The sequence below is a fragment of the Phocoena sinus genome, chromosome 14, assembly GCF_008692025.1.
Source record: "Phocoena sinus isolate mPhoSin1 chromosome 14, mPhoSin1.pri, whole genome shotgun sequence".
Lineage (NCBI taxonomy): Eukaryota > Metazoa > Chordata > Mammalia > Artiodactyla > Phocoenidae > Phocoena > Phocoena sinus.
The window spans coordinates 36,075,803-36,147,891 of record NC_045776.1 but is presented as its reverse complement, the minus strand read 5'-3'; positions in this window follow the sequence as shown (position 1 = coordinate 36,147,891).

Genomic DNA, 72,089 nt, shown 5'->3' with positions numbered 1-72,089 from the left:
CCACTTCAGCAGAGAGAATAATAACATGAAGAAATATGGAGGCATTATTAGATGGCTTGGAATAAGGCTCCTGAAAAAAGAGATTTGCATATTTATTATAGCTTGCTACTGATTCAATATGTCTCTACTTGAGGTTGTCTCTTAACCCCACATTGGGCTGTGATAACAGGTATCAGAGGTGAAACAAATGTAAGGCTGCCTCTCGGATCATAGAAGGAGAGTATGCCATGGTATGAGCTTGACTTGGTAGGAGAGTTGATGGACAGCAGTGATATTACTGACAATATCACTGAAACAATGCTTCAGGGAGTCAACATGTATTTAGAGTCCTGGAGATTAGAGAGGATTATTTCAGAGGATAAAGATAATGTTCAATAAAGAAATGTACTAAATGAGAGATTGACCTGTATCATGACTTTCATTGTCAGTATCAACACTGACATCACAATCAAGGCCAATGCCATTCATATTCAGGATAGGTCTAGCCAAGGACTCCAAAAAACTGAACAAATTCTCAGGTATTCGGAATTACTCGGTCCCATGCTTAGATGTCTCCACATTGAGGCTAAGGGCAGGGACTCCATGTATTTTGTTCATAGCACATTCCCAGATCCTATAACACGTCTGACACGTGGTAGGTAAAAAAAGTATAAAAACAAAACTCTGTTGGATAATGTATGAAAGAATCAAAGAATGAATCAACTTTATATCTGGTGACCAGCACAAAGGAAACCTAAATTTTGGTCATTCTGGTTTTGCATTAACAAGCTGTATGACCTTCAGCATCACTTCATTTCTGTGAGGTTCTCTTGTACCTCTCTATAAAATGGCATTATAACACAAACATTGACCACCTTGAGCCACTGGGAATATAACATCACAGAATCCATGTGAAAATAGCTTGACAATCTGGGAACACTGAACAAAGTAAATCGCTGTTTTTGTTTTATCATCACTTTCCACAGACATTTGTTCTTAAATAAGAACATTTCTAATGGGAGAAAGCAGCACAAATCCCTTAGTTGCCTACACCACAGTCCAATTTGATATTTCTTATGCAAAAGATAAAATGTTTCATGCTAAGATATACAATTCCAATACCTTTGTGTTTACTGGTTTATAAAACTCAGGAGCATAGAATCCCAAGTTTCCCTGGGTTTTTGCCAAGCACAGACTACAGATGGAAAGCTGAACATCACGCCTGTTATGCCAAACTTAAATCTGACCATAAATTGCCAGATAGTTTCAGTTCAAAGAAACACACAGTATTATATGTAAAGCAAATTACAGCTGAAAACCGGAAACCAGGGCAGGAAAAAACTGACAGGGAGGAAAATGTTTTCACAGGAAAAAGTACAAGGCAGTGTCCATTTTCAGCTCAATCTGAACGCTCATTTATGTTTTCTCATCTTTCCTCTTATACTAAAATAACTTTTATTCACTCACTTATTAAATAAACATTTACACAATGCCCCATAAGCCCAAGACCTGTGAAAGTCATAATTAAAAAGGCAGACTTATTGCTCTGTATCAGTTAGGGTTCTTTGGTCGCAAGCAAACAGAGAGAATAAGAAAGAAAGCCATTCAGCTAACTTACACAGAAAGAGAAGTTGCTGTTAGACTATAGGAAAGCTGTGGAATTTTCTAAAAGGCTATGAGGAAGCTCAAGACTTTAGAGAAGATACAGAATGCACTCAGAACAGATGGAATTCTGGAAGCATGGCAGTAGAAATTCTCTCCATTTGCACCCAGATCCAACTGTCGGATTGAACACATCACAACCATGGCCTCCATTTTTGTGACACTATATTTAAAAGGTAAGATCATGAGAAAGAGAGACTGATTGAAAGCTTCAACGTCTTCACCCCTTATCTGAAACTGGGCAATGAACAGAGGAGTCTGGTGGAAGGGGCCAGTAAGAATCCAGACTTTAAAGCAGAAAAGCAGCTATTGGATGGAAAGATGTGCTGAGCCCTCGTGAAAAAGCAGGAGGGTAATTCCTAAGGAGATGAATGTGCTGTCAGGACCAGGGAGGTGTCCAAGCAGTGAACGCACTACTCACTTTCACAGTTCCTGTGCCTAACTCAAACAAACGAGTCTCACCACACAGAGAGAGGCATGATCAAAGCACTACCAGAAACTTAAAATTTAGAGAGAGAATGGAGTGCCAGAGTTCAGAGAGAAGAGCAATTAAGGAAAGCTTTACTGTGAAGGGTGATAGTTAACATCAGAAAAATTTAGTCTCAGCATTGAAAATCATCCTTGTTTATTGTTCTCATTTTGCTGGTTTTGTGAGTTGTGACAATCTGTGAATATCATTTTACCACAGTAAAGAGCAACTCATTCCTAACCAGTCAGATGGAAAACAGGACCATGTCCTAGACAGTTCTTCCCATACTCATTCCCTTTGGTAGAGTCTAACATGCAACCAGGTGGTCTTAGACTGGAGGCACATGGGATGGTGGGGAACATTCATTTCAGTTTAATTTTGCTTTATGTTTCCCTAAACTTTAGGACGAATGTTACATACTTTCAGAGAATTTTAAAATTCAGAATGTTCATGTTGTACCAATAAAATTTGACATGTGAAGTAGAACTAGACTGGAAATGATGCCCTTTAAAGCCAGTTAAGTCAAATAATGCAGCTAAGGAGTCCACAAGAGTCCCTAAAAAAAATTCTGATACCATCCAAGATAAATCCAAAGTTTCTGAATGTGAAGACCCATTTACTCAACACATGTGTGGAGACAAGCTGCTAAATGCAAAGCCCCATGGGAGAAAAATGAAGAGGTACCATTGATACCATCTAGGGTCTCTCAACCTATGGGTAAAGAATCATGTGCTAAAGGTATTAATGAAAGTAGTAGTGTCTTCTGAAGGTTACTGGCCATCAACACAGACCACTGGGAATGGGAGAAAACCTAAAGTAAGTTCTTGAGTTTTGAATTTTTTTTCAGTCTCACTTCAGAGTACATGATAAGCTGACTGAACCATCTCTGTTTGAGGAAATGAGGCAAAGAGCAGTGTCAATTATATAATGGTTCAGAGAAGTGACATTATCAGGAGTCAGCCAGGTTTCACATGTAGCAAGGAGGTAGAAAGAGAATTTGCATGAAGAAATTGAAAACAAGTGGGTAAGGCATAGGTGTGGGAGATAGAAGAGGTGGGGAGAGGTAGACAAAACAGTGCATCTGAGAAGAGGCATCTGGGAGACGGTGAGTGCTAGATATTGTATATCCATCGTATCATTTAGTTCTCACAACAAGCATATAAGGTAAAACATGTTATTTTTACACTTTACAAATGAGAAAACTGAGACTCATATGTTTATTAATAAGTCCAAGCTCTCAGAGTGAATAAATAGTAGTACTTCCTCATTTGGGGCTACCTGGCATACTTTTTCATTCCACTATCACATTGCATTAAAGTTATTGATTCATTTTTCTCTCCTAAGACATGTGATCTGGAGGAAACTGTTTATGTTTTACTGTTATTCATTTATTTAGAATATAGTATAGCATTTTGTTTTTTCCAAAAACATGTTTTAATAATGCTCTAGGAGGCCTCTGAGTTTCCTTCCAAATTTGTCCTTATTCTAAAACTTCTGCCCTGCAATGTCTGTTTAACCATTTATAGTTGTCCTTACTCTCCTCAGTCTTACACACCACACCCAATCCATTATGGCCACTGGGACCTTCCAGTGTAAGTTACCACCATCTTTCTTCTGATTACTGGCCAACGCTTCCAAACTGTTCTCCCTTTTTCTCTGAGTCAAGTCTCAAGTCAACATCAAGAATTATCCAAATGAAATATAGCAGATCATGGCACCCCTCTGCTCAAAACCCTTCAGTGTCTCCTCAAGGCACTCAAGGTGAAAGTCTGTACAATGGCTTAGAAGGCCTGACACCATTTGCTCCCTTCCCAGCCTCTCTTTCTACTCTTTCCCTCACTTAGTCTACTCCAGGCACACCAGCCCACCTCTGTTCCTCAACACACCAGGCACAACCCTGCTCCATGGCATTGCACTGCCTCTTCCTTCTGCCTGGATTTCTCATCCCCAGGTATCCATGTATCTAACTCCTTACCTCCTTTGGACTTTGTTCACATCTCACCTTCTCAATGAAGCCTACCCTGAAGACTCTATTTAAAATTGTATCACATACCCTAGCCCTCCAAGAATCCTGTATCCTCCTTCCCTGGCTTTGAATCTTTGTTTTTTTGTTTGTTTGTTTGCACTTGCCACTTTCTCAAATACTACATAATTTATTTATTCAACATGTTTATTGTCATTAGATATTTCCCTTATGCTAAAAGGTGAGTGCCACCTAGGCAGGGATTTCCTTCTTTTTTTCTTTTTTTTTTTTTTTTCCTGATACAATCTAAGCGCTTAGATAATTTCTTGGTGCATATTAGGTGATCATAAATTTCAGATGAATGAATGAATAAGCGATTGTGTTCTTCCTTTGAAATAAATCTACAGCCTTGTAGATTCTGAAGAAGACTTCATAGACTCCTCATTCTCTACCTAAGTCCTCTGTCATAACCATTCTTCATATGATGTGGTTTTCAGGACCTCTTATCTGAAGAGTCATTCTAGATTTCCATAACCTTCTCAGAATGTGATTCTTCACCTTGAATACTCCATGTGTAACATAACCATTCCAGAACTCATCAGATCTTGGCTGATCTGCCTTAAATCAATCACAGGCTACACTAAGAACACTAAGATTAGAAATTTAAATTGTTAATAAATTTTTGAATCCACTGTGTATTAGTTCCACAAAATTACTACTGTGATTTTCAGAAGTAGTTTAATTGCCATTCAGATGCTGATTGAAGCCTATTTGCTATAAATATTTTACCTCCGACTTTATGATGAGGAAGACCTTGCTGTATAAATACCAATTCATGTATGGATACCAGTTCTCTCTGCTCCTCCTTGTAATGTGCTATGCTCATGCCTAGCATGCTTCAACAAAGCAGTATCTATATGAGGTTACAGGAGAGCCTGGTGGGGTCAGTGTATATATTTTAAGAATTATGAGGAGTGAAAGCCCTCAGGGAAATCCAGACACTGTCAAAGGAGCCACTCATCATCCAGACCTTTGGAGGTTGATGGCCAGTTTGCTTATGACAAGTGACTGACAGTCTGTGAAACTACAGGAAAGATATATACAGTACACATGGACACTGATTGATTAAATCAAATGGATGAGAAAGGGTATGATGTCTGAAAAAGCAAGGGTATGCAGTTCTACCCTCTCCACGAAGATGGCCTAGATTAAAATAAATGGTAGATGTGGAAATGATAAGTGATCTCACACTACTGGCATGAGGCTATGTGTCCCAGATGTAGATGAGATGAAAAGCTTTTTAATTTTTCCCCAGCTATGATGAACGAATCAAAGGAGAGACCTTTAATTAAAAAAGAAATGTAAATTGCCATTATAAGGACAGGGAACCAAATCTGGAGTCACTGAATCACAGTACACATGTGTTGTGAGAGAACAGTTTCCTTTACCTCTTGCTTTTAGTAAGCAAGGAAGACAGAAGTTATTCCAGACCTTGTTGAGGATAGAGCTAAATCTTACATATAAGAAAGAAACTAACAAACATCTAGAGTTGATTGATCATAATGTATTCAGATAAGAAATATCCCTCAGGGTATATGTGGGGAAATAGCATCTCAAGAAGTTAGCATGCTTCTTAAAAATCTGTGCAATAAATTAAGGCTCGTAAAATGTTTTCAACAATAGTCATAAAAACCTACTACTATGAAAAACCAGAAAGTATTGTATTTAATTTGAAGTTGTAAGGAATGATTGCTAACTATAGTCATCCTAATAGAATCCCGTGATTCAAAACCAGACAGCCAAAGACTGGAGGTGATGGAGTGCAAATACTAAGGTGCACTCTTGAGTATTTGAAAAGTTCAAAAGACATGTTAACTGTGTAGCTAGCAATAGAAGAAGGACAACTAACACTTGCAGAAATAAACTGAATAAAAATGAAATTCCATCAAAAAATTCTTCCATCCATCACGCTGCTTGATGTTTTAACACAATTGAAAATCATGTGATGTTGAAGAAGTTGACAATGAAGAGGATGGTTTCAATGGTAACACAGGTAGATTATGGTTACTAACTAAATATGTTTCTCTTTGATAGAAATTTGGTCACTTCTGGAGGAATCACAACATGAAATCATGGAATGACTAAATCTCTGTGGAAAAGAAAGAAAAGGACATGAAAGCTCATGTTTAACTGGGAATCCATTATCTTGCTCTATATATCTTTTTATCCAAATTATAATTCAAGATACACACTCAAAGCCCTACCTCTTCTGAAGCCTTTTCAATATTAACTATTGTGGTACATGTTCATAAGATAAGCTCACTTACACACATGCACACACACAACACATCCACACATATTAATGAGCATGCATATGCCTACTCCTTATATCTTTTCATCCCCATCATTCTATTTCCATTCATTTTTCATGCCCCATGCTGTATTCTTATGAGAGTTTCTGTTGAAGCTATTAAAACATAATTCTTTCTGAAAAAACCCTCCAGTGGTTTCTCATTTGACTCAGAGGAAGGCTCTTCCAGTGACTCATAAGACTCAATTCAATCTCTGCATTTACCAGTCTGCACCTCCCTTATCTTCCTGATCTCTTCCTGTCTCCTACTCTGTCCTTATTTGTATTTCTCAAACACCCCATACATGTCCTTGTCTCAGGGTCTCTGCCTGGAACACTCTTCTCCCAAATATTTACAGGTGTTCTTCTCTTCTTTAGGTATTTGCTCAAATGTCACCCTCTTGGTGAAAGCATCCCTGACAAACTAATTTAACATAATCTTACTCTCAACACTCCAGACCCTTCTTTCTTGCTTCATCTCTCTCTGCAGCACTTACTTAACATTCCATATGTTTTTTATATATAATCATATTTTATTTTCTGTTTATTCTCTTTGCTTATCTTTTCCTACCTGCTCCCTCTCCTTTGTGCTACTAGAATTCAGCTTCATATTGACAGACACTTGTCTACTATGTTGACTGCTATATCCCCAATGCCTAGATCAATGCATATTTATTGAGTTGGTTAGCCCCAGCCCCACTCACACACATACGCAAACACAGACACTCAACATTATGAGAAGGTGGTATAACCTGTTTTTTACGGACTAGGAAAGATGGCCTAGAAGATAAGTAACTGGCCTCAGCTCACAAAGGGAAAATTGAGATTGAATCCAGGGAAGTACAACTTAGAACTTGTACTTATACGTGTGCCAGCATACATGTTCTAGAATGTTTATAGTGACAGTATTTGTAAGAATGCCAAGCTGGTGACTCAAATATCTATCAACAGTAGAGTGGAAATATTCACACAATGGAATACTCTACAATAATGGCTTATTTTGAGGCAAAGGAGCCCGAGACCAAAAGTTCATATTGTGTGATTCAATTTATCATATATGTACATGTGTAAACTAAGAAACAAAGAAAAAGGTAAAGCTGATTCATTTTGTTAGGGACAGAATGGCACTCACTTTCCCTGGGGATGGTGGTAATGATAGAGAGCAAAAGGAACAGAGATGAGTTTCTGAGGTGCTGTTAATATTCTCTTTTTAGATCTGGGTAGAAGTTCATATATATGCTTATTCTGTAAAAATTTATTAATTTGTGCCCTTATGATATATGCAAAATACGATGTGTGTGTTTGTGACAAAAAGAATTCTAAGATGTCCCCCAAGATTCCAGGCTCCCTTTACATGTGCTTTGTATAATTATTTCCCTATAAATGCAGGTGGGACATGTGAATAAGATGAGACTCCTGTCAGCCCTCCCAATCATTCGATTGGGTTCAGTTACCTGACAAAGGTGATGGGGCAGTTATGCCTAAGATTATGTTTCTTTATATAAGACTATGTTATAGCAGATTTGAGAGGACAGATTCTCCTGCTGACTTTGAAGAAGTAGGTGCCATACTGTGAGAGAGCTGTATGCCTAGTTCTGAGGATGTTTTCTAGGAGCTGAGAGTGAGTCTTAGCCAAGAGTCAGTGTGAAAACAGAGACCTCAGTCCTACAGCTATTAGTAATTTAATCCTGCAACTACCTGAATGAATGATAATACTAGGAGCTCAAGCCTACAAGCATCAGGTACTAACACTGGGAAAGAAACATCACTGGTCTTGTCTCTCCTGCATTGGAATTCTTTGCATAAGATCCTTACAATTTGGATAGAATGAGTCACTTGAATATAAGAAGGTAAATGAAGCTGGCTTGGGGGAGAAAAAATAGGTATTCTTTTTAATAAGCAAAATTAGTATTTGATTTTATAATTTAAGACTTACTAAAAAATGTGACTTTTGTACTCAAAATTACTGAAAGTTAACACAGTAGTTATATATATGTGTGTATATATACATATATGTGTGTGTGTATGTATATACATATATATATTTGTTTTTTCATGAATATAATACTTCAATGACCCAATAAAATACTTTGGGAATTCTATGTAGTTAATGAGAGTCAGAATTAAATTTTGTATTAAGAAAGATGTTGTCCATTACAAACTTTATGGACCTAGTGAAAAATAAACTAGACCATTAATGTGAGCAAGCTGGACTTTATCCCATTGTTCAGAATCACAAAAACTTGGACTAGACCTGATAAGAGCCCCAAACAGAGCATGTGTCTGGTTTTAGAGAGAGATGATCCTGTATATTTCTGACCTATCAAGCTTAAGTTTTGGGTCTTCGACTGCATGTCGCCCTATATTAATTCTCTATCTATAAATTAACATTGCCAGAAGGTTATCTATGCACTTTCCCTTCTCTTCCATGTCTTTTCTCTTTGTTTCTTTTTCTCTCCCTTGCTTGTTCTTGCTCTCCTTTTCTCTTTCTTGTCATTCCTAGTAGAATAGGGGTGCTTCAGGGGAAGCTTCAAAATGTGGGGCCCTTTTCTGTGTCATCCTCTATGGAAAGAACAGTACTGATAAGACCTGACAAATTACTATCTGTGGAATGGACAAAGGAAGGGATGAATAAACAAACGTGTGAAAGACCTATATATCCCCTGCTAACAAGACTTGGGCCTGTTTTGAGGGGCAGCAGCTCCATCTAATTCTGCCCTTCTGTTCAGATTCTGGGTAGCTGATGGGTCTTCTCTCTTTGTTGCTTTACCTCAGCCCCCCCGGTGACAGTGATGGAGTTGACAAGATGTCAGCTGACCCTTATTGATTATGCATGATCTCATTAGTAAAACATCGGCCCAGTGTGTCCTAATCATTGCTGGAAAAGACTGTGATATATGAGGACCAGCACTTTGTCACTTGAGTTTAGGCAAATGGGAAGACCGCTTAGTACTTGTGGTGCCCAAACCACACAACCCCTCTTGCTATGGGAAGGTGGCTAGAAGTGCAGAGCGCACAGAAGCTATGTGGGTCAGACAAGTCACTGAGAGCCCATCCTGGCTACGAAGCTAGTTATTTATTTATGTTTTGTTTGCTAAAAATGCATCTGCTCTGGCAACCCTGGGACACTTGTCCCAGTAAATAACTAAATCAGAAATGGGGCAGAGAGAAGCATGATTGGACCAAAGCTGCTGAGATCCTTGAGGTATGAGACTTTTATTCCCTTCGGTAGAAGGGACATGGTCTAACGTGCCCCTCACCTGCCCCCCGCCCCGTCCCTAAGAAAGTCAGCCTTGCCACAAGGGGCTGGAGAGATAAAACACTTCACACATGAGAATGCTAGGTCCGAAGGAACAGGAGCAGAATAGAGCTCTGTGACTGACCAGCTCAGGGCCACTGCCAGCACCAATGGCACCACTGTGTGAATTACAAAAAGAAAACCCTCTTCCTCCATGTGGAGGATCTGTCAAAAGGTACCACCTTTTTGCATTGCACAAACTGTGCAACCCTGTTCCTGAGTTCTGAGCAGAGTGTGACTGACCCAGTCTTATCCTGGGGAATTTGAGTCATGGACAGGCCATCCAAATGAACAGGCTGGCTTGCTGAACCAATGGGGATGGTGACTATGGAAGCACAGTATCTTGAAACTGTGGGACATTTCATCCAGAAGGTAACACTTGGTGCCATGCCTGCAGAGTGAGGGACAGAGTCTTAGAGAAAGCAAGTGCTATAATCGGCCCATTTAAGTTACTGAAAGAGGAATAGGGTGACCTGAACAAATTCACCCCCAAAATGTTTGGCTAGACTAAAGAAAAAACATAGTTTGTGTCTAGAAATTGGTGGCTCTCCCACTCCAAGCACGATCACTTACTGGTAGTAACAAAAAAAACATTCCTCCCTGTTTCAGTCATCCTCTTTATTAGTCCTTTCCCTTGACTGAGCCAGTCAGGGAAGAATCATCAGTAAATATTGCTTATTAAATGCTTGGGTCAGGTTATCTGCCTGTCAAGCAGAGGGAGTGGGCGTGCACTGGGGCCACGGCTGCTGAGCGAATGTTCTTAGCCTCCCTGCACACACCTCAGCAGCACCCAGCCTTTAATAAGCATTGTGTGCACTGCCCCTTTTAAAATGATTGAAGTATGGCTTTTTATGACTCTGTAAAAGCCTTTATTAATTTTGGGAAGCTGCTGCATCTTCTGATCCTGTCCAGTTTCTGCTGGGAGGTAAAATTATTCATACAGCTTCCAATTGACTATGTTGATTGTGTTCTGAAAAGAACTAGAGGACTCGTTATTTTCCAAGCAGTCTTTGAGAGGAGGTTGTATGGGGAGGCAAGAAGGGTATGGGTATCCTGAAGGGCATCACACCGAGGGTTTCATGGGTAGGCAAGGGAGGATACCTCATGGTGGTCAGTGGAATTGTTGGAACAACGTAACTCAAGGGAAAGGGACAATGGACTTTAACAGTGTCCTCTGGAGACGTGTCCACATGTGTGTTCATGAGCACTTGTGTGTCTTAATTATTCCACTGTGGTTTTCTGCTAATGATTCTGAATATAAGAATAAAATATTGTTTTTATAGAGCTCTTTCTAGCTTTCTAGTGTGTTTTCAAACATACTATCTCATTTTTATTTTGAACCCCCTATAATTGTACCAGCTGCTGAAACAGCTATTTTAACGTTAATTTCATGGTTGTGAGGTTGTGTGTCTGGAGGGCAGTGTTACCAAGTAGTGTGTCTCTCGCACATGGCCTCTCTGAAAAGCAAGTGGATCTTTTGGTCCCAAGGCTGTCACTGTTCCCATGATAGGTCTGCTCTCCTATTTGTTGCCATGTGAAGAGTTTGTGGAAGGAATGCTGTTCTGAGACCCTTCTCACTGCCATCACTCACCAAATTCTCCCCCATCTTGCACACATGAGCACACACATACACACACAGGCACACACAAACTTATAGGTTAAATTTATCACCCTTCTCTCTTACCACTTACACAAGAATCCCAAACTCCCGAATGCTGCCCCTCCCTCACACCTGTTATTCTCAGACCAGGCAGCCTGCTGGTAATTCCCTTTCCTTAGTCTATGCAGTTCTTCACCCAGGCTGATCTACTGATTCCTTCAAGGCCTGGATTGAAAGTCACCTCTTCCAGGCTCCTTCCCTAGACAACACCACCCTATGCTGCAGCCCTTCCTGAATCAGAAAGACTAGAGTAGAGGAGAATGTAGGTGGCACCCAGCGTCAGAAAACCCACCTGCTAAAGCTGATCAAATCACTTCCCCACCAGGAAGCTCTAATCCATGAATGGGAACACCAGCCCTGCCCAGTCAGTTTCACAAGGCTGTTATTAGTGACAAATGAGACCATACATCAAGAAAAGACTATACGACAAGCACACAATTGTGTACACTATACAATTGTGACCCTTGCTATGAGAAATAGAAAATAAATAACAGAGAGATCAAGAACAGTTGATTTTGTCAGAGAAAGCTTTGATACTCCTGTTGGCTTTGGCCTGGTGAAGGGCCGTGGGAGGGATTCCAGGAGGGAGGAGGCCATGAGTGAGGCACCAGAGGCAGAAGGGAGCATGGCTTTTTATCTAAAGACTGGCTGTAACATGAAGCAGCTGATGAGAGTCAAGGATGTTGGGAAGCTGCAGCTGACACTTAGGAGAAACTTCTGAGGGCAATATTTGAATGATAAACTATGAAACAGGGGACTAGGACTAGGCAGGATAAGCCCAGAGAGCCCTTAGGCTGGGGACTAGGAGATATCCCATTACTAAGACTATCAGCATAAAAGAGGGAAGGCTGACTTGATGCTGAATATTTAGATGCTTTATATTAGAATTTTTAGGGCTCCCTGAATATTGTGCCAACCCAGGAGGTGGCTTGGTTATAGATGGGAGCAAAGCTGTAGAGATGGGGCAAATTTATAATGCATGGGCTGAAGAGCTGAAGAAAGACCATAGAGGCAGAGCCAGACCCTCCATCACTGCAGTTCTATAATGATCAGGCACAAGAGAGACACTTTACCTGAGTGTGTTTACCCGGACGTTCCTGAGACACACCCACACACACACACACACACACACCCCACACACACATACTCATCAGGGTCAGCTCCACAGAGTCAAAGAAAACTTGGGAGACATGAGGGTTTTGGAGAACAGAGTCAGTTTAAAAATACAAGATATTCTTTATCCATTCATCCGATGATAGACACTTAGGTTGTTTCCATCTCTGAGTTATTGTAAATAGAGCTGCAGTGAACATTTTGGTACATGACTCTTTTTGAATTATGGTTTTCTCAGGGTATATGCCCAGTAGTGGGATTGCTGGGTCATATGGTAGTTCTATTTGTAGTTTTTTAAGGAACCTCCATACTGTTCTCCATAGTGGCTGTACCAATTCACATTCCCACCAGTGGTGCAAGAGTGTCCTCTTTTCTCCACACCCTCTCCAGCATTTATTGTTTCCAGATTTTTTGATGATGGCCATTCTGACTGGTGTGAGATGATATCTCATTGTAGTTTTGATCTGCATTTCTATAATGATTAATGTTGTTGAGCACTCTTTCATGTGTTTGTTGGCAGTCTATATATCTTCTTTAGAGAAATGTCTATTTAGGTCTTCTGCCCATTTTTGGATTGGGTTGTTTGTTTTTTTGTTATTGAGCTGCATGAGCTGCTTATAAATTTTGGAGATTAATCCATTGTCAGTTGCTTCAGTTGCAAATATTTTCTCCCATTCTGAGGGTTGTCTTTTGATCTTGTTTATGGTTTCCTCATGGCATATATATACAATGGAATATTAGCCATAAAAAGAAACAAAATTGAGCTATTTTTAATGAGGTGGATGGACCTAGAGTCTGTCATACAGAGTGAAGTAAGTCAGAAAGAGAAAGACAAATACTGTATGCTAACACATATATATGGAATTCAAGAAAAAAAAATGTCATGAAGAACCTAGGGGTAAGACAGGAATAAAGGCACAGACCTACTAGAGAATGGACTTAAGGATATGGGGAGGGGGAAGGGTAAGCTGTGACAAAGCAAGAGAGTGGCACGGACATATATATACTACCAAACGTAAAATAGATAGCTAGTGGGAAGCAGCTGCATAGCACAGGGAGATCAGCTCTGTGCTTTGTGACCACCTAGAAGGGTGGGATAGGGAGGGTGGGAGGGAGGGAGACACAAGAGGGAAGAGATATGGGAACATATGTATATGTATAACTGATTCACTTTGTTATAAAGCAGAAACTAACACAGTATTGTAAAGCAATTATACTCCAATAAAGATGTAAAGAAAATAAAACTAGATATTTTCAATGCTCAGTAAAGTGATAATTTTCAGCCTTCTTAAATTCCCTTGAAACTGCACATGTTGTCATCTGGCTCTTCTATAGAGCAACCAGTCAGAGGGACTTGTTTCTACTAACACTGCCAAGTCTTGTATTCTCTCCATTTTTTTGCATTTGATTCCTCTCTTTCTTCCCTGTCTTAGTTTATGGTTATACTTTCTCTGTTATTTCCCCTGTGTAGCATTTCAATTTGGCAACCTGATTTTTAACACTTACCCTTTCAGTGACTTGACTGCTGCACTATGCCACTTGTGTGTGACTTATAACACTTTCCCAATGTCCCACTACATCTTGTGGCAGCAGCCCAGATCTCACCCGCAGACATGAAAGGGATGGAACTAACCTCTTCACATTAAAGTATTTGATACACAGAAGTGTTATTCAGGGATAATTATCATATTACAAAACTTCATTTTTACTGCCAATATTTATTGAAGCCTAAATTATGCCAGGTGCCAGAGACACAGAAATGGTACAAAGCTCACATTGTCATGGTGTTTAGATTCTAGTGAGGGAAGACAGACACTAAAATGGCACATCCATCAAATCTCAAGTGATGGTATTTCTGACGTCAGGGTGGAAATCCCGCATTTTTACCTTGGATAGAAGTTGTTTTTTGCTTTTGTGTTTGTTTTTTTGGTGATGGCGTTCTTCATATTTTCAAAGTTGAGTGAGGAAGTGAAAGGATTATTGATTATTGGGCCAGAAATTTTTCTAAGATTGAACACTTAAGCTACCCCATCATCTTCCTGTTCATCAGACAGTTCTGCTGGTTCCTCGTTTGTAGATGTATTTTATGTCAAATTGAACCCTGAGAGGAAGGCAAAAGCTTCAGTTTAAAATGTACATGTAGAACACAGTAATAACGTTTGAAGATAGTGAATTCCAGAATGACTGTACGTAGAACAGGTAAATGGTAAAGCTGATCTCTCCATGACCACTTAGAGATTTCTCTTTATGTCCTTCTCATGTTTCTGAAATTTGGAGGATAACAGGATGCTTGGCAAATCAAACATTTTGAGTCTGTTTACAAAAACCTTGTTCTAGGTACTTCTGTGAAGCAGTCATGCAGGGAAATGTGTAGCTATAAAGGTCAGGTTAGGACCTGAGGGACAAGGGGTATGGGCTGGCTTTACATGAACACCAAACAACTACTAACTGAAAGAAAAAAAAATTATTTCTAAAATGAATCATGTCCTTGGGGAGAATAGGATTCATTTAGGAGTCATTTCATTCAAAAACTCAATTTTAAAATTAATAGACACTATGAGATAAGACTCCTCAGATAGTTACTCTCTCTGTCCTCCAGAAAGTCTCCTTATAGACACAAAAAAAGCCCATGAGAGCTGGTCTGTGAAGGAAGAGTCCAGAGCCAGACAAGTTCTGTTGGTAACACAGTTCAGAGGAGACACCATAAGGAAAGGCACATCGAGAGAAAGCAAAGGACACAATGCTTTCCTCTTTAAGCATGGCAAATCAATTCAGTGTCTTTCATTACCACCTGAAAACGGAATGCAAGTGTGAACAATAAACTTTAAACTGGTGACAACAGTTTTTTAAAAAATGCACTGAAAGCAAGTTTCAGCAGCCTGACACACTTTATGACACTTATTAAAAAGACAAAAAAAAAAAAAAAAAAGACACACTTGTAAGTCAATTAACCTGGCCATTGGTACCTTTTAACTTGTTTTCTAAGAGGAAAGGCAGCAGTGAAGGGGCAAAGTTTCCATCTAGAATGTTCTAAGTTGATTTCTTTTCTCCTAGAATAAAGGCCGCTGACCTGAGTTCCAACTAATATATATAAGCCTGCAGTTCACCTGCTTCTAACACGTGAAAAGTTCAAAGAAAGAGCATGTGGGTGTCCTTTCTTGGTTTTCACATTTTATTCAAAGAATTGAGGCCATACCTATAAAGAAATCAATGTACAGCAAAACTGGTACAATATGGGAATTAAAACAGAAGCACAATGCACAATATTTAGTTAGCAAACATTTCATGAGTTTGTACTAAAAATGTTTGTATTGAGGGAAAAAATCTATGTACTTAAAAAAAATGTTTCTAAGGACATAACACCCCTATTCCAGTCAGAGAACTCCAAAACACCAATAAATAAGTACATTAGTAATTAAATAAATATTTTTTGATTTCTTGTGTTGTTTGTTTTACTTTTCATTTCCTAAAATTTTGTAATGCGTAAAATATTACAAATTTACTACCTAGTTTTACCCTTTGAAAATTAGATTATAAGTGTAACTATCTTGGAGATCAATTCATTATAATTATTTAAATTCCATAGATATACACAACAAAAATATTAGTTGACCAAAAAGGCTTGCTAAAAGTATTTTAGTCACGTACAATTTTTTAACGCAAAATCAGGTATATTTTGGTCTTCAGGGAGAACTATAACTTTTTTCTTTTTTTTGTACAAAAATGAGATCATGTGTTTCAGTACTTTCCTTGCTAGTGAGCTTCCTGTTCTTGACTTTTGATATACTCTTCTCCTTCTAACCAAGTTTAAGGACTTGGGATTGGAAAGGCTCTGTCAAGGAAAACAACTTATTCCAAGAGAGATTAAAAAATAAGTGGGAGAGAAGGTGCTTCAAGACGGAGGAGTAGTACATGGAGATCACCTTCCTCCCCACAAGTACATAAAAAATATATCTACATGTGGAACAACTCCTACAAAACACCTTCTGAACACTGGCCTAAGACCACAGACTTCCTAAAAGGCAAGAAACTCCCCAAATACCTGGGAGGGAAAAAGAAAAAAGGAAAAACAGACAAAAGAATAGGGATGAGACCTGCACCTTTGGGAGGGAGCTGTGAAGGAGGAAAAGTTTCCACATACTAGGAAGCCTCTTAACTGGTGGAGACGGGGTATGGGCCAGAGGAAACCTTGGAGCCATGGAGGAGTGCTCAGAAACAGGGGTGCAGAGGGCAAATCAGAGAGATTCCCGCACAGAGGATCGGTGCTGAACAGCACTCACGAGCCTGAGAGGCTTGTCTGCTCACACACTGGGTCAGGTGGGGGTTTGGAGCTGAGGCTCAGGCTTCAGAGGTCAGATCCCAGGAAGAGGACTGAGGTTGGCTGTGTGAACACAGCCTGAAGGGTGTTAGTGCACCACAGCTAGCCAGGAGGGAGTCCAGGAAAAAGTCTGGACCTGCCTAAGAGGCAAAGGTTTCAGGGTGTGTGAGGAGAGAGGATTCAGAGCACTGCCTAAACGAGATTCAGAGATGGGCGCAAGCCATGGATATCAGAGCAGACACCAGAGACTGTCATGAAATGCTAACTCTGCTGCTGCAGCCACCAAGAATCCTGTGTGCAAGCACAGGTCACTATCCACAACTCTTTCGCACAAAGAGTCTGTGCAGCCCACCACTGCCAGGGTCCTGTGATCCAGGAACAACTTCCCAGGGAGAACACAAGGCACACCTCAGGCTGTTGCAACATCATGATGGACTCTGCCACTACAGGTTCACCCCATATTCCATACCCCTCCCTTCCAGACCATTTATAGGCCACTACTTTAACCCCATCATGTCTGGGTAGGGAATAGACATCCTCAGGTGACCTACATGCAGAGGTGGGGCCAAAACCAAAGCTGAACCACAGGAGTCGGGGTCACAAAGAGAAAGGGAAAATTCTCTGTGCAGCCTCAGGAGCAGTGTATTAAATCCCCACAGTCAGCTTGATGCACCCTGCATCTGTGGAATACCTGAATAGAAAACAAATCATCCCAAAATTGGGGCCGTGGAATTTGGGACCAAGTGTAGACTTGGGGTTTGCTGTATGTGACTGCCTTATTTCTGATTTTTGTGTTTATATTTGTATAGTTTTTAGCATTTGATATCATTGGTGGATATGTTTATTGGTTTGGTTTCACTCTTACTTTTTATAACACCTTAAAATTTTTTATTTTAATTTTTTTTAATTATTTTATTTTATATTTTTATTTATTGATTTATTTAGATTTCTTTAGTTTTTACTTCTTCTTCTTCTGAGCTGTGTGGCTGACAGGGACTTGGTGCTCCAGCTTGGTGTCAGGCCTCAGCCTCTGAGATGGGAGAGCTGAGTTCAGGACACTGGACCACCAGAGATCTCCCAGCCACACATAATGTCAATTGGTGAGAGCTCTCCCTGATATCTCCATCTCAATGCTAAGACCCAGATCCGCTAAACAGTCAGCAAGTTCCAGTGCTGGATACCCCATGCCAAACAACTAGCAAGACAGGGACAAAACCCCACCTATTAGCAGAGAGACTGCCTAAAATCATACGAAGTTCACAAACAGTTCAAATCACACCATGAGATGCAGCCCTGCCCATCAGAAAGACAAGATCTAGCCCAACACACCAGAACACAGGCACCAGTACCCTCTACCAGGAAACATACACAAGCCCCTGAACCAATATTCCCCACTAGGGGAGACACCAAAAATAATGGGAACTATGATCCTGTAGCCTGTGAAAAGGAGACCACAAACACAGTAAGTTAAACAAAATGAGAAAACAGAGATATATACAGTAGATAAAGGAGCAAGGTAAAAACTCACTAGACCAAAGAAATGAAGAGGAAATAGGCAGTCCACCTGAAAAACAATTCAGAGTAATGATAGTAAAGGTGATCCACAGTCTTGGAAACAGAATGGAAAAAATAAAAGAAAAGTTTAACAAGGACCTAGAAGAATTAAAGAGCAAACAAAAAATGATGAACAAAACAATAAATGAAATTAAAAATTCTCTAGAAGGAATCAATAGCAGAATAACAGAAGCAGAAGAACGGATAAGTGACATGGAAGATAAAATAATGGAAATAACTATCGCAGAACAAAATAAAGGAAAAAAGAATGAAAATAACTGAGGAGAGTCTCAGAGAATTCTGGGACAATATTAACTGTATCAACATTTGAATTACAGGGGTCCCAGAAGAAGAGAAAAAGAAAGGGACTGAGAAAATATTTGAAGAGGCTATAGATGAAAACTTGCCTAACATGAGGAAGGAAATAATCAAAAAGGTTCAGGAAGGGCAGAGAGTCCCATACAGCATAAATCCAAGGAGAAAAATGCAAAGACACATATCAAACTATCAAAAATTAAATACAAAAATAGATAAATAAATAAATAAATAAATGCAGCAAGGGAAAAGCAACAAATAACATACAAGAGAATCCATATAAGGTTAACAACTGATCTCTTAGCAGACACTATACAAGCCAGAATGGAGTGGCAAGACATATTTAAAGTGATGAAAGGAAAAACACCTACAACCAAGATTACTGTATCCAGCAAGGACCTCATTCAGATTCCACAGAGAAATTAAAAATTTTACAGACCAGTAAAAGGTAAGAGAAATCAATATCACCAAACCAGCTTTACAACAAATGATAAAGGAACCTCTCTAGGCAAGAAACATAAGAGAAGGAAAAGACCTACAAAAACAAATACAAAACAATTAAGAAAATGGTAATAGGAACATACACATTGATATTTACCTAAAATGTAAATGGATTAAATGGTCCAAGCAAAAGACATAGACTAGCTGAATGGATACAGAAATAAGACCCATATATATGCTGTCTACAAGAGATCCACTTCAGACCTAGAGACACATACAGACTGAAAGTGAGGGGATGGAAAAAGATATTCCATGCCAATGGAAATCAAAAGAAAGCTGGAGTAACAATACTCATATGAGATAAAATAGACTTTAAAATAAAGATTATTATAAGAGACAAAGAAGGACACTACATACTGATCAAGGGATCAATCCAAGAAGAAGACACAACAATTATAAATATTTATGCACCCAACATAGGAGTACCTCAATACATAAGGCAAATGCTAACAGCCATAAAATGGGAAATAGACAGCAACACAGTAATAGTAGGGAACCTTAACATCCCACTTTCACCAAAGGACAGATCATCCAAAATGAAAATAAATAAGTTAAAACAAGCTTTAAATGACACATTGAACATGATGGACTTAATTGACATTTATATGACATTCCATTCCAAAACAACAGAATACACTTTCTTCTCAAGCACTCATGGAACATTCTCCAGGAAAAAATCATTTCTTGTGTCGCAAATCAAGCCTTGGTAAACTTAAGAAAATTGAAATCATATCAAGTGTCTGTTCTGACCACAATGCTATGAGAAGAGATATTAATTACAGGAAAAAAAAACTGTAAAAAATGCAAACACATGAAGTCTAAACAATATGCTATTAAATAACCAAGAGATCACTGAAGAAATCCAAGAAGAAATCAAAAAGTAGAAACAAATGACAATGAAAACATGATGACACAATACCTAGGGGAAGCAGCAAAAGCAGTTCTAAGAGGGAAGTTTATAGCAATTCAATCTCACCTCAAGGAACAAAGAAAAATCTCAAATACAAAAGCTAAGCTTATACCTAAAGCAATTAGAAAAAGAAGAACAAAATAACCCCAAAGTTAGTGGAAGGAAAGAAATCATAAAAATCAGATCAGAAATAAAAGAAAAAGAAATGAAGGAAGCAATAGCAAATATCAAAAAAAAAAAAATCTAAAAACTGCTACTTTGAGAAGATTAAAAAAAATTGATAAACCATTAGCCAGACTCATTAAGAAATAAGGGAGAAGACTCAAATCAACAGAATTAGAAATAAAAAAGAAGTAACTACTGACACTGCAGAAATAGAATCAGGAGAGATTACTACAAGCAACTATATGCCAATAACATGGACAACCTGGAAAAAATGGACAAATTCTTAGAAAAGCACAACCTTCTGAGACTGAACCAGGAAGAAATAGAAAATATAAACAGACCAATCACAATCATTGAAATTGAAACTGTGATTAAAACACTTCCAATAGGACTTCTGGGAAGATGGCTGAAGAGTAAACACAGAGATCACCTTCCTCCCCACAGATACACCAGAAATACATCTACACGTGGAACAACTCCTACAGAACACCTACTGAATGCTGGCAGAAGACCTCAGATCTCCCAAAAGGCAAGAACCCCCCCATGTACATTGGTAGGGCAAAAGAAAAAAGAAAAAACAGAGCCAAAAGAATAGGGATGGGACCTACACCAGTGGGAGGGAGCTGTGAAGGAGGAAAGTTTTCCACACACTAGGAAGCCCCTTCACAGGCGGAGACTGCAGGTGGTGGAGGGGGAATGCTTCGGAGCCCCAGAGGAGAGCACAGCAACAGGGGTGCGGGGGGCAAAACAGAGAGATCTCCACACAGAGGATCAGTGCAAACTGGCACTCACCAGCCCGAGAGGCTTGTCTGCTCCCGCACCGGGGTGGGCGGGGCTGCAAGCTGAGGCCTGGACTTTGGTCGGAGAGCAGGGAGAGGACTGGGGTTGGCGGCGTGAACACAGCCCGAAGGGGCTAGTGCACCATGGCTGGCTGGGAGGGAGTCCAGGGAAAAGTCTGGACCTGCCGAAGAGGCAAGAGGCTTTCTTCCCTCTTTGTTTTCTGGTACACGAGGAGAGGGGATTAAGAACGCTGCTTAAAGGAACTCTAGAGACAGATGCCAGCCACGGCTAAAAGCACGGACCACAAAGAGAGGCATGGGATGCTAAGGCTGCTGCTGCCGCCACCAGGAGGCCTGTGTGTGAGCACAGGTCACTATCCACACCCCCTTTCAGGGAGCCTGTGCAGCCCGCCACTGCCAGGGTCCCATGATCCAGGGACAACTCCCCCAGGAGAACACACAGCACGCCTCAGGCTGGTGCAACGTCACACTGGCCTCTGCCGCCGCAGGCTTGCCCCGCACTCCATGCCCCTCCCTACCCCTGGCCTGAGTGAGCCAGAGCCCCTGAAACAGTGGCTCCTTTAACCCCGTCCTGTATGAGAGAAGAACAGATGCCCTCCAGCGACCTACATGGAGAGACGGGGCCAAAACCAAAGCTGAGACCCTGGGAGATGTGAGAACAAAGAACAGAAAGGGAAATCTCTCGCAGCAGCCTCAAAAGCAGCGGATTAAATCTCCATAATCAACTTGATGTACCCTGCATCTGTGGAATACATGAATAGACAAAAAATCATCCCAAATTGAGGAGGTGGACTTTGAGAGCAAGATTTATGATTTTTTCCCCTTTTCCTCTTTTTCCGTGTGGATGAAAGGTTCTTGGAGTTAGTGCTGTGCCTCTGAGGTGGGAGAGCCAACTTCAGGACACTGGTCCACAAGAGATCCCCCAACTCCACATAATATCAAATGGCAAAAATCTCCCAGAGATCTCCATCTCAACACCAGCACCCAGCTTCACTCAACGACCAGCAAGCTACAGTGCTGGACATCCTATGATAAACAACTAGCAAGACAGGAACACAACTCCACCCATTAGCAGAGAGGCTGCCTGAAATCATAAGAAGGCCACAGACACCCCAAAATACACCACCAGATGTGGACTTGTCCACCAGAAAGACAAGATCAAGCCTGATCCACGAGAACACAAACACTAGTCCACTCCACCAGGAAGCCTACACAACCCACTGAACGAACCTTAGCCACTGGGGGCAGACACCAAAAACAAGGTGAACTACGAACCTGCAGCCTACCAAAAGGAGACCCCAAACACAGTAAGACAAGAAAAATGAGAAGACAGAAAAAACACACAGCAGATGAAGGAGCAAGATAAAAACCCACCAGACCTAACAAATGAAGAGGAAATAGGCAGTCTACCTGAAAAATAATTCAGAATAATGATAGTAAAAATGATCCAAAATCTTGGAAATAGAATAGCCAAAATGCAAGAAACATTTAACAAGGACCTAGAAGAACTCAAGATGAAACAAACAATGATGAACAACACAATAAATGAAATGAAAAATACTCTAGATGGGATCAATAAAAGAATAACTGAGGCAGAAGAACGGATAAGTGACCTGGAAGATAAAATAGTGGAAATAACTATTACAGAGCAGAATAAAGAAAAAAGAATGAAAAGGAATGAGGAAAGTCTCAGAGACCACTGGGACAACATTAAATGCACCAACATTTGAATTATAGGGATTCCAGAAGAAGAAGAGACAAAGAAAGGGACTGAGAAAATAGTTGAAGACATTATAGTGGAAAACTTCCCTAATATGGGAAAGGAAATAGTTAATCAAGTCCAGGAAGCACAGAGAGTCCCATACAGGATAAAACCAAGGAGAAATATGCCAAGACACATATTAATCAAACTGTCAAAAATTGAATACAAAGGAAACATATTAAAAGCAGCAAGGGACAAACAACAAATAACACACAAAGGAATCCCCATAAGGTTAACAACTGATCTTTCAGCAGAAACTCTGCAAGCCAGCAGGGACTGGCAAGTCATATTTAAAGTGATGAAGGAGAAAAACCTGCAACCAAAATTACTCTACACAGCAGGGATCTCATTCAGATTTGATGGAGAAATTAAAAGTTTTACAGACAAGCAAAAGCTGAGAGAGTTCAGCACCACAAAACCAGCTCTACAACAACTGCTAAAGGGACTTCTCTAGGCAAGAAACACAAGAGAAGGAAAAGACCTACAATAATGAACCCAAAACAATTAAGAATATGGGAATAGGAACATACATATCAATAATTACCTTATATGTAAATGGACTAAATGCTCCCACCAAAAGACAAAGATTGTCTGAATGGACACAAAAACAAGACCCATATGTGTGCTGTCTACAAGAGACCCACTTCAGACCTAGAGACACATACAGACAGAAAGTAAGGGGATGGAAAATGATATTTCATGCAAATGGAAACCAAAAGAAAGCTGGAGTAGCAATTCTCATATCAGACAAAATAGACTTTAAAATATAGACTATTAGAAGAGACAAAGAAGGACACTACATAATTGTCAAGGGATCGATCCAAGAAGAATATATAACAATTGTAAATATTTATGCACCCAACATAGTAGCACCTCAACACATAAGGCAAAGATTAACAGCATAAAAGGGGAAACCGACAGTAACACATTCATACTAGGGGATTTTAACACCCCACTTTCACCAATGGACAGATCACCCAAAATGAAAATAAATAAGGAAACAGAAGCTTTAAATGATACATTAAACAAGATGGACTTAATTGAGATTTATAGGGAATGCCATCCAAAAACAATAGAATACACATTTTTCTCTAATGCTCATGGAACATTCTCCAGGATAGACCATATCTTGGGTCACAAATCAAGCCTTGGTAAATTTAAGAAAATTGAAAATGTATCAAGTATCTTTTCCGACCACAATGCTATGACACTAGATATCAATTACAGGAAAAGATCTGTAAAAAAATACAAACACATGGTGGATAACCAATACACTAATTAATAACGACGTGATCACTGAAGAAATCAAAGAGGAAGTAAAACAATACCTAGAAACAAATGAAATGGAGACACGACGACCCAAAATCTATGGGATGCAGCAAAAGCAGTTCTAAGAGGGAATTTTATAGGAATAAATCCTACCTTAAAAAACAGGAAACATCTCGAACAAACAACCTAACTTTGCACCTAACGTAATTAGAGAAAGAACAACAACAACAACAACAACAAAAAACCCCAAAGTTATCAGAAGGAAAGAATCATAAAAATCAGATCAGAAATAAATGAAAAAGAAATGAAGGAAACGATAACAAAAACTAAAAGCTCGTTGTTTGAGACAATAAACAAAATTGATAAACCATTAACCAGACTCATCAAGAAAAAAAGGGAGAAGACTCAAATCAATAGAATTAGAAATGAAAAAGGGGAAGTAACAACTGACACTGCAGAAATACAAAAGGTCATGAGAGATTACTACAAGCAACTCTATGCCAATAAAATGGACAATCTGGAAGAAATGGACAAATTCTTAGAAATGCACAACCTGCCAAGACTGAATCAGGAAGAAATAGAAAATATGAACAGACCAATCACAAGCACTGAAATTGAAGCTGTGATTAAAAATCTTCCAACAAACAAAAGCCCAGGACCAGATGGCTTCACAGGCAAAATCTATCAAACATTTAGAGAAGAGCTAACACCTATCCTTCTCAACCTCTTCCAAAATATAGCAGAGGGAGGAACACTCCCAAACTTATTCTATGAGGCCACAATCACTGTGATACCAAAACCAGACAAGGATGTCACAAAGAAAGAAAACTACTGGCCAATATCACTGATGAACATAGATGCAAAAATCCTCAACAAAATACTAGCAAACAGAATCCAACAGCACATTACATGGATCAAACACTATGATCAAGTGAGGTTTATTCCAGGAATGCAAGGATTCTTCAATATATGCAAATCAATCAACGTGACACACCATATTAACAAATTGAAGGAGAAAAAACATATGATCATCTCAATAGATGCAGAAAAAGCTTTTGACAAAATTCAACACCCATTTATGATAAAAACCCTGCAGAATGTAGGCATAGAGGGAACTTTCCTCAACATAATATATCCCATATATGACAAAAGCACAGCCAACATCGTCCTCAATGGTGAAAACCTGAAAGCATTTCCACTACGATCGGGAACAATACAAGGTTGCCCACTCTCACCACTCTTATTCAACATAGTTTTGGAAGTTTTAGCCACAGCAATCAGAGAAGAAAAGGAAATAAAAGGAATCCAAATGAGAAAAGAAGAAGCAAAGGTGTCACTATTTGCAGATGACATGATACTATACATAGAGAATCCTAAAGATGCTACCAGAAAAGTACTAGAGCTAATCAATGAATTTGGTAGAGTAGCAGGATACAAAATTAATGCACAGAAATCTCTGGCATTCCTATACACTAATGATGAAATATCTGAAAGTGAAATCAAGAAAACACTCCCATTTACCATTGCAACAAAAAGAATAAAATATCTAGGAATAAACCTACCTAAGGAGACGAAAGACCTGTATGCAGAAAATTATAAGACCCTGATGAAAGAAATTAAAGATGATACAAATAGATGGAGAGATATACCATGTTCTTGGATTGGAAGTATCAACATTGTGAAAATGACTCTACTACCCAAAGCAATCTACAGATTCAATGCAATCCCTATCAAACTACCACTGGCATTCTTCACAGAACTAGAACAAAAAATTTCACAATTTGTATGGAAACACAAAGGACCCCTTATAGCCAAAACAATCTTGAGAAGGAAAAATGGAGCTGGAGTAATCAGGCTCCCTGACTTCGACAATATTACAAAGCTACAGTAATCAGGACATTATGGTATTGGCACAAAAACGGAAAGATAGATCAATGGAACAGGATAGAAAGCCCAGAGATAAACCCACACACATATGGTCACCTTATCTTTGATAAAGGAGGCAGGAATGTACAGTGGAGAAAGGACAGCCTCTTCAATAAGTGGTGCTGGGAAAACTGGACAGGTACATGTAAAAGTATGAGATTAGATCACTCCCTAACACCATACACAAAAATAAGCTCAAAATGGATTAAAGACCTAAATGTAAGGCCAGAAACTATAAAACTCTTAGAGGAAAACATAGGCAGAACACTCTATGACATAAATCACAGCAAGATCCTTTTTGACCCACCTCGTAGAGAAATGGAAATAAAAACAAAAATAAACAAATTGGACCTAATGAAACTTCAAAGCTTTTTCGCAGCAAGGGAAATCATAAACAAGACCAAAAGACACCACTCAGAATGGGAGAAAATATTTGCAAATGAAGCAACCGACAAAGGATTAATCTCCAAAATTTACAAGCAGCTCATGCAGCTTAATAACAAAAAGACAAACAACCCAATCCAAAAGTGGGCAGAAGACCTAAAAAGACATTTCTCCAAAGAAGATATACAGACTCCCAACAAACACATGAAAGAATGCTCAACATCACTTATCATTAGAGAAATGCAAATCAAAACTACAATGAGATATCATCTCACACCAGTCAGAATGGCCATCATCAAAAAATCTAGAAACAATAAATGCTGGAGAGGGTGTGGAGAAAAGGGAACACTCTTGCACTGTTGGTGGGAATGTGAATTGATACAGCCACTGTGGAGAACAGTATGACGGTTCCTTAAAAAAAAACTACAAATAGAACTACCATATGACCTAGCAATCCCACTACTGGGCATATACCCTGAGAAAACCATAATTCAAAAAGAGTCATGTACCAGAATATTCATTGCAGCTCTATTTAAAATAGCCCAGAGATGGAAACAACCTCAGTGTCCATCATCAGATGAATGGATAAAGAAGATATGGCACATATATACAGTGGAATATTACTCAGCCATAAAAAGAAACAAAATTGAGCTTTTTGTAATGAGGTGAATAGACCTAGAGTCTGTCATACAGAGTGAAATAAGTCAGAAAGAGAGAGACAAATACTGTTTGCTAACACATATATATGGAATATAAGAAAAAAAATGTCATGAAGAACCTAGTGGAAAACAGGAATAAAGACACAGACCTACTAGAGAATGGACTTGAAGATATGGGGAGGGGGAAGGGTAAGCTGTGACGAAGTGAGAGAGAGGAATGGATATATATAAACTAACAAACGTAAGGTAGATAGCGAGTGGGAAGCAGCCGCGTAGCACAGGGAGATCAGCTTGGTGCTTTGTGACTTCCTGGAGGGGTGGGATAGGGAGGGTAGGAGGGAGGGAGACGCAAGAGGGAAGAGATATGGGCATATATATATATATATATATATATATATATATATATATATGACTGATTCATTTTGTTATAAAGCAGAATCTAAGACAGCATTGTAAAGCAATTATACTCCAATAAAGATGTTAAAAAAAAAAATACTTCCAATGAACAAAACCTCAGGACCAGATGGCTTCACAGGCAAATTCTATCAAACATTTAGAGAAGAAATTACACCTATCCTTCTCAAACTTTTCCAAAATATAGCAAAGGGAGAAACACTTCCAAACACATTCTACGAGTCCACCATCACCCTGATACCAAATTAAGACAAAGATGTCACAAAAAAAGAAAACTACAGGGCAATATCTCTGAGGAACATAGATGCAAATTTCCTCAAAAAGATACTAGCCAGCAGAATCCAACAGCACATTAAAAGGATGATACACCGTGATCAAGTGAGGTTTAACCCAGGAATTCATGGATTCTTCAATATACGCAAATCAATCAATGTAATACACCATATTAACGAACTGAAGGAGAAAAACCATATGATCATGTCAGTAGATGCAGAAAAATCTTTTGACAAATTTCAACACCCATCTATGATAAAAACTCTCCAGAAGCTAGGCATAGAGGGAAGTTAACTCAACATAATAAAGGCAATATATGACAAACTGACAGCAAACATCATTCTCAATGGGGAAAATCTGAAACCATTTCCTTTATGAACAGGAACAAGACAAGGTTATCCACTCTCACTACTATAATTCAACATAATTTTGGAAGTTTTCGCCACAGCCATCAGAGAAGAAAAAGAAATAAATGGAATGCAAATTGGAAAAGAAGAAGTGAAACTGTCACGGTTTGCAGGTGACATGATACAATACATAGAGAATCCTAAAGATGCTACCAGAAAACTACTAGATCTAATCAATGAATTTGGTAAAGTAGCAGGATATAAAATTAATGCACACAAATCTATTGCATTCCTATATGCTAATGATGAAAATTCTGAAAGTGATATTAAGGAAGCACTCCCCTTACCATTGCAACAAAAAGAATAAAATACCTAAGAATAAACCTACCTAAGGAGACAAAAAACCTGTATACAGAAAACTATAAGACACTGATGAAAGAAACTAAATATGATACAAACATTTGGAGAGATATACCTTGTTATTGGATTGGAAGAATCAACACTATGAAAATGACTCTACTACCCAAATCAATCTACAGATTCAACGCAATCCCCATCAAACTACCAATGGCATTTTTCACAGAATTAGAACAAACAATTTCACAATTTGTATGGAAACACAAAAGACCCCGAACAGCCAAAGCAATCCTGAGAAAGTAAAACGGAGATGGAGGAATCAGGCGCCCAGACTTCAGACTCTGTTGCATAGCTACAGTAATCAAGACAGTATGGTACTGGCACAAAAACAAAATATAGATCAATGGAACAGGATAGAAAGCCCAGAGATAAATCCATGCACATATGGTCACCTTTTCTTTGCTAAAGGAGGCAAGAATATACAATGGAGAAAAGACAACCTCTTCAATAAGTGTTGCTGGGAAAACTGCACAGCTACCTGTAAAAGAATGAAATTAGAACACCACCTAACACCATACAAAAAAAAAAAAAAAAAACACTCTAAGTGGATTAACGACCTAAATGTAAGACTGGACACTGTAAAATTCTTAGAGGAAAACATAGGAAGAACACTCTATGACATAAATCACAGCAAGATTATTTTTGACCCACCTCCTTGAGAGATGGAAATGAAAGCAAAAATAAACTAATGGGACCTAATGAAACTTAAAAGCTTTTGAACAGCAAAGGAAACCATAAACAAGATAAAAAGACACCCCTCAGAATGGGAGAAAATATTTGCAAACAAAACAACTGACAAAGGATTAATCTCCAAAATATACAAGCAGCTCATGCAGGTCAATATCAAAAAAACAAAGAACCCAATCCAAAAATGGGCAGAAGACCTAAAAAGACATTTTTTTCAAAGAAGATATACAGAGTGCCATCAAACACATGAAAGGATGCTCAACAACACTAAACATTAGATAATGCAAATCAAAACTACCATGAGGTATTACCTCACACCAGTCAGAATGGCCATCATCCAAAATCTACAGACAATAAGTGCTGGAGAGGGTGTGGAGAAAGGGGAACCCTCTTGCACTGTTGGTGAGAGCATAATTTGATACAGCCACTATGGAGGACAGTATGGAGGGTCCTTATAAAACTAAAATATATAACTACCATATGACCCAGCAATCCCAATACTGGGCATATTCCCTGAGAAAATCATAACCCAAAAGAGAACTGTACCACAATGTTTATTTCAGCACTGTTTACAATAGCCAGGACATGGAAGCAATGTAAGTGTGCTTCAACAGATGAATGGATAAAGAAGATGTGGTACATATATACAATGGAATATTACTCAGCCATAACAGAAATTAAAATTAGGTTTTTTGTAGTGAGGTGGATGGATTTAGAGTCTGTTATACAAGTGAAGTAAGTTAGAAATAAAAAAAGAAATATTATATGCTAACACATATATATATGGAATCTAAAAAAAAGAAATTGTTCTGATGAACATAGGGCAGGGCAGGAATAAAGACACAGACATAGAGAATGCACTTGAGGACACAGGGAGGGGTAAGTGCAAGACGAAGTGAGAGAGTTGCTTTGACATATATACACTACCAAATGTAAAATAGATAGCTATTGGGAATAAGCCACATAGCACAGGGAGATCATGTATGTGCTTTGTGACCACCTAGAGGTGTGGGATATGGAGAATGGGAGGGAGACGCAAAAGGGAGGGTATATGGGGATATATGTATGTGTATAGCTGATTTACTTTGTTATACAGCAGAAACTATCACAACATTGTAAAGCAATTATGCTCCAATAAAACTGTTAGGAAAAAAAAAAAAAAAGACAACCCATAGAACCGGGAAAGAAGAAAACAAAAAAGAAATGAAACAAGAAGGAGTATTGACCTACTTACCTAATAATTGAGGACTAAAAGTGCATAAGAAGTCTCAACAATTCAGAATTTGAAGAGCAATTTGGTGCCACCTCCTCATGGCCCTATGACTTTGATATCCACAAATAAATGTCAAAATGCACACTTCTTGGTTGTAAGGTTATTGGGCCCCTTGCTACATTTATATTTATCTGAATTGAGGATATAAAACAATTTAGCTACATTCATATTTTATTCATATAAACTTTGTAAGCTATAATTGAATTCCTACTAATGTAAGATTTTGTGACAAAATCAGTTGCCTGCCTGGATGCAGTGTTGTGCACAATTAACCCTGAGAGGAGGACATCACTATACGCCTTTATCCTGTTGCTTAATATTTATATTCAAGTCAGTCACTAAATGATATTTCTCTCCCCCTGCCCCACCTCCTGTCAGCAAAATAGAGGACTTGTTGCTGGGTCAAGCAAGGTTTCAGTTACAAACTATTTTCAATTTTTAGTGAATAGAAATATGTTCTTATAGACTTCAAGTTATTGTGAAAGAAAAAAAACATTTTCATAATTCTGTATGTTAAAATATATATTTTAATCTATTACAAAGATTACTTCACAGTTCAAGGACAAATGACATATTTCGAGGAAATGCATTTACTAATAGTTTTAATAGGCAAACAATAAATATCCATGATATGCAAAGAGCTTACACAAATAACTTCCAAAGAGAAAAGCTCAAGGAATAACAACAAATAATATAAAGTGGGTATTTCAAAGAAAAATAAATACTAATGTGCATTAAATATATGTCTAAGATACAAAGCAAACATCATAACACTTTAAATCTATAGGCTGCCAAAAATTAAAAGAACAATAATATTGAACTTTATCAAATACACATCTTCTACGTTATTGGCAGGCCTGTAAATTATCATCTTTTTTGGAAAATGATTGGTAGTGTCTATAAAAATCTTAAATTTATAGGTGAAAATTTGTCATATAATGCTACTTTTAGATATCTACCATATATAAATATCTACACAAATGGGAAGAAGTGTTCGATTCTGCACTCTTTGAAACAGCACAATTGGAGACAACCTATGTGGCCATCAATATTGGAAAGGAAAGCTGCATTATAGCACATCACCACCAGAGATGGTCTGGAGCCATTTACCAAAAGGAGAGTTCTGTGTGTGGTAGTGAAAGATTTTCATTACATTCTGATAATTCTGAAAATTGAAAAGACAATTTTCTTAACAGTATGAATAATATGAACTATTCATTTTAGAAGAGCATAAGTGAATAAACATACCTGAAAAACCATAGAAGGTACTCCTAGTACCTGTCCCTTCAAAAAAAGTGTCAATAGAGATTTCTGTGTTTCTCTATTCTTTGACTGCTTTATTGAGTCCATCTTGTATTTATAATTAAAAAGCTACTATTAAAGTTTCTTTTTTCAGGGATGCACAAACTACTGTGAAAAATATCCAAGTAACAACTCTACTGTTCTTAGATCCAAATGCCTCCTCCTAGAGCTGCTTTTGTAAGTGTAGCAGTCCATATATCCATCTCATTAAACTCTTCAATTCTCAGATATTATCCAGTTCACTGTTGGAGGATCTCTCATTATTTTTGCATATGGAAAATATGACACCTGAAGATGAAATGGAAAAAAAAAAAAAAAACTCATCTAGCTCTTGCAACATTATAGGTTTGGGAACGTCATTATCAGTAACTGAAATATAAACTAAACAGATGTTTCTACAACACTACAAACTTTCTTATCATTTTCCAGCAAGCATTCTGTAGGTCATGCTCTTTTAGATACAAAATATGAATCAATAAAGGAATCTGGGGAAAGAAACTCAGTGAAGTGCTATGTTCTACAGTCTTTAAAGATGGATGGACAAATGTGCAGAAAAAATAAATAAAAACTCAGATAAACACCCCACAAAATTGTAACAGAAAAATTAGCTCAGGAGAGGATGAACATTCTATATTTTTAATTAATTTTTATTTGAGTATAGTTGCTTTACCATGTGTTAGTTTCTGCTGTACAGCAAAATTAATCATTTATACATAATGTTTTAGTAAAATTTTGTTCAAATATCTGATATAGTTTTGCAAAAATATCTGATGTTTTATTGACTAGTGATGGTGATAAAACAGTTGTTTTTTTTGACTAACTCAGTGAAAGAAGCATGAGAGAAATCTTCTAGACAGTATTAGATAAATATTTTTGTGCTATTCCAAAAAAAAAAAAAACGTTTACATATACTTCCTCATGATATCATTAGATGCCTTTTCAAAGAATTGCAGAAAAGTTAAAAAGCAAAATATCCAGACTGAAGGTGTTGCTTTAAAGACAGAAAATAAAAACATAGTACAGGATAGTGAAGTTGAAACTACAGAAATATTGTATAGGATGAAGTGATGTCTTTTGAACATTTTTTTAAAAAAATATACAGAATTGATTGTTAGCAGAAGTATGAAGAAATGAAAAGTGCCAGAGTGGTAGATAACATTATAAGGACCCTCCAGAAATCCCTGAATAATAAAAAGCCAAGTTCTGAATCAGACAACGTATAAAATTTTTTTATCCCCTCAGAATGTTTACTTACAACTACAGAAAAAAATAAATTGGAAGTCTTTACTTTCAAATGGAAAGAATTTTGTTGTCAGTCAGTTCATGCTGCAGCACATATCCAGATCAGGAGGCAAAAAATGTCTTCGGGATGGGAGCACTTTTACAGTATTTGACTAAACTGAAAAATAAAGTGCTCAATTAGAATTTGATGTAAAGACAGATTTCAGAAATGCTTCAGCATACAGACCGTTATTAGTCCTTGGTCCAGGCTGTCACTATTTTAAGGCTCCCTGTGCAGCTCCAATAAGAATGAATATTTACTGACACACTTTCTGTTTCTTATTACAGAGTTTTGGTTCTTCTAAATTCCATGGCATGTAAAATAAATTTTTGGCTATTTTGAAATATATACAAATCATACACACACACATACAAACACACATTCTTATAAATAGGAATATATATATATATATATATGCCTATATGTACCCTTTTATTTTTCTTAAATAGGACTTTCTACATCTCCTTGGCAGTATGATATATCAGAAGTTCCTAAAATGTGGATGATATGTTTTTTATTATATTGATGAGAGTTGAGTCAGAAGCCCTTTCCTGATTCTGAAGATTTTGTCCCCCCATCATGCCTGGATGCTGTCACTGACCACTCTCCGATGCTGCCGGGACATGTCTTCCTGCCAAAGATGCTGAAACAGCATGCTTTTTGAGATCATCTAATGAGCCAGAGACATCTGTGGGCTCTGAATCACTTTGAAAGGGGAAAGTTTAGGGGTGATTCTCTGGGACAGTGTCTCCATGAGTAGTCCTGGAAAATGCATAAAGAAATGTATTTGCACACATATTTAAATACTTTTCTACAATTCTTAATGCTAACAAGTTGCCAGATGCTCAATAAGCCTGCAGTGATCTAAACCTATGAACTTTGGGAACAGATAAACTGGGGTCAACTAAATTTATTGCTGGAAAAAATAAGTGATGATGTTATTCAGAACCAAACAGAACCCCTGAAGAAGAATGGGTGGGTCAGGCTTGGAGCAGGTGTGAAGAAAAATGACAGGCCTGATTTCTAACTTCTCTTAAGCTTAGAGAGCCTTTCTTCCCTTTGAAAGAAGAAACAGCTCACCAGGTGGATTTGCTAAGCCCTAGTTTAAGAGGGAAATAACCACAAACAAATAACACCAAACATTTCTGACAAATGGATGGCTCCGGCACCTGAGGTGTATAAAAAGGGGAAAGAAGGATAAAAATGGACAGAAAAGTAGAAAGGACTCAAAATGAATAATGAAGAATGAAAGCAATCTGAAAAGAACACCTGCTAGACTGACAACAGAAGAAGGACAGGAGAGCAAAGTAAGATAAATGCTCATCTTGGAGATATGCAAGATCGAAGGAAGAGAAGAAAAGACAGGTATGAGCCAGTGATATAAATGAATTACACAGGAGCGGTCTTGTTTCAACACACGCTTGAATCAATGCTATGCAAAGATATATGATAACAGCCACACCGTTTTGTCGATGCTCAAAATAAGCACGAGTAATCAGGAGGAGTGATGGTAAGGCCTAGGAGTTGGGTCCATCTGTCTTTTCCTTTGCCTGCGCTGTGGTTATTATTATTACAGTAAAGTTGTCACTATTCAAAGTCCACAGATGTAAGTCATTCTGTATAGCTAAGTTTCCTGATAAATGAAGGCTTTCCAATCTAAGGACTGAGACTTTATATTAGCTCTTTAAACTGAATCTTTTAATAGATTGCAAGACTACTTCATTGGTATTTATGTTAATCAGTTTTCTTTGGGCCCTGGCCAAATTAGACCCCAATGGCTAATATGTAGCTTTGTTTTAGACATTTACTAAATCACTGCAGGTTTTGTCCCTTTCTATTTTAGCTTTCATTTGAGGCTGACTCAAGACTCATCTGTCCTAATTTTTATTTTTCTAATAACTCCACTTATCTTAGATTTATTTGTAGGTTAATTTATGAGCTATTATCAGCCCTTAATTATATGATATACTGTTATTGTTTTTTTGCTAAGCCTTACCTCTCTCAGTACATCATTACATCTTTGAGGAGAGAGATCATTAATTCATGGGATTTTACAAAATAATAAAGGGAATTCAGCAATCATATAATAGAAACAGAGTGTTTTACAAATGACAAACACAGGATCACTGAAGTGTTTTCTTTGCTGAATGCCACAGAGCTAGTTAGGGGCAGATAGGAAACTAATACACAGGTACCCCAAAACCTTCCCTAGTGGGTACTTTCTACTGCAAAATATTCGTTTGTATCCTGAACCTTTTCTGTTTAACTTTAGAAGGAAGGCAGTATGAAATATAGGAATGATCTTAAGGTATGGAGCTACGTTCAGAGCCTTCATTATCCCTGTCTGTGAGAAGCAGACTATAGTACATGGCTCATAAGATTTGTAATGTATATACCACAAGCTTAGTTTGAGCTAATCTATGTTCATCCTTAGATTTTTCTAGAGGATTAGAGAGGGGCATAACTACTTAAAAAGGAGTCAGAATTTATTTCCATTTGAGATCTGGTATCATCCTAGTAAAGACTCACTTTAAGAAAACAAACATGGGGGCTTCAAGAGAGGTACAAGGATCACCAAGAGGAGAAGCGATCTGTAAATTAATTATTTTACATCTGCCACTCTGCTGTTCTCTATTCCAGGTCCCATTGGTTTATGTCTGAATTATACAGAGATAGGCAAACTGGGGGATAAAACTTAAAAGTTCTGTTTAACTAAAGTCTTCTGAAGAGGGTCTTGCATGTACCAGACAACATGAGCAGATTTCCAGATCAGGGTCCACTGCAATTGTTAGGGGCACCAGCTACTCTGCAGGTGCTTCACATTCAGCCCTGGGCATCTGTGACCCCAGTGCTGACATCGGTGGCATCATCATCCTACAGGGAGCATCATTGCCGTTGATAGAGGTATTGGCAGCCTGAGCAGCAGATGCCATCACTTTCCATTGTTCACTTATTCTTCTGATATCAACTAAGCATCCTTCCTAGTCCAGATATTTGAAAGATATTGTTGATTACCCCTGCCTCATTATTTTACGGTATTGGGGTAGTGTAGGCAAGAGCCACATAAACAGTTGAGAATAGTGCCATGTAGATAATAGTAATGGATGTACAGGGTGCCGTGGGAATATATAGGAAGCACATCTAATGCAGGTTTGGGGGTGAACAGTGAGGGTGGGACACTTTCCTGAGTAACTTAGTTTAAGGTGAAATCTAAGGATGGTAGGAGACAATCTACAGGGAAGGGTATTCTAGAAGGAGAAAGAAAATGTATACTAGTACAAAATGAAGAGAGAACATAGTATCGGTAAGCAACATAAGAAAGTTTAGTAAGGTTAATGAGTGATCTGTGTGATGAGGGCATGATGAGAGACAAGGCTGGAAGGAAAGGGGAAAAACATTTGAACTCTATCCTCAGTAAAACAGGGCATCACTAAAAGGCTTTAAAAGAAAGCATGGCATAATCACATTTGCAGTTAAAAAAAAATAGCATCAATGCCATGTAGGTAAAATAGATTGGAAAACTATCCATTGGGGACTGTTTGAGAGATGTCCATTTAAGATGCTATTGTAGTGGCTGGAAACAGAAAATGGTAACTTAAGTTAGAATAGTGGTGAAGATGGTTTAGGGGAATAATTGTGATATGGATGTATTTAAAGTCACCATTGGTAAGATTAGCTGATTAGTTGGATGTAGGGTATGAGGGAAAGCTAGGAGTCAAAAAAGAGGCTGAAAATTGGAATCAACCTCTTAGATAAGGATACTGAGAAAATAAGAGGTGGGATGATGGAATAACCAGATCAGGAGGGAAAGTAATGATAAAAGGGAGATTGTAGGCCTGGTGGAGATAAAGGGCTTAAAATAATCAGAAGTCTTGCTGTGAAGAGGTTGTCAGAAGCAGAGGAGGAAACTGAGAAGACAGAAGCTGTGACCCTCTCCAGCAGAGTCTGAAGATGCAAAGTGGGATGATGGGCGAAGGTCAAAATTCCCGTCCAGAAGACAGGGCAGGCCAGCACACGTTGGTCACTCATCAGGAATTCACATAAACAACTGGTGTGTATTTAAGGGAGGATATTTGAAGTTCTTCTAAGTGTGCCTTGAGGCAGAGCCATAGAAAATTGATTCTTGTTGTCATGGCCTTATCTTAACCCTCTTCTAGAATGACCCATGGAGCACAGTGATCCATAAGTCACTTTTCTGGCACAGATAATCAATAATGGTTAGCTTCTTTCCTCTCACTCTTCACCTCACAAAGCAAAGTTCGAGCTTAAGAATCTAATACTCAGTCAATAAAACATTTTGACATATGATTGATTGGTTGATTTAGAGACAGAAGTGAATCTGTATTTCTATGGACTGAAAAAATGATAATTTTTCTCAACCTGCTATTTTCATTGGTTATTTAGTATCAAAGCAGTTTGATGATTTCTTTTAGTACTTTTAGTAAACTGCACTTTGGGGATGGGTAAAAAAATATAGTCTTGGTAAATAAGGAAGGCTGAATAGATCTTGATTTTCATTTGGAGATTTCCACATCAAACATGTCTCTGTCTGCAGATTGAATGACAAGGCCACTGAAACAGAAGCCAACTCAGACTTCCTCCCATTGCATATTGAGTAGCACAGAATGATTCAGAAACAATTCAAAACAAGTAAGACAACAAGGGAGAAAATAAGCAAATTTTTAAGATTTTAGGAAGGAAAATGAATGCTAAATGCACATGAATACATACACACGTATATACACATACATATCCTTTCTAAAACTCATACAAAAAACTTTAAAATGCACTCCAATCTCAAATGCTTTGGGGAAGTTCAACAAAAGGGAAGAATCCATTTCATCTCCAGTCTTTACGTCAGATTCACTAAGAGTGGGAGCTGACCCCAGGCATATGCTCTGAGGTGTAGTTCAGCACTGTTTTGTAAATGTTGTTTTGTTTGCTGTCTGGCAGTTTCACTCCTGGGTTCTTCATCAAATGCTGCCTTGCCACTTCAGGACATTTCTTTTACATAAAACACTTAGTGAGGAATAAATGATGACTGACTATTAAGTTCATCCATTGCAGAAATTACGTGAATGTCTCCAAAGTCCAGGGGATAATGATGATGGTTAATATTTTGATCACTTACTCGTCAGGCACAGTTCTAGCTGCCTGACATAGATTTTCTCATTTAATCCTCACAACAATATAAACAACTGGCAGGTATTATTATCTCCTTCATTATACAAATGAAAACCTAAGACATGGAGCATGTAAATCCCTTTCCCAAAGTCTCATAAAAAAGATAGGTTAGAACTTGGGTCAGGACTCAGATTGTCAGTTTCTAGAGCCAGAAGACTCTAATTCATTCTTCTAAAAGAATATCTTTAATTTGAGAAGCCACTAACTAAACTCAGATATGTTTGAAGTGTGGTTTCTTAAAGTCCCAATTATTTCTGGGTGGACTAATGATAGAGTTACTCAGTATAAGACTCAACTGTCATATTCAAACTCAGTCACTCTGATGCTTACCAGGACACAAGAGGTATTGCCTTTGCCATCATAGAATTCATAATCTAGCTCTGGAACTCCAGAGCTCTGTAGTTAAGAGCACAGACTTTGACATAACACAGGCATGCTTTCAGCTCATGGACCTATTACCAGCAAGCTATGTTGACACCATTTCTTTTTGTATTAAGTCAAAATTCCTCTTACTTAAACAGGATTTAGGAATACTAACCACAAATTGTTGATACAAAAATTAAATGAGATGATGTATATAGAACCCTTTTTGCATAACATTTGGCTTTTGAAAACTGTAGCTAATACTATTGGCATTGTTGTATTATCTATACTTCTAAAAATATAAGCAGTAGTACAAGACATTCTATGATAAATTTCAAGCTAGTGGTATGTACAGTACATGCTCCAGTAAGCTGAGCACTAATCCTCTCTCTTCCACAAAGTTCTCCCCGAGAGAGTATGTGGTACAATTTTAAGAGACACTTGTAAAGGGCGGATGAATTGAACACTCTCCATCGGAAATGATTTTTCCCACCTCTGAACTTGTATGAATTTAATGCCCATAGTGTCTTGCTCTTTAAGCCTTAGAGTCAAATGGAGCTTTATAATATTTCTTTTATAAGCATTTTAATCTCTTAGTACTCTTAACTGTTCACCTATTTAGGTCTTCTCTCCCAAATGATTTATTCTTTCCCAAGAGAAGGGACTGTGCTATATTCATATTTTACAGTGCATAGTGCTGCACGTTGTAGGCACTAAAATATGTATTTGTTACTTTTGATTTAATTAATTCACCTAGATTTGACTGTATAATAGGTCTTGGAGGATTTTCATCGGCAGGTAATGCCTTCCATTTTTCTGTGAGTAAAATTACACAATTCCATCACATTTTTCCCACTGGAGATTATAGGGAGTGAATTGTAGAATCAAACTAGTTGGCCTTTAGAAGAGGAATGCACTATTTAATATAGATAACATTACTAAAAGAAAAAAATACCCTCAGAAAAATCTAACATTTAAATATCTTTATTTTTTTAATCTAAAATAGTCTAAGATAATGTTAAGAACAGTAATTTTGAAGCCTTTTAGAAACTTATATAAAGTTGTTGGTAGAAGTAAGTATCTGTGCTTTGTCCACAATTTCACTTTTGAAATCAACTATTCTGGAGAAGAAAACACATCATTGTGTTCATGTACTGAATGGTTAAGTCTTGAGGCTTTGTCTATATAAAGAAGAAAAACAGAGAAAGAAATTATCCAGCAAAATAACAGGGCAGACTGCTTATCTCTATCAGTTAAGCTCAAATAAGCTAGTTTTATTTGATTATTTTTATTACTGGTATTGTTTGGCATTAGCAATCATTTAACAAATATTCCCCTTTGTTGATATCTATAATAATCCTATTATAGACAGTGAGGTGAAGCAGGGCAGAGAGTGGAGGTAAGAGGCATGGAACATGGAGCTGACCTCCGAGTTTACAGTCAAACTGAGGATGGGACTTTGGAGACAGAGCCACGTATGCTCTTGACTGACGAAGAGACAGTGTTGGTGGGGATTACGCGGGAGATGATTTGTTGGGAATATCTACTTGGAACAGCTAGGGCATGAACTGAGCTTCCTTTAAATAATTCATCAACTTGTTTGACTAATTCTCTTACTTGATTTGTCAAAAGAGACTAAAATCAAACATACCAGACTAAAAAGTTTGCTCCATCTCCCATATGGTCTATGAACCAAGCTTTTACCATTTCTTTGTCATTAAAACCATCTACAACAAATTGGACAAAAGGGGAATTTTAGCTCTTTACCCAATTTATCCAAGCTACATAGACACTAAGCTTTTCAGAGTAATAGTTTCTTAGTCTATTTCATTAATACCAAAGGGTACTGAACTATTTCAGGATGAACCTGGGGAGAAGTTGTGCTGCTAATGGGGATTTTCTGTTGTTCTTGTAAACAACATGTACAAGAAGGGCCAAACCACACTGGTGATCAGTGATATTACAGATATCCACACGTCCATGCAATCCAAGGTGCTTAGTAGCAAGGGCTCTAGTGTCTTTGTTGCATGTAGTCATGCTAAGAAGGGTTTAGATATTCCTTTAGTATGGAAAGTTTTCCAAGAATTAGAGTTTTGAAATAAAACAAAGTAATCAGTGTAGAGCACAAACACACACACACACACACACACACACACACACACATATATATAAAAGATACTTTATTTGAAATGACTCTATGTGCTTTTAAAGGAGTTGGCAAAAGAGATCTAAGTATAAATGAGCACTTACCGAAATGAGCACTTACCCTGTCTTGATCCCAAAATACTAACTTCTTTTAGAGACTAAGTCAGGGAGGGTAGCAACTTGCATGAGCCTCCTTTGCTAGTTAGTATTGGAGCTGACGTTTGAACCTACCTGACCCATACCCTTCCTATGTTTCTCAGATTCTTTACAATTAAAGTAAGGAGGTTAAAAAGCAACCAAAATACAAATAACAATAGCTCATGGAACTGCTTATGGTCTTTTAAAGAGCAAGAGGAAGGTATGTGATTTGATGCTGAAGAGCTTGAGAAAGTGTGAGTTGAAGGATTAGATTTTGAAACCCAGATCTTATAACAGGTCAGAATGCCAGAAAATATAATTATTTCACTCCTTCTTCTCACTTTTTTGGGGGCACTATTAGCAAATCACTACAAGTGATTTGCTATCAAGTGGTTTACTCATGGAAAAGATGAATGTGAATATAAATTAGAATGACAGAAGTTGATGGGAATTTGGACACTGGACTCAGCATTTTAACCTTTCTCCACTGCAATCACATAAAAATGAGTAAGCACATCCTGCTTTCCCCTTTCTCTGCATCCTGTCTTAGCAACATATATACTAATTGGTTTCTATGGTGATCTCAAGCTTGTAACTAAAACTGAGGTTTCTAGGTAACAGTGTCTAAAGGTGAGAATGATAAATGCTTCAACTCTGGAGTTTTGTAGGGAGATGGTGCTGACGTATAAAACTGGTAAATGTAGCCTCAGCTCCAAAAGATTGGTAAATTTGTTAATTTTACCCTCATCATTTCTGACTACATCAATTCATCTACTTACAGAGGCTGGATTGCCTTCATATGAGTTGGTCTCTGAAGTTGACAACTTCCATAAACTTGCAGTCAATGCGAAGTACCAGTTCTGGGCAGAATTTAGCACTTAATACACTTTTTATTTTATTGCTGAAAAGGGTTCAGTGGCACTAAGATGATTTATGCCATCAATGAGATGCAGTGAAAACAGCCTAGGAAAATCACAGTCAGTCTGAGCCTTCTCTCACAGGTTTATTAAGAAATCTTATTCTTTAGGGCCCAAAGGATGAACAACATCCCTTCAAGACAAGACCCTTGCGCTTTAATAAGTGGCAGCCACTAATCAGCTGCATAATGTGTCATGCAACATTTCCAGGTCTCTGTTTCCTCATTTATGAAGGGGATGATAACTGGGCCTCCCTCCTAGGGCTGTTATGGGAATTAAGGATTGAATTATTCTAAAGTACTTTGCAAATACAAATGTTATATAAATGTTAAATACTAACCTATGCTTTTGATTTTCTTCACTCTTCCATTTGAAAAGTATAAGGAGAGTTCAACAGTTATAAGGGTTCAAAAGAGAACTCTCCTCTGTAAAAAATAAATGTATATATGTACACATACATATAGGTATACTTATATATGTCTATTGTTATATAGAATGTTGTGTCTGCTGTTTATTTAGTTAGTTATCATCAGCACGTTGAGTGGGACTTTCTTTCGTTGTTCTAGAATTGGGTAGTGGCTTTAAAAGGACTGACAGAATTAACATGTAACAATTAAGAATTTGGAAACTTCCCTAGGTCTTATTTATATATGAAACCAGGTCAACTAACCCCATCACACTTCCCCCCCTCTCCTTGCTCAAGCCTATGAGCAAGGGAGGGCATGTGGATTGTCTACCATGTGAGTAAGGAAGAGAGTACAGTGATCTTTCTGTCTCTATTTTAGGTCAAGAGAAAGGGGACGGCATGCATCTACCCCACTGAAACTAATATGGTGCTCAAAGGGTCAAAGGAAATTGCTTACAACACACATGAAAAGGATACTTTTTTTTTCTTTTTACATTGTTAGACATAAGTGTGAGCTGGGTCTTCTTTGACTATTTATACAGGGAAAAATAAAATTGGAGAGGACAGAATGGAAAGAAGGGGTCTCAGTGAACAGCTGCTAGTCTTACTATTTGGCTTGGCAAAAATGTATGAGTTTCCCTTGGCTAAAGTGGATGTATAAAAGGTAATCATGTTTAACCCATCTTGCCAATACATGACCCAAAACAGCAGACCATTGGCCAAGGGGATTCCAAAATGCTGTCAGCAGACCCACAGGGCCTGGGGAAAAGAAAGTCTTAGGGGTTACATCACACTGGTTCATCTGTATCAGGGATCTATACAGTGAGGAGTTCCAGTAGGATACCCCACAAGTGTAAGGAGAAAACTCCAAATAAAAGTTTAGTCCCATTTTTCAAATCAAAACACACATTACAAAACACAAGAAACAAAATGCATATGTACTCTAAAAACTAACTGGGGTGTATTAGGCAGTAGGGCTTATTATATAAAGTAAGAGATGGTCAAAGTGATGTCACTATACAGTTAGAGTGAAATATGAAATGGAAACTTAAAAGACTGACTGAACTGAGTCCAGCAAGAAAACAAATGTTACAAATCAGTACATCAGATATTTCATCTTTTTATCCCTACTACAATGAAATGAGTATTTTGAACAAGGTTCTGACCAATTATTTAGACTGACACTCTCATCTCTTAGTATTTAACTAGTTTTATAATCATCATATCACTGATATATAAAATGACCAGTGATCTGTATATAAATATTTTAATGTGACAGATACTGCATTAAGTTCTTGTCATAGATTATATTATCTAATACTCACAAAAATTATATGGGATGGGCATTATTATTCCCATATCATAGATGAGGAAACTGGGTTCCGGAAACTTTTACTGACTCATCAAGATCACAGCCATAGTATGTATAATAGGTTTACTCATTTTGTTGTCTAATTGAATGGACCATTTTGAATTCCATTGTTTAAGAGAAGATCATGAAGATGGAAATATTATATTGCTTTTTCCTAAGGTTACGTCTTTGGACCTTGCTCACAATGGATGCCTTGTTTCTCTTCCTTAATCCTGAGGCAGCTGATGCTGTTGAGTAAAATCATCACACATCAAAGCAGTTTGAGAACACTACAAATGTGTGGTTACAGAACCTCATCTAGGCCCTCAAGGCTGCCAAAATACTTATCAAGACATTTTAAAATAATTTAAATCCTTTTTAAAGATAACAATTTTTAAAACTGACACATGATTTTTAAAGTTCTTCAAAACGTTTTTCCCCAGAACTTGAGAAGCTCCAACCAGTTTTTTCCTGAAGGAGCAATCAGTTTCAAAATGTGCTGGTTTCTCTTTATATTAGTGTTGGAGATTTTGAGCAGGGTTATTCAGGAGGGATAAATGGAAAGAGCAGGAAAAAAATATGAAGCACCCTCCTTCTAGGATGAGGTCATTCTGCCCTCTTTAGTCCTGTATAATGTGTGTGGGTGTAGACAACCCTAAATCTACAGCTTTAATCTATTATATAGATAAAGATATAAAATATTCATTTCTTTTTTAATGATTTAAAACAGTGAATGCTAACTGTGTAGCACAGAGCAAAAACATGTAAAAGAAAATAAACTTCCTCCATAAACCAGATGTGCAGAGATAATCCGTATTAGGAGCTGTAGGCAACAAGGATGGATAAAGCGACTACTTTCAGAAAGAGACACCTGGGTCTGATACAAGAGCTACATGAATAAACACCTATGAGTAGAATAAACACTTTGACCTTATGGTTGATACAAGCATTGTATTTCAATTGATTGTAAAGAAAGGTAAGTTACTTTTTTGTTTTTTGTGTGTGTGCATCCATGCATGCGTGTGCGTGTGCACATGCATGCAAAGACAATTTCAAACTTTGGAAACCTGTCCCCCAGGTATACCCTTTTCTAGGAACAAGGCTGTACCAAGAACTGTTCTAGTGTCAATAGAAAGAAGAAGTCATATGAGTAGTGAAGGAAACATCTAAAGCCCTTGGAAAAGGCCTAATTTTGTAGCATCAGCAGCCAGATGACTGGTGATATCCTAAACATACCAGTTTCGACTGTAATTTCTCTTACTGGGGGAAATATATATATATATATATATATATATATATATATATATGTATGTATATATTTCCAACTGATTATAACACATTTCTTTAAAATGATAATATCATGCCACAACTGGAAAAATAGTCTCAAAAGTATTTACCAATATGCTTCCCTGAAGTGCAACCAATAAACAGCAGGAAAAAATCACTTGGTGATATCAAGTTTAGACAAACTAAGCAGGCTTCTTTACTTCAGCTCTTCTCAGTGCATTTAAAAAGCTAATGTGATTTCATGTTTGTTAGATGGGATATGACTCTTCCCAATGTGCTTCTTGTTCATTTATTATTCATTCAGCAAATATTGTTGTGTGCCTATTTCATGTTACGTGCCACTCTGTGCTTCGGAGTACAGCAGGAAACAGGACAGACAGACGGCCTCATAAACCCCACTCTGGTGGTAAGAATGATGCTCGGTCAACAGGGAAGGGAACGGGAGAGCTGCTTATCTTTCTGTATTGTTTCAAGCCAAGGAAAATGTTAACTAGAGAAACATTTGTGAGATGAAGAGCAGGATTATCGGCAGGAAGCCAGGCATCTGCCTTTCTCTTTTCTGATAATTAACCATCATCTCCGTACTTCCTCACCTTCTTTGTATTGATCTTTCATCATATAATGACCACAAATAGCAAAAGGAAGGCTTAAAACAAATATTAAAATGAATAAATAATTACAGCCACTAATCTTCCTCAACCAACTGATTATTTGTTCAGTGACACTATTACACAAACGAGGTTTACATAATTTAAAAAGACATTGTCATGCTATTTTTATAGCTCTTTTTCTATTTGTCCTTGCTTCTGATACCCTTTAAGAGCAATATAAAGATACATTTATTGCTGCATATGTAGGGACAGAGGCAATGCTTTTATACAGATAGTGGAGTAATTTAAACCCAAAATACACATCAACTTGGAATTTCAGATACAATTTTTACTTTATATTCCAATGTTTTAATCTATTTTATGAGTGTGATATTTCCTCCTTAACAAGTCTGATATTATCACAAAATACCCCATTTATGCCTTCATTTGATGCTATTTTATAATATATCTTTAGTCACCATATGAATATTTTTGATAGTCGTTGCCTGTATATAAAATTCATTTTTAGTCTATTTTTTTTGTATTGTGAGAATACATTTTTTATTATGTTCTTTCAGTATACTTTAAAAAATAATTTCTAATGACTGGCTTTCCAGAATTGTTTGTGTGTTCCCTGAAGTAGAGCCTGGGTGGACAGAAACACAGCCCTTCAGCTCCCCCACTCAGCTTGATCCTGGCCATCAGGATCAGGAAGAAATCTTGTTAAACCAGAGAACACCTTTAGAAATATTTAGTAAAGCAAAGTAGGAAACACAGTTTTGAAAGAGCTGTCTTAGGATCCAGTATACATAAAACACACTGTGAAAAAGGAATAAACAACTGTCATTTACTATTAAAAATCAACATATTTATTGAGTACCTACTATGTGCCAGGCAATTTCTCTATCTCTTATGTTTCTTTCCCTATGCACTAGCTCTGCCATTTCTCTTTCTTTCTCTTCTGACCTGTCATTGATTTTTTGAAGCCTGCAATTTCACATAGCTCTAGTATGAACAGGGGCAGTCTATCTTGGATCTCCTAGCCCCAAATTTACATAACATTTCAGCTGCATCTCAGAAATAAGCATGCTGATTTTCCCAATTCTAAATTCCTGTCGGGACATTTGATTGGAAAAGCACAATTTTTTTTTTTTAATTCTGTTCATGAGCCCCAAGTATGGTGATATACATATATAAATATAGATATTGACACTGATATATATATATATATATATATATATATATATATATATAAACATATATATCGACCACAGATCATGATGGCAGGAGAACTCTGGACAGGAATTCTCCCTGAAAAGAGTGGAAGAGTTAACACCAATAAATTAGGTGCTTGGACTAAAAGTTACAGAAAGACTAGTGACAGATTACCTGTGCCTTCAGGCAAGTAGCAAAATGATTTAATCTATTCCAAGCTTTACATCTAAAACCAACAACCAGAAAGTGAGAGATCATCTCATCTGGGTAACATTTTTAGGGACAAGGACAGCTTTGCCAAAAACAGCCCACCAGATTTCCTCTCATGTCTCATTGACCAGAGGTGGGTCCGAAGCACATTTTTAACACAACCACGGATATGAAAATGCCAGTTACTATGCCAAACACCATGATTGGTGGACAAGTCAGAATATGTTCCTGGAAGGAGAATGAGGTTTCATTCCTCTTCATCATTTGAGGAAATGGTGGGTAAATATAGCATTAGAATTCTGTTAGAACAGGTAGCTTAAAATCTAATACTCCTTACCATGTTATTCTGCCATTAACTTTTCTCCTGCTTGGACTTAACACCAAGGTAATACTTGGTGAATTCCTTAGGTGGACTGAGAGTCATGGAAAGCTAGCCGGATATGTGATCAGCCCAAGATTCATAATGTTATACTGGGTGTCTGCGTTTCATTGTAAATACTTACTGTGAGTGTGTGTGAATTTGCATATGTATAAGTGTATGTGCAAATATAGAACATTTCCAAGCCCCTTTCTCATGAACACTCTAAAATCTCTCATGCAGCTGCAAAATGTCCACAGGAAAAACTATTTACATATAAATAAATAAAAATATGTAAAATGATAGTTTGAATAAAAGCTCCTCCATGGCTTGAGATTTGGTCTTATTTTGAAATGAGGTCAGCCTGGTTGGGTTTTGAATTTCAGTAGACATATTTTACATGGATCTCTGAGTTTCACAAAGCTATTGTAAATGTTGGGAAGAAGAAGACCCCTCACAGATGGCAGCAGGAATCACATTGGCAGAGTTGAAGAAAGTCAAGAAACAAATGCAAAATGAGGAGAACAAATACATATTTTCTTTCAGGGTGTTCAGAGAGCAGGAGAATAAAAGAAACACAGGGAGATGGTCACAGAAAGCAGCTAACACTGCACTTACAGAGCCAGCGGAACTCCTGGTGAAACCTGAGAGAAAGGCCCTGGGTATAGGAAGGGTGCTCTGGTGCTCATAGGCACAGTGTGGAGCAGTGCCAAGGATGCTGTTCTGAGAATTTGATTTCCTGGGGTTTCGTCGTGTCTCTGCTACTATTGAATCTTTTGCCTCTGGCCATGTCATGCCCTATATAGGAGCCAAGTTTTCTCAATTGTGAAATGAGAGTTGGGGGTGAGGATAGGATGCTTCTCAGAGCAAACACAGTTCATGACAGAGATTGGGTCAGGGATCATGTATGTCTCCCTCTCCACACATACCATCATTACCACATTAAGAGAGGGCCACTGAGACTGCGGCATACATATAATGGGGTCATGCACGCCAAGTTGTTTTTTTTTTTGAAAGGGGTGCCCACAAAATTGTTGGAGACCAAGGCCTTTGATAAATAAATAGAATATCACATACCTTAACATAAATGTGATGGGTCTTTTATATGCTCAAACTCTAAGGCAGCTGGAGAGAAATATGTCTTTTTATAACTACCCTATTGGAGAGGGGATCTTCAAAAGCCTCCAGAAAGATATTTGAAACTGCTTACACATGACCTACCTGAAGGTTGTGATTCAGTAAAGTCTAAAATGGAGCCTGAAATCTGTTTATAAAGATTTCCCCATGCAATTCTTTTGAGCTCCCCAGATGAGAATACAAGCCCTAAAGGAAAGATGATTTTTTTAATGAAAAATATCTGTTGTATTTCTTTTTTTTTACACATATATACACTCTTTTTTTATATTCTTTTTTCTTGGTTTATCACAAGGGTATTGAATATAGTTTCTCTGTTTTATACATTAGGACCTTGTTGTTTATCCACTCTAAAAGTAGTAGTTTGCATCCACAAACCCCAAACTCCCAGTTCATACATTTCCTTCTGCTCCTCCCCCTTGGCAACCACAACTCTGTTCTCTATGTCTAGGAGTCTGTTTCTGTTTTGTAGATAGGTTCATTTGGGCCATATTTTAGATTCCACATATAAGTGATTTTATACGGTATTTGTCTTCTCTTTCTGACTTACTTCACTTAGTATGATAATCTCTAGTTGCACCCATGTTGCTGTAAATGACATTGTTTCATTCTTTTTTATGGCTGAGTAGTATTCCATTGTATATATGTACCACTTCTTCTTTATCCATTCATCTGTCAATGGACATTTAGGTTGTTTCCATGTTTTGGCTATTGTGAACAGTGCTGCTTTGAACATAAGGGTGCATGTATCCTTTTGAATTACAGTTTTGTCCAGATATATGCCCAGGAGCTAGATTGCTGGATCATATGATAATTTTATTTTTAGTTTTCTGAGGAACCTTCATACTATTTTCCATAGTAGCTGTACCCACTTACCTTCCCACCAACAGTGTAGGAGTGTTCCCTTTACTACATACCCTCTCCAGCATTTGTTATTTGTAGACTTTTTAATGATGGCCATTCTGATCAATGTGAGGTGTTACCTCATTGTAGTTAAGATTTGTGTTTCGCTAATAATTAGTGATGTTGAGCATCTTTTCATGTGTCTACTTGCCATTCATACGTCTTCTTCGGAGAAATGCCTATTAAGGTCTTCTACACATTTTTCAGTTGGGTTGTTTTTTGTTGTTGTTGTTGAGTTGTATGAGCTGTGTGTATATTTTGGAGATTAAGCCCTCATCTGTTGCATCATTTGCAAATATTTTCTCCCATTGCATAGGCTGTCTTTTTGTTTTTGGTTTTGGTTTCCTTTGCTGTGCAAAAGCTTGTAAGTTTGATTAGGTCCCATCTGTTTATTTTTGTCTTTTATTTCTATTGCCTTGGGAGACTGACCTAAGAAAACATTGGTACAATTTTTGTCAGAGAATGTTTTGCCTATGATCTCTACTAGGAGTTTTATGGCATCATGTCTTATGTTTAAGTCTTTAAGCTATTTTGAATTTACTTTTGTGCATGATGTGAGGGTGTGTTCTAACTTCATTGATTTACATACAGCTGTCTAACTTTCCCAGCACTACTTGCTGAAGAGACTATCTTTTTCCCATTTTATATTCTTGCCTTCTTTGTCAAAGATTAATTGACTATAGGTGTGTGGGTTTCTTTCTGGGCTCTCTATTCTGTTCCATTGATCTGTATACCTGTTTTTGTACAAATACCACACTGTTTAATTACTGTAGCTTTGTAGTATTATCTGAAGTCTGGGGGAGTTATGCCTCCTGTTTTGTTTTGTTTTTTTCCCCCTCAGGATTGCTCTAGCAATTCTGGGTCTTTTATTGTTCCATAAAGAAAAGATGATTAACATGACTCAATTCTTCAAAAATTTGTTGCCATTGACATTATCTGTCACTTCACTCCATAAAGCCACAGTGAAAATTCTTTAAAATTCAAATCTAGGTTACAAAACATTATGTATAGCTTTAGCTATTATACTGTCTACTATACATAGTTAAGTAATATATACTTGAAAAACATATACTTATATATTTAAATGTGTTTCATTGATGTTAAGATAATGAACAATTTTTTTAAAAAAATTATATTTACCTTAGTTCTAAGATATCTCAAAGTCAAATTTGACCTTGGTCATGACCACTATATAGAAAAGTTTGGTTTCATATCTTGTCTTTTCTCTTTCCTGGAGGCTGTTTTTTTTTTTTTTTTTTTTTTTTTTGGTAATATAGTGTATTACTATTTCAAGTATACATTTTACTATATATTTCTTTGTTGCCTTAGTGGAAAATATGGGAGAGAAAAGGAAAAAGAGAAAGGTGTAAGGGCAATGAATGAAGGGTGAAAAAATGTATTGAAATGGGGAGAAAGGAGGAGAGAGAAAAGGAAGATAGGAAAGCTAGAAGGCAAGTGTCAAGAAGAAATAGATAGGCAGACTCATTCGAAGAGGAACTCTTCTGATGCTGGTGCTACAATGCATTTGGAAACACATCTGTTTGGGAAAGGAAAGGAACAAGTCATTTTTGGCAAAAGTGAGGGGGCTTCATGGATGAGAATCAGAATATGGAGTCAGAGGACTCTTCATGTTCTAAGCTGTGAAGTTGTCAACACAGTTTTTCATAATTTTTATTGAATAGGCATGCTAAGATGTCTCCATAAGAATCACTCCAATCAAGAAATACAGTATCTTCTAATTCTAGACAAGGCAAAGTTTAAGAAACACCAAAGATTTAGTGACTGGAATGATTGTTTCCTAGAAACATCCCTTCCATTTACTGAAATGATTTTGAATTAGGCCTGGTAGCTGCTTATCAACTAAATTTCCTGAAGCCTAACAACAATATTGTTTTATTATAAAAAGAAATATTGGAGAGAGAAAAGTTGAAAATCAGATTCTCTAATACCATGTAAGTAATGATCCCAAAATGGCTTGGTTTTGCAGGAGGCCAGACTGTAAAAACTTTCATAACACCTCCCTGTCGTGTAGTTTCCCCAAGACAGTTTTACATAAATATAAAAGTGTGCAATCTGCCAGTTACTAATAATGTGCTTCTTTGCAGATGATTTTGAAATAACATGGCATATCTGGGACTGGACTCATGACCTCTTTGGTAGTGGTGATTCATTAAGTGGTCACTCCTTAAGACAGCAGTATCTGCTTGAACAGCTATTAACATTTTGAGACATTACCTAGGTGTTTATTGCTTTTGAGTAGAAATCTGCATCATGGTTAGGTAAAGGCAGGTTGTTCCTGTGTGCCTGTCTGTGTCTGTGTTTGAGTGTAGAGAGTTGACATGGGGTGACTTGAGCTAAATTAAACAAATCTGGAATAATCCATCTGATGTAATGTAGAAGAGTTTGAATTGAGAGTAAGATGGGTTTTCAAATGAATCGTTAATAGGGCTCTTGTGCAGAACTTGAAGTCCACTACATATTCATCCATTCAACACATTTTGGGGGACACACAGCACATTCCAGTTATTGTTTTAGGCATTGGCACAATCATGCAGAGGACAAAAGAGAGAAAAAATCCCTGATGTCTTAGAGGCAGAAAATAAACAGTTGAGGAAATAAATGCAGAAAGTGTCTGGTGGTTAGAACATGTTGGGACAAGGGAGAGAGGATGAGACAAAGGTGACTCAGGTGCTTTAGACAGGGCTGTCAGGGTAACCATCTCAGATAAAGGAAAATTTGACCAGAGACCAAAGAAAGTGAGGGAACGTGTGATACAGATATTGGAGGAACAAAATCCAGGAGGGAAAGCAGTAAATGAGAAGGACCTAAGGGAAGAGCGGGTTAGGCTCTTCAAGGAAGAGCAAAAAGGCCCAGCCTGTGGTAGAGAAAGATGGGAGGCTGAAAGACTGTGGGAGGGATCACCCAGGTCCTTCTAGGCCTCTGGAAGGACCTTAGCATTGTCCCTATAGACAGTTTTAAGAGGAGAATGGACGGTTCTGAGGTGTTTTTTTGGGGGGGGAGGGAGGTATGCGGGCCTCTCGCTGTTGTGGCCTCTCCCGTTGCGGAGCAAAGGCTCCGGACACACAGGCTCAGTGGCCATGGCTCACGGGCCCAGCCGCTCCGCAGCATGTGGGATCTTCCCGGATTGGGGCAAGAACCCGTGTCCCCTGCATCGGCAGGCAAACTCTCAACCACTGTGCCACCAGGGAAGTCCTCGGTTCTGAGTTTTATTTTTGAAGGATCACTTTGCTTATTGTGTAAAGATTGGACTGTAGAAGCAAAAGGAAAAACATGCAGAGAGCAATTACAGAAAGGATTAAAATAAAATATTGGTGTTGGGGAAGGGTGGAGGTAGGGAGAATGGTTGAATCCTCGATATATTTTAAAGGTAATGTCTAAGGATTTTATGATAGATTGGATGTGGGATGTGAGATAAAGAATGAAGACAAGCGTAATTGGATAACTCCAAAATTTTGCCTTTTTTTTTTTTTTTTTGATGACCCAGTTACTAAATAATAAAGAATTTGCATCAAAGCTTTGTCCTTTTAGGCAGTTGTATTAGAACTGACATGCAGATAACTGTTCATGTTCCATGCAAGCATTAGTTTTCTTGTGAAATATTTTGATACTCTTTTGGATATATTTCTACCCAACACAGGAATTCTCACTCACACACTCTTGATAGATGTTCATCCAAACATGTGCTTGACTGAATTAACCAGATTTTAAAATTGAACAGAAAAAAACTAGGCCTTATCTATCTTTTATCATGTAACCTAACTCACTTCTTCTCCCCTTTGATTTTCACAAATATGAAGAATTCTTCACTTTTACGAAGACCTACTTTTATAAGCATTTGGTTGTTTGGTCTGTGTCAGGTAGTTATCTCATTTACATATCCTAGAAGCATTTAGTGGTAGACCTTATTATCACCCTATTATATAGGAAGAATCCAAGGCTTATAGAGTCGTCCACCATATAGAGCTTTTAAAAAAAATATTTGTTTTAAATGTTGTGTGTGTATGTGTGAATTATAATGCATGCAGAAAGCCATTACAAAACATGGATAATTTTATCAAAACTTGATAGATGTATCACAGTGTAAACACCTATTTAACCACTACAAAGATCAAGAAATAGAACAGTGCTCATACCCTAAAAGCCTTTATATCCCTTTCAGTTACTGCACTTTTCCTCTTCCAAGGTTGTCATTAGCCAAATGTTACAAAGTTACTGTATTTTTCTTTATCATTTTATCATGTAAGCATAGATCAGTAAACATTACAGTTAAGAGCTATATGCTTTGACATTTACATGGATCATATCTTGCAACATGAACTATTTTGTGTCTGGCGTCTTTGCCTTAACATTTTGTTTGTGAGGTTCATCCATGTTCTTAGACATAATTGTAGTTCATTTATTTTCTGTGCTTCCTGTTACTCCTTTGTGTGATTTTATCACAAGGTATTATTCCATTCTACCATTAAAGGATGTTTGGATTTTTTTCCTGTTTTCAACTATGGTGAAAATGCTGCTCCAAACATTTTTGGTACATGTGTTTTGATGCAAATATGCAGTGATTTCTGCTGGGTGTATGCTTAGCAGTGGAGTTAGCAAGATAAAGGGAATATGTATTTCCAATTTTACTAGATGATGCCAAACAGTTTGACAAAAGATTTGCACTAATTTACACTCCTGCTAGCACTGTAGGAGAGTTCCTAATGCAACAGATCCTTGTTAATATTTGTATTGTTATTATTTTCAATTTTAGGTATTACATAAGAGCATAGTAATACCTCATTTTGATTTTAACTTTCAACCTTCCCTGAAAGTAGTGATGTTGAACACTTTTTTTCCTACCTTCTACATTATCTTTTCTAAAATACCAATTTAAATCCTTAGCTAACCTTTCTTTTCGATGGTTAGTATCGTTCTTATTGATTTGTAAAATATACTCTGGATTTTTAAATATATTCTAAAATCAAGATCTTCTTCAACTGTCATCTTCTGTGCAGTGGCTTGCTTTTTAAAATCTTCTAATAACGTTATTTGGTCAAATTTATCAATTTTTTCCTCTAGGGTAGTGTTTTTTGACTCCCATTAAGAATTCAGACATTATTTCTTCATTAAGTGTTTGATAGAATTAAGTCATGAAACCATCTGGGGTTTGAGGTTTCTTAAAATACTTCTTGTGTCCATTTGGATGAGTGGTGTTTTTCAATGATTTTTTCCATTTTATCTAAATTTTAAAATGTATTGGCATAAACGTACTTGGAATATTTTCATATGATTATTTTAATGTTTCTGGAATCTGTATTGACGTTCTCTTATTCCTGATATTGATTATTGGTGTCTTCTCTCTTTTTATTTTGATCAGATTCTCAAGGTATTTATTGATTGCTCTGTTAGTTTTGTCTCTAACACACACACACACACACACACACACACACACACACACACACACACTGCTTTTTGCTGTCCTGAGGGGCTGTCAAAAGTTCAGCTCCACCTCCAAACATTTTAGTCATTCCTTCAGGACCTGGTAAATGCCTTTAATGGAAGCGAGACCCTAAATGCCAGATTCAGCCCTCCTCTAGATTCTGACTGGTAATTCTGCAATTTCTTATTAGCACCCCTGTACTTTTGAGTGCACTAAAGAAATGTTGTTAAGGCAATCTAGTATTCTCAATGGAAGAATAGTTTTTAAAAACTAATATTTAATTCTAAGTCAGTTCATTCCAAAACTTGTTCACTTTCTACCCTATAACAACACCAAGATAAAATCAATACCAAAATCAAATGCCTATCATATTCTGGTTGATATTTTTTCTCATTATTTTATATCTATTTATCTTATCTCCCAATATATTCCTTGTGCTTCTATGGGTGATGTAAGCCTTATTCTCTTGGACCTCACCCAAACTCCTCCCCACAGTCCCAAAGACAGAAACAGAGCTCCACGCTGTGCATAGACTATCAATAATCCTTATTGAATAAAAATGGGTCAAACTTAATAAAGAGGGGAATATTTTTAAGGTTATTTCTGGTTATTCAAGCCAAGCAACTGCTTCACAACCTAATTCTCCAATAGTCAACTGATTTTTGTATTGTGTGAACACTGCTTGAAAATCCAGAGTTTAAGGAAACTGTCCAACTGGTGATTTGAAAATTTCTTCCAACCTAAATCCATAGGCATCCCTCAAAACCATCAGTCTGAACAACCCCAAATGAATGGCGAATGTGGGTTGAGCCAGAGAGTGCTATTCTTCTCTGTGATGTTCTTTGCAGAGCTTGTGTGAATATTATCAGTAAAGAACAGTCCTAAATGTCCTCCTTTTAATAGCCAGCTCCTTCTTTTTTCCATATTACATCCTTTCTGACTGGGTTTCTAAGCTACAGCCTTAGATTCTGATGATTAGTCATATCATCATTATTCCAGACTAAAAGCCTTTAATAACCAAGACTTGAAACATTGTGGAGGATAATTCTTACATAACACAAACTTCATTATATGGATCTGTTGTCCTCCCCTCCCTTCTCCAATCCCTTTCACTCTAATTTTTTGTCTACTTAGTAACATTATTTCTTGTGTACTTTTACACCATGGAAAATGGTGTAAATTAGCAGTAAATATGGTATAATTAGCAGTGGAAAATATTTTTTTTGTATTCCTGCATTTATTTATGTTCAAAGGATCATGTAAAGTTCTGCTACATTAAAATTTAATTCGAAAGAAAATGAGTTTTGTTCCTTTCTCAATGTAATGCTCATTTCTGTTCAGCTTGTATGAATGATAAAATATTATCAGCCGATGTTTATTCTGTTTGGTTTCTAAGCATTTGTGTAAACTAGTTAGGAAAAGCAAGTGTTGCTTTGTTAGGCACGTGTTCAAAGAAGAATTGTAGAGACACATTTTATTCTGGGCATCTTATCACCGTGTCAACAGGGCCCAATCCTTTTTTTAGCAGTTAATTTGTTAATCAATTGACCAATTGGTTCAGGGATTTTTTTTACTCTTAGATTACCAAAAAGAAAAAAAAAGGAAAGAGAGAAAACAACGACATCAAAAAAAAGAAAAAAAATGCCTCCTCAGTAGGGTAAACTTAAGGAAAGTGCATCAGAATCGAAAATGTACTGGTGTTTACAGACCTAGATTAAATCTGACATAGATTGGCAAACAATGAAAAAGGTTATCTCGCTTGGAGCATAAACATTTTGAACCTCACCAGGCGTTGTTAAATCTCAGAAAGTAAGTAAACTGAATTGCCCTTCTGGGGTGGATGCGGGGGCACAAGGAGGGAGGGAAGAGTAACCCTAAGTTTGCTATAAATCCAGATTTTCTCTCCAAGGTCAGGGAAAGGGCAGGATAGTTTCTATTCTTCCAGGACCTTTTATAGATCCCACTCTCCCCTTCTTTCTTTCAATCTTTAGCTAAGAGTGGAGAAATGCACTGTGAGTACATACACACTGATACCATGGGGGTCCACAGTATCTTAAAAAGGGGAGAATTGTGAAATTCACAATTAAAATTAATTTATATGGGTGATCAGATGATTGTGTATGCAAAGCAATAAATCAATTGACTGCAATTTCTATTAATGAATATTTTAATAGAGAAATAAAAGTTGAGTCAATTACTTTTATGCAGCAAGTTCATTTTTCTCTCTAGGTTAACTTGCATGTATTTATTTATTTTTAAAATTTATTTATTTCTTTTTGGCTTCATTGGGTCTTCATTGCTATGTGTGGGCTTTCTCTAGTTGCAGGGAGTGAGGGCTTCTCTTGTTGAAGAGCACGGGCTCTAGGTGCATGGGCTTCAGTAGTTGTGGCACATGGGCTCAGTAGTTGTGGCTCGTGGGCTCTAGAGTGTAGGCTCAGTAGTTGTGGTGCACGGGCTTAGTTGCTCCATGACATGTGGGATCTTCCCGGACCAGGGGTCGAACCAATATCCCCTGCACTGGCAGGCAGATTCTTAACCATTGTGCCACCAGGGAAGTCCTGCATTTATTTTTAACTATATACTTTCAAGTATGTATGAGGTGTGTGTGTGTGAGAGAGAGAGAGAGAGAGAGAGAGAGAGAGAGAGAAAGAGAACAATATTCTCTCTTTTCTCCATTCAATTTTTCCCCATCAATTCTTATTGATACTATGTATCATTTTCATGTCATTTCTTCTTTGTCTGCTTTGGTAGTTTGAGGGAATCTAATTTGTGAAATATTCTGTTACCTTTCCTCAAGGTTGTGATTTGGTATTATGCCAAAAGTAAAATTGGAAAGCTAGCTACCTGAAGGAAAATACACACACACACACACACACACACACACACTCTATTAGCCCATGGTGACGGTTCAGATTTTTACCCCTATATCTATCTTTTCTTCACTCATCTCTCTCTATAAAGACAAGGTTAAGGTTGCCTTGAGTTCACCTCCACTTTCAGACTCTATCCACAATACTGCCTGTAGGGGATCCCTATAGAAGGAGTTTCCAAAAATATGGAAAATAGAGTTAAGCCCTTGCTTAGTGTCTCTTAAATCAAGATTAATCCAAGGGAACAGAAGTTACTGAGCTGATGCTAAGTAGAAGCACCCATTCACTCTTCAGTTTCATTGAGTTCTAAAGACCCTTAAGGCCAAGAACAGCCCCTACACCTACAGCTGCACAACTAATCTCTGGTAAGGGTAGTTTTGAGTGTTAGGAAGTATAACCAGGACAAGAGTATGGACAGCAGGGCATCCTGTTGAAAAGTAAAAAGTGTGTTTAGCAGAATCTTCTAAGAAAGATGGGCAAGGCCTTTGTCATTTGAGTCCATGAATGTTGTTAGCAACTTCCTCTCTAGAAACATTACCCTAGCTCTCAAATGCCATTTAAAAATTGTATTCCTCTACTCACCCTGTTCCTGCTTCCTGAAATGAAGCCCTCCCCCTGAATCAGTTTGACCTCTACTCACTGTTCTCTGCTGCACAGATGCCAACATGTCTGGGAAGCCTCTTTGAACTGTTCCCCACAATCCTATATTCACATTTCTATTATTGATGACATTATGCTGTAATTTAATCAATATTCTATGTGTTTGTTACCTCCTTTCTCCAGTATTTTGTCTCACAACACCAAGCTAAGAGTTATTTGAGGCTAAGGCTCAACATTTCATCTCTGTAGCTTCAGCCACTCTGAGCTCCTTGTGTGCAGTAGAGCCAAAATTTTCAGAAAGAAATGATGAAATTCAGTATTATTTGAAAATTTTTCTTACACCAGTAAAGAATAATGCATTTGCAAATGTACTGTGATGAAAGTTACCCTCTTTCAACAAGTTCAGGATGCCACTTAATCCTGTTATTTTCTTGATAATATTAAAATTTCTTTAGTTGACTTGCTTTTCAGGACCAAACAGCATTCTAGATCTTAGAGTCTAGAAGAGTGGTGAACAAAGTTTGGCATACATTAGAATCTCCTGAGGTCTTGTTAAAGTACAGTTTGCTGGGCCAAGACCCAGAAGTTCTCATTCAGTAACTTGAGGTTAGGGTCTGAGAATTTATATTGTAGCTGATACAAGATGTTGCTGCCTGTCCTGGGACTCAAGTTCAGAATCATTGTTCTAGAATGCAGTTAGCTGCAGTTTCTAGTTATAGGTAGGTGTAAGAGTTAGCCTCATTCCTAGGCAGAGTCTGGAGGTTTTAATTCACCCTTCACACTCTGGCTTCATGACGTTCCCAATTACTGTCTTATTTTGCTAGAACACAGGAGGGGTGAGGTAGGTAAACAGCTAATGCAGTAGGGAAGGGTCTGTATTTTGTTAACCTTGTGTAAGTTAAGTTCACAAGAGAATATTTGTTTTCACAGGCTTTATTTTCTTGGGACTTCATTATCAACCTCAATCCACATAGTTACAGAAGAAGAACTCTTTGTGGCTCTCTTTATAACATATGACATTATTCCCATGGATATGATTGATTGGTTCAGGAATGAACATCTGTCTACAGCTAATGTAATCACTCTCTTCTAAGAGAATTTGAAATTGGTCTGTGAGACTCATCTTCATGTGACTCTATTTTGAACAGAGAAGATAAAAATGTAGAGCTTTTACCAGCCTTTTGCTATTTGGTGAACTGAGATACAATCCAGACCTACTAGAGGGAGAAAGGTGAGGAAGGCTAATTAGAGCAGAGTGGGTATGAGAGGGAGCCAGAGGGTCATGATGAAATCTCAGAACCAAATCTATGCCTGCTCTTGTGCACCGTGGCACACTCTGTTCAATTATGATGAACTCTGCTTTTTGCTTAATTGACCTTAATTTAGTTTTCAATGAACAAACTAAATAATATACCATCTCAGGATGTCCTTAACACATAAACCAGAATATACAAGAAAAGCTTTTGTTAATTTTCATATTTAGTAAGATATGGACAAAGTATCCATTGATTTCATTTTTTTATAGTTGGCTATTTTGTGACAGGAGAGCTCTGTGATATTTGTGAACCTTCTTCAGAATTCCTTAGGTCATTCTCATGATTCTATTCTGTTAGAAATTTTACTGCATAACAATAGATGACGTGGATATGTCCAACTAAACAAATAATGTCTTATTCTTTACATTTTACCCTAAGAAGTATTTTGACAGAAAGTCTAGATTTAACTACAGGAACAAAGAAACATGAATGGATCAGACACAATGTAGGTCATTTAGAGTAAGAAGGAGAAAGAGCATAAAAGGATGAGGAGACTGAAGAAGTTATCCGATGGCATTTGAGGAAAGTGGGAGCATAGGCTTACTGGAGAAGTGTGTGGATACCAACCTGAGTCAGCAGCTCAATGATGAGTAGGTGATATAGTCCATCTCTCAAAATTACACTGGAATGGATTTCATAACTAAGAGACACTGTAGGCCTGTCTTCTGCCCAGGCCCGTTCATTCCATTTGATCTCCAAGACCAAGCTCCTGTCTCACATCCTCTGAGAAGTATTCCCTCATTTCCCCAGTTCAGTCTGATTACTATCCCAGATATCCACAGTAGTTATTCCACATAATTACCATTATGCTGGGAGTTCTGGGCATCTCATAATATTTCCAACATTGTTGTCTGCTGGCATTTTGTGTTTTGTTTTAGATTCTCTTGTTTTTGTCTGCTCAATAAGTTAGCAAATACGTAAAAATTGAAGTCTCAGTATTTTACTATAATACTTCTATCATTGCAAACTTCACAGATATCCCCGACACAGAGGTATAAATACTTGAATTATGGAAGAACAAAAATGATGGAATCTTAGAATTTAGTGTTGAAAGTTAGAGGTTATCTACTATAACATTTCATCTCCAAATTCTTTGCTGAATATTTATGTAATCTTTACTATATCCAGTTTGGCTGAAATGATTAAGGGACTTAGCTCCAAAATGGGTCAGGATAGTTTTACTGTTGAAAATATGCTAACATTCTTAAAATACCCAGACTAGAACCAGTAGTTCTCTTGGGCATTCTGAATTTAACTCATGTTGAATATGTGTGTATATATATACATATATATATATATATATATATATATATATATATATATATATATATATAGACATAGTCCGGTCCATATAGATATGAACACAAACACACCCCTTCTGTGAAGGAATATATAAGAAGGGGGCAAACATATAACATGAAAACTTTAGAGCATTATTTTCACATTAAATATATATATATAGATGTTTGTACATATGAGTATACATATATATACATATATTCATACATATATTTATGGAGAGAGAGAAAGATGCATCACTTAGAGGAATTTAAGACAGATATACACACAATATCATATATACACCCACACAGATGCTTCCTTCACTCATTATTTTCAAGACCTTGGATCACATATTTTCACCTTTCCCCTGTATATAGATAATGCACATAACAAAAACAATTATAATTACCTACAATGAATACAATCAATTCCAAATGATGACTAGAATCTATGGAAAATGGTTACTTAAGAAACTCCCACAAACCACAATTACAGAGATGTAAAATCCTCCAGGAAAGAAACATTTGTCCCAGCAAACTGTTTATTACAATAGAGGAAACCTGAAGTGAGTTTCATAAACTTCGAAGTTGAGTCTCTTTTCTAAAGTGAATGAAAAACAGTAGTCAACCCTTATCTATCCTCAGCTCCTGGGAAGTCAGAAATTATAATATTCATTTTCAGCAGGGCAAACTGTGTGCACCTCATGACCCGAATGTCATGTTAAGCCAAGATTGACCTTTTCTTGGACCTGGGCCTTTGAGTTTTCCTTCATGGCAAAAGAAGAATCTGCCAGACATCATTAAATATGATTTCTTTCTCCAACAGGTTTTCAATCTAAGCTATATTTTACTTAGAAGCCACATGCAGGGGAAAACAGAAGCTCAGTGTCCCACTAGAAATGAGCAATAATATTCAAATGAAAATTGGAAGCTGAAGATCTAATGATTAACAACAGATAGTTCAACTTGAATCAGATAAACAAGTTTTGTTGTTTGCTTTCCTTTCCCTCCTTATCCACTTGAACTTCATGCGAGCGTGCTTGCATGTAAAAGTGCTGGGCCCTATGTCAGCAGCATGGATGGCTCACTTGATTGGAAGAAAGCTTTTATGACCCAGCTGGAATCTTTTCAACTTGAAACACACTTGATAGGCTGATGTAGAAAGCAAGTCCAAGTCCTGTAGCATGCCTGCTCTATTTGTTTTCTTTATGAGAGTTTAGTGACTATAGGGTCCCTTAATGTGCTCTGACAAAGCCTCTTTATCTGTTCATATTGCTGTTTTTTTTTTTTTTTTTGGTCTCCAGCTAGAACATTTGTCTTCCTAAAATCACAAACCCAAAGGGCATTTGCCATGCCTGCCTTGAATCTGCCCTCCTCTTCTTTGTATTCTATTTTAAAGAAGAACTTGAGGATGATATATGAAGAATAACACAGTAGAGAATATGATGATCATTGGAATTCTATATCATAAAACACCATAGGCATAATAGACGATACATGCGGTCCCCAAAGTGTAGCTCCTGGGAAGCAGATAATTTTTAGACTTTTTGTCACTATTTATAGTGGGTATAACTTTTATATTTGCATAATGCCTTATCTCTCAAAGCATGTATATCAAATATTTCTGATGTTATTTTATGTGTCATCCATTACTATATCCTTAATCTCCAAATGAGTGGGAGCAAGGAGGTTGCAGAAAGTGCAGTTAATTAAAAAAAAAAAGTCTTATTATTAATCACGTTACACAAAAGTCCAGAAGACCATGAAGAACAATTCTTTACCAAACTTTATTATTACACTTTATAACTCCCTTAGGTGAGAAATCTGCAGAGGGACCTTTTGCTTTATTTAGATGAACCCATGTCTTAGTCTATTTAGCTTAAAAAGGGTGACCTGAGCCTTATTTCAAACCTTCAAATTGCCCACTGGTCATACATGTAGAGCCCCTCAGGGTCCCTTTCCACATTATGGAGGCTTCCTCAATTCATTACTTATCCACAGGACAAGGAGGATGTTCAAACTCCTCTTTTGGCTCTTTCTTTTTGCTTTCATGGATTTCAGCCCTGACTGTCAGGCATTTATTCACAAAAGGATTTTCTCCCTATAAACCATGAAGGTGCGTGAGGCCAAAGAAAGATGAGAACTGAAGCTTTCTCTGTCTAGACTCATATCATGACAAGTATGGAATAATAAATATTTTTCTTTATCAGATTTAGTTAATCTTTGTTAAATGTTTATGCTGTATTATTCAGAAAGATGTGTTGTCTCATTTTATTTAGCTTAAGTCATATTGCAAAAGTTAAATTCTGCAAGCCACCGATTAATAGGAAATCCTCACAATACATACATCCTATAAAAGACCTATATTCATAATATATGTAGAAATCTTCAAATTAGTAAGAAAAAGCCAACCCAATTTTAGAAAGGTGCAAGAAGGAGGGGATATGGAGATATATGTATATATACAGCTGATTTACTTTGTTATACAGCAGAAACTAACACAACATTGTAAAGCACTTATACTCCAATAAAGATGTTTTTAAAAAATGAAAAAAATAAATAAAGAAGGCAAAAGACATGAACAATCATCTGACCAAAATAAACAAATAAATAAACAAATAAATAAATAAATAAAAGTAAATGCATACATACATACATAATCCAACAAGTATGTGACAAAGGTCATCAGGAAAATCCATTTTAAATTTCAAATTCATCAAAGGTTAAAATGAAAAGACTGACAACACCAAGGATTGACAAGAATGTGAAGCAAGTGTAAATCATTCACATTGCTAGTATGAGTGTCAAACACGTCAAAAGACTGGTGATTATCTACCAAAGTTAAATGCATGCCTCCTTTTTCACTGAGCAATTCCACTTCTAGGTGTATTTTGAGAAATTATAATTTATGATACATTCCTTCCAGCCCTCTCACTTATTGAACTGTTTGCATGAAAGTTGAGTTTCAGTGACTGAACAGTTCTGGATTGAGATATTCTTGGAGCTCTGGTTGTAAAGAAGGAGTAACGTATGGTCATTAAGGTAAAAGGGGAAAAGGAAGAAGAGAATTGATTTGGACAGAGGCCCCTTCCAACCCAAATAATTAATTAGGGCTTAGGTTTTGATTGGTGGAGGTAGAAAATAGGAGTCATTCTGGTCTTGTGGCAAAAGTCAAGGGCACCAGTGCTTGGAGAAAGTGGGAAGCATGGATGGCCCTAGAATTTTTGGGCAGTTATCAGTATCAAAAATAACTTCTTAGTCCTGTTTCAGGGAAGTACACCAAGGTCAATATCCAGCCCCAAAGAGAAGAAAGTAAAAGAAGTAACACTGGTTATTTCAAGATCCAGGACATGCTATCTTGGCTTCAGGTTCAGGCTCTGACAGTAGTGGATTGCTAGCTAATATGTGTATGAGAGTCACAGGTAGAAGCTCCTGAGAAGGCAGAATGTGCAGTTAAATGGAAACTTGGGCATCCATTGGAGTTTACTCCAGACTCTCCAGAACCTAGGAATGGAACTACCAAACTATCATTTCTTGTCACTAATGGGTAAGAGTTTATGACATATAGTCAGGCAGAGTTCTTCTAATTAGGTTTGAGATTGGTTAAAGCTGGGACAGCAAATGATAGGTTTTCGGTAGGCAGACTTGGCAGGGAAAGCACGGACAGTCAGATGATGTCCTGATAGAGAAAAGTATTTTCTCTATCTACATTAAGAGAGTTAATACAATAGATTAAAAGTATAGTCCGAGAGCTAGTCTGCTTTTTTGTTTATTGGGTGCATGCAACTCCAGTTGATTGATTTGAATGCACTGAGCCTTGTAGGATTAAGTTATCAACCAGTACGGTTGAACCATCTCATAAGTCTCAGATGATGTCTATGTATGTCACTGATACCACTGATTAAATTTAACTCAATTTCAGAAGACAAATTAGAATACCTTCTGTGGCAGATGAACTCAATGAATGGACTTGTTTACATTCTATATATATTTCTGTTGATTATTAAGCTCAGAGTAAACTTCATTCCTAAGGATACCTAAGGTTAACTACCATATTTTTTAAAAAAACATATATTTTTGAAAAAGCTCTACCTTGCTGGGATTTAGATACTTGTCAATCACTTGTTGAGCTACTAGGCATCAATGATTAAAAAAGAGGGGCGCTTGACTAGGAGAGAGCCCAGAGGGTTTTTCTTATTTTTCCCACTTTATTTCTACATAATAGCAATCAAGGTCTCAAACTTCAATTTTCAATAATGATACACTTTTGAGAAATAATCAACAATAGCAGGTCTACCATATTGCTGGCTAATGTTCAATGGCTCATTAAAATCAATATATTTTTTTTCCTGTAGATGCTTGGATAATCATAATGCTAATGTTGAGCCCCTTGAGGAAAGGAGGCAAGTCTTTTTTAATTGTTTTGTTTGATCAACTTATTTCATTTTAACATCTTTATTGGAGTATAGTTGCTTTACAATGTTGTGCTAGTTTCTGCTGTATAACATAGTGAATCAGCTTTATGTATACATATATCCCCATATCTCCTCTGTCCTGCATCTCCCTTTCACCCTCCCTATCCCACCCCTCTCAGTGGTCAGAAAGCACGGAGCTGATCTCCCTGGGCTATGCAGCTGCTTCCCACTACCTATCTATTTTACATTTGGTAGTGTATATATGTCAATGCTACTCTCTCACTCCATCCAAGCTTACCCTTACCTCTCCACGTGTCCTCGAGTCCATTCTCTACGTCTGCGTCTTCATTCCTGTCCTGCCCCAAGGTTCTTCAGAACCATTTATTTATTTATTTATTTATTTTAGATTCCATATATATATGTGTTAGCATATGGTATTTGATTTGTTATTCACTTACTTCACTCTGTATGACAGACTCTAGGTCCATCCACCTCACTACAAATAACACAATTTCATTTCTTTTAATGGCTGAGTAATATTCCATTGTATATATGTGCCACATCTTCTTTATCCATTCATCTGTCAATGGACACTTAGGTTGCTTCCATGTCCTGGCTATTGTAAATAGTGCTGCAATGAACATTGTGGTACATGACTCTTCTTGAATTATGGATTTCCAGCCTATATTTTTGGCCCATTTTTGGATTGGGTTGTTTTTTTGATATTGAGCTACATGAGCAGTTTGCATATTTTGGAGATTAATTCTTTGTGAGTTTCTTCGTATGCAAATATTTTCTCCCATTCTGCAGGCTGTATTTTTGTCTTGTTTATGGTTTACTTTGCTGTGGAAAAGCTTTTAAGTTTCATTAGGTCCCATTTGTTTACTTTTGTTTTACTTTTTTTTAATTTCCATTTCTCCCCATTCTCTAGGAGGTGGGTCAAAAAGGATCTTGCTGTGATTTATGTAATGGAGTGTTCTGCCTATGTTTTCCTCTAAGAGTTTTATAGTGTCTGGCCTTACATTTAGGTCTTTAATCCATTTTGAGTTTATTTTTGTGTATGGTGTTAGGAAGTGCTCTAACTTCATTCTTCTACATGTAACTGTCAGTTTTCCCAGCACCATTTATAGAAGAGGTGGCCTTTTCTCCATTGTATATTCTTGCCTCCTTCATCAAAGATAAGGTGACCAAATGTGCATGGGTTTATCTGTGGGTTTTCCATCCTGAACCACTGATCTTTATTTCTGTTTTTGTGCCAGTGCCATATTGTCTTGATTACTGCAGGTTTGTAGCATAGTCTGAAGTCAGGGAGCCTGATTCCTCTGGCTCCGTTTTTCTTTTTCAAGATTACTTTGGCTATTCGGGGTCCTCTGTGTTTCCATACAAATTGTGCAATTTTTTGTTCTAGTTCTGTGAAAAATGCCAGTGGTAGTTTGATAGGGATTGCACTGAATCTGTAGATTGCTTTGGGTAGTAGAGTCATTTTCACAATATTGATTCTTCCAATCCAAAAACATGGTATATCTCTCCATCTGATTGTATCATCTTTAATTTCTTTCATCAGTGTCTTATAGTTTTCTGCATATAGGTCTTTTGTCTCCCTAAGTAGGTTTATGCCTAGGTATTTTATTCTTTTTGTTGCAATGGTAAATGGGAGTGTTTCCTTAATTTCTCTTTCAGATTTTTCATCATTAGTGTATAGGAATGCAAAAGATTTTTGTGCACTAATTTTGTATCCTGCATTTAATGTTGTCCCAGACGTCTCTGAGACTGTCCTCAATTCTTTTCATTATTTTTTCTTTATTCTGCTCTGTGGCAGTTATTTCCATTATTTTATCCTCCAGGTCATTTATCCGTTATTCTGCTATTGTTTCCTTAAGGAGAAATTTTAATTTCATTTATTGTGCTGTTTACCATCATTTGTTTGCTCCTTAGTTCTTCTAGGTCTTTGTTAAACTTTTCTTGTATTTTCTCCATTCTTTTTCCAAGATTTTGTATCATCTTTACTATCATTACTCTGAATTCTTTCTCAGGTAGACTGTTTATTTCTTCTTCATTTCTTTGGTCTGGTGCATTTTTACCTTGCTCCTTCATCTGCTGCATATGTATCTGTCTTCCCATTTTGTTTAACTTACTGTGTTTAGGAGCTCCTTTCTGCAGGCTGCAGGTTCATAGCTCCCAACCTCACTGACTGTCTGGCCCCAGTCGGTGAGGTTGGTTCCATGGGTTGTGTAGGCTTCCTGGTGGAGGGGACTGGTGCTTGTGTCCTGGTGGGTGGGGCTGGATCTTGTCATTCTGGTGAGTAGCACCACGTCTGGTGTTGTGTTTGGGGGTGTCTGTGAACTTATTATGATTTTAGGCAGCCTCTCTGCTAGTGGGTAGGGTTGCATTTCTGTCTTGCTAGTTGTTTGGCATCCAGCATCTGGCACTGGAGTTTGCTGGCCGTTGGGTGGAATTGGGTCTTAGCATTCAGATGGAGATCTCTGGGAGAGTTCTTGCTGATTGATATTACATGGGGCTGGGAAGTCTCTGCTGGTCCAATGTCTTGAACTCAGCTCTCCCTTCTCTGAGTCTCAGGCCTGACACCAGGGCAGAACAAGAAGACCCTGTCAGCCACACACTCAGAAGAAAATAGAGAAAAAAAGAAAGAAAATAAACAAATAAATATTAAAATAAAAAAGAATAATAATAAAAAAAAGAAGAGAGCAACCAATCCAATAAACAAATCCACCATTGATAACAAGCACTATAAACTAAACTAAGATAAGCATAAAAATCAGAAAGAAATCAGTCACAGACAGCAAGCTGCAAGTCTACAGTTGTTCCCAAAGTCCACCACCTCGATTTTGTGATGATTCATTGTATATTCAGGTGTTCCACAGATGCAGGGCACATCACATTGATTGTGGGGATTTAATCTGCCATTTCTGAGGCTGCACAGAGAAATTTTCCTTTCTCTTCTTTTTTCACATGGCTCCTGGGTTTCAGCTTTCATTTTGGCCCCACGTCTGAATGTAGGTCACCCTGAGGCATCTGTTTCCCGTTCAGACTCGAGGGGGTTAAAGCTGTGGCTGATTAGTGAGCTCTTGCTCCTTCAGGCCAGGGGGAGGGAGGGGTACCGTTGTTATAACTTGAATGTGGGGCAAGCCTGCAATGGCAGAGCCTGGCATGACTTTGCAACATCTTGACATACACTGAAGTGTTCTCCTGGGAAGTTGTCACTGGATCACGGGATCCTGGCACTGGTGGGCTGCACAGCCTCCCGGGGTGGGGGTATGGATAGCGACCTGTGCTTGCACACAGGAATCTTCGTGGCTGCAGCAGCAGTGTTAGTGTTTTATGCCTGTCTTTGAGGTCTGAGCTGGTAGCCGCTGCTCACATCCATTTATGGAGCTCATTTAGGTGGTGCGCTGCCTTCTGTGGACAGACAGGGAAAGAATCCCCTCTCCTCACACACCCCAAAACAATGGTCTCTTACCTCTTAGGCAGGTCCGGACTTTTTCCGGACTCTCTCCCAGCTAGTTGTGGTACACTAGCCCCCTTCAGCCTGTGTTAATGCAGCCAACCCCAGTCCTCTCCCTGGGGTCTGACCTCCGAAGCTCCAGCCTCAGCTCCCAGCCCCCATCCACCCTGGCAGGTGAGCAGACAAGCCTCTCAGGCTGGTGAGTGCTGTTCGGCACAAATCCTCTGTGCAGGAATCTCTCTGATTTGCCCTCTGCACCCCTGTTGCTGCACTCTCCTCCGTGTCTCTGAATCTTCCCCCTCCACCCCCGTCTCCATCAATGAAGGGGCTTCCTAGTGTGTGGAAACATTTCCTCCTTCATGGCTCCTTCCCAGAGGTGCAGGTCTCATTTCTATTCTTTTGTCTCTGTTTTTTCTTTTTTCTTTTGCCCTACCCAGGTACGTGGGGATTTTCTTACCTTTTGGGAAGTCTGAGGTCTTCTGCCAGCATTCAGTAGATGTTCTGTAGGAGTTGTTCTACATGTAGATGTAATTTTTGATGTATTTGTGGGGAGGAAGGTGATATCCACGTCTTACTCCTTCGTCATCTCGAAGGCCCCTGGGAGTCAAGTATTTCACAGAGACTTATTCCCAACTCCAACATCATAGGCTCTCAATGATAGCGAAAAGAATAAATGACTACTTAAAGCTGATTGTGTTATTGTTTCTGACTCTTCCTGTTTCCTTTAAGCAAGAAGATTATGCATTCCTGCTTTCAGTACTTTGAACTTGTAATGCTGGTATTGGACATAAATCTAGATTTGACCCATAAAATGTAGACAGACATAATATATACTTCTACAGAGCAGATCTCTGCAAGACACTGTGGGGTTCACCAACCCTCTTGATCCTGGAAAGGAAGCACTCACAGTTCAACATGATCCCAAGCAACCTGCAGCAAGAGATCTGCTGCTGGTATGTAACTTGAGTAGCAACTAGACCTTCTCTGTTAAAGTCACTAGGATTCTATAGAGCTGATGTATGTACTCCAATCATCAACTGAATAGCCAGGGAAAGTGTGCCACCGTAGAATGCCTAGCTTAACCCAAAGCTGTGTTTATCTGTGGAGATTTTATGAAACTGTCTAAGCTGTTCAGTAGCCTTCTCCCACTTGTAGCAAATTTAGGATAGTGAGCCAAAAAATATAACCCAAAATCAAGACCCAGGTCAATTGCCAAGGCTTAAAATATCAGTAGAATAGATTTTCACACAGAAGGTAAGTAAAAGCATCAGACCTAGCTCAATTGTGTCAACCAGGAAGTCTGGTTAGGGTTTAGTTATTATAGGGCAAGGAGACTATGTAATATGCTATGAAATTTTGTCAGTTTGTACTTCTTATTTCCTAGTTGATTTCCTTTGGACTTAATTTGTGTTTTTTCATAGTTTCTTAACAAAGTTGCTCTAGGAAGACATTGCTCAGCCCACAGTGATCTCATCTTCTTACGATCATACAGTATTTGTTGTCAGAACTACTAATTAATTAATTAATTATATACTGTCTTATGACATAATCAGTACCTGACATTCTACGGCTTACCATTTCATTAAACTTTGTGTATGTTGTAGCCTTGCATTCTATATTTCATTACAAAATTTGACTTCCAAGGGAAGAGACTATATCTTTTCATTTAAGATCATTTTGTGATACTTCACTAAACACAGGCTAAATATTACTATGGTAGTAATATATATAATTTGTTTTTTCAGTAAATATTGAGTTATAGAATTATTAACTTTTTTAAGAGGTAACAAATATTCAAAATTCTATTAATACTAGATCTTCCACAAGTGCAAATTATATATATATATATATATATATATATATATATATATATATATATATGCAAACCTTTTATATGCCAGCCTGGACAAACAAAATTTGAAAATGAAATGATTATCCTTCATCCTCTAAGATAATTTGAACCAGCAATGCCCATTTATAGAAAGGCTCTATCCTTGTACCAAAGGGTTCATTTTAAGACTTACTCAGGTCTGGTTATTTCTACAACTCAAGTTCATTTGAATCAAACATAATAGACCAGGTTTTGGGGACTGATTTTAAAGAACATTAGGGGTCCCGTTATTGAGATTTTTCCTCTGGATCTGTTCCCTTTGATCACAACTGAGCCCTAGAAATGCTTACTATATTGGAGTGACTACAACAGAAAGAGATTGCATTTGTTTTCCGTACATGAAGCAGAAATAAACAATTTGAACTTCATTAATTCATTCATCAAATATTTATTGAGAACCTACCATTTTCTGATTTGAAAATTAGGTAAGCAATATTCTAAATCTAAGTTTATAATTAGCTATAAGTTAACTTATTTCCCAACATTATACAAAGAGAAAATATCAAGAACAAAGACTGAATTTTAGATTTTATAGTCAATGTCTTTATGCACACTGTCTCCATGGAGCACCTTTTGTCCCTCACACGTTTTCCCATATTTCCTGATGACCTGGATTTGAATGTTCTTGATGGCTGGTGGGGAAATTTGTCTGTGGTCCTGAACTTCAGCAAGGGTAGCTGTTCCACCTGCCTTTTCTACCTATTGTATACATTCATAGATGGAAATGCTTACCTGACTTCATTAACTGAGGTTCTCCAGTCAAAGCTCATCCCAATGACTGATATAACTTTCCTGACCTGCCTGTTAGTATAGCCCTCCCCCCATCCAAAATTTCTTCTAGGTGCTGTTTGAATCCAGTGACATAGTCTGGGAGGGCTCTGTAGTTTGTTTCCAGTATTAATTTTATATAATTTATCTTAGAAAATGTAATTAGGCACTATAAATTATTCTTTTTCAATTAAATATTTAACTACAACAGAAACAATGAATATCCTAAATGCATTAATTTAAAACCTTTCTCTAAGAAATGCAAGATTATTTTTTCTAGAGGTGAAAAATTATCTGTAAAGAATGCGATAAAAATAAGAAACATTTTAACTTAATTTGTGAACAAAATAAAAGATTTGGCTGTATTAGTGTGTTAAAATCAATTATAATAATAATGAAACTTTATGCAAGTTTACTTTTATTTAATTAGTTGCATCAATATGTGCTATAATTGTTAATGCATCAAACTATAAATGATGAAATAATGTTAAACGGCAGTTCCCAAAGCATGCATATTTTACAAGGTGGGGAAAAGAAAATCACAGCAAAATATCATAAATAATGAAAAAAATAATCTAAAATGTTAGGTTTCTTAGATGAGGAGGGTGAAAAAAATAATAATTTCCAGAAAGAGTTTCTCCCCTTCCTCCCATTTAACAGACATTTATATCATAGATGATTAGAACTGAACATTCCCATGCAATAACTAATTTATCCCCCTTCCACTATTTTCAATAAAAAAATAAGGATTCTGATACCTTCAAGGAGTGAAGAGATTTGTTCAAGGACAACC